The sequence below is a fragment of the Zingiber officinale genome, chromosome 2B (assembly GCF_018446385.1).
Source record: "Zingiber officinale cultivar Zhangliang chromosome 2B, Zo_v1.1, whole genome shotgun sequence".
Lineage (NCBI taxonomy): Eukaryota > Viridiplantae > Streptophyta > Magnoliopsida > Zingiberales > Zingiberaceae > Zingiber > Zingiber officinale.
The window spans coordinates 29,559,246-29,631,334 of NC_055989.1; the positions used below are offsets into that span (position 1 = coordinate 29,559,246).

A 72,089-nucleotide genomic window follows, 5' to 3' on the forward strand; every position below is an offset into this window, starting at 1 on the left:
TCCCTCTTCGAGAAATGCGTCCTCACATACTCCTCTCAGGATAGATTACCTTTTGCTAGACTGGTCCTCCAGACTATATGGACTTTTGCTCAGTATATGAGACCTCGGGTCTTTCACTTAGCGTCCTCGACCTTAGGATTTCTTGCCTGGTGTCTGCGACCCCCAAGACTTTTACCATTGTCCTCAACCCTAGGATTTCTTCCAACATCCTTGACCTACCGAGTATTTTCCTAGTCTTCCAGATCATGACTTTGCTGCCTAACCGCAACTAAGACTTTCCACCTGCCTAATGCCCATTAGGACTTTTTTTGCCTAGTCTCAACTATGACTTTCACCTTGCCTAAGATCACTTAAAACTTTCCTACATGCTTAGTTTAACATGTTAGAACAACAATTAACCTTAACTTTGAACCTTTGCTAATCATCAAAATCAGGTTCGATTATCTGGTACTCCATGCACCAATAGTTTTATAGTCAAAGAAGGGATAGTTTTGGGACACATGATTTTTGAGAGAGACATCAAGGTTGATAAAGTAAAAAAATCTAAGTTATAAAGAAGTTACCTCCTTCGATAAATGTGAAGGGAGTATGAAGTTTCCTTAGGCATGCTGGATTTTATTGACGATTTATAAAAGATTTTTCTAGGATTTCCAAACCATTGACCAATTTGCTTTTGAAAGACACCGATTTTAATGTTGATTTGGAATGTTTGGAAGTCTTTCATAGAATAAAGAAAGTCTTGGTGACAACCCCAATAATGTAATCTCCAGATTGGAATATACTTTTTGAAATTATGTGTGATACTAGTGATTTCACAGTTAGAGTAGTATTGGGACAAGGAAAAACAAGAAGTTGAATGTCATACATTATGCAGGCAAGACATTAGATGATGGCCAACTAAACTATGTCACTACTGAAAAAGAACTGTTAGCCATAGTATTTGTATTTCACAAGTTCATATCATATTTAGGGGAATTAAAGGTAATAGTTTACACTGATAATGTAGCAATTCGATATCTTTTGAACAAAAAGGATGTCAAGCCTCGACTCATTCGATGGATATTATTATTTCAAAAGTTTGAATTAGAAATTAAAAATAAAAAAGGATAATAAAATATGATAGCAAACCACCTTTCTTGATTGAACTAGGATGATAAAGAGGGGAAGGATAACAACTTACCAATCGATAATTCTTTTCCCGATGAGTAACTTTTAGCTGTTAGAAGTTCAGGTGCTCCATGGTATGCAGACTTAGCTAATTTCCTAGCATTCATAATTTTACCCCCAAGGTATACTTATCAACAAAAGAGGAAATTCTTAGCGGAAGCAAAATATTTTATTTGGGATAAAGCATTCATTCATAAAAGATGTACAGATGACATTTATATAAGAAGTGCCCCTAATGAGGAGATTCGTGGCATTCTTCACCAATGTCATTCTTAGCATACAGTAGACATCCAGGGGCAATGAAAATTGTAGCAAAAGTTTTACAAGTCGAATTCTATTGGCTTCATATATTCAATGATGCTTGGGTTTTTGTAATGGCATGTGATCATTGCCAGAATACAAGGAACATCACCAGGAGATAAGAAATGCCATATAATGCCATTTTAGAAGTTGAAATTTTTGATGTTTTAGGAATGAGTTTTTGTTAGTTAGAGCCCTAGAGCTAATCATTTGATGATTGTATTATGGACTTGTTGTATCATATTCTTATATAAATAAAGGCATGTGTTTTAGTTATTATACTTACTTGTATTGGTGTCAAATAAACTAAGTATAATATCATCCTTGAGTAGAAGGTTCTCACCTATATCAATCGAATAGTTGAACCGATAATGAGATGATATAGGGAACACTACTCTTAATCATTCCTAGTCGAGTATTAATATTCAGGGATAATGTTAATGCAATAAGACTAGCATGTAGGTCAACTCGATGACTTGATCTCATAAGTCATGGATATAGAGATATCAAGTTGACACATGGGTATGCATTGGAGAATGTATACTGAATGACCCGCCATGAGAAAGTATCATGGATTGTTATATGAGTGTCATATACTTTCTCATGTGCTATTAGTATGACTACTAGTCATTGGACCTGAAGTCACCATGGATCCCTATATAAGGAGTTATGTACTTTGGTTTCGTCAAACGTCACCCATAACTGGGTGGACTATAAAGACGATTACTGGGTATGTAACAAATTATGTAGAGGGATGTGAGTGATGTAGATGAGATCTATCCCTCCTATATGACGGGAGCGACATCGATATTCTTGATAGAGTGAGACCACGAAGTGCATGACCATGCCCAAATGAGTCAATATGAGATATTGAGCTCATTTGATTGAGTGAGTCTACTTGGAGTTCAAGATTTAGATTGGTCAGAGGATAACACGGTCTATGTATCACATTGATCAATCTAGATGTCTAGGATAGAAGGACACTTGTTATATTTTGTGAGGAGTCACAATTAGTAGTCACAAGGTGATGTTGGATCTCAACATTCTTGTAACTTGGGTAGTAATGATGTGTTGCTAGATACTGCTCATTACTTATTCTCCTAAATGGGTTTAGGGGCATTGCCAACATTACAAGAACCTATAAGGTCACACACTAAGGACAATTAGATGGAGATTAGGTTCATATGATGAACCAAGAAGATTAGATTCATGTGATGAATCAAATTGGATTAAGAGTAATCCTAATTGGGTTAATTGAGTTGGACTCGAGTTGATTCATGTGTTCAATGAGTCTAATTTAGATTATGACTCATTGAATCAATTTAATTAAATGAATTAGATTCATTATATTAAATTGGCTTGAATTAAATGGTTGAATTAGATCAACCATGAGAGAGATTAAGTCAAGTTTGACTTGACTTGAGAGGAAGATGAAGAGTCAAGTTTGACTTGACTTTATGCCACCTCATTGGTGAGTTGGCATTAAGTGGACCAATGATGATGTTCCACATCATCATGGTTACTTAAGTGAAGTGTCACCTCATGGGAGTTACCAAGAGTTGTGACTCTTGGTATCCCATGGAGGTTACAAACCACATAAGTGTGGTCGGCCACTTTATTGGAGGAATAAGTTTCATTTTGCAAGTGTAACTCTCATCTTCTTCCTCCTAGTGCTCTCTCTTCTTGCTCTTCCTCTCCTCATCTTGTCGAACCCTACTAAGGTGCTAGCACACTTTAGTTTGGTGATCTCCTTCTTGTGTTCGTATGGATACTTCTAGAGGGTTGTCTACTTTGACAATCTTGAGATCCGTCACCAATTGACGAGCGGGATTCACGAAAGGCACGCATCAAGGGTAAAACTCATACTCTAATGTAGATCTAGAGTTTGTAAACTCGTACTCGTAATGTTTTTGAAGTTTTATTCTTCGCACGGATCCGGTGGCGGGGCTTTCGGGGTTTTCGCGACGCGAAAAAATGGTTTTCGCGACCCGTAAAACCCAACAGTGGTATCAGAGCCACGTACGAAGACTTGTATGAGTTTATTTTGACTTTTATGAAAAATATAGCTTCTGTGATTTTCTGTAAATTTAAGTTTTTCTGGATTTTTATGAATAATTTTCTCGTAGAAGCGAAGCACAAGTGTTTATACACTTGTAGGCTTCGACTACCGAGAAGATTTTTTTGAAACGGCAAGGTTTCGCCCAAAAACTTTTTGGGACAGCGGACTAAGGCGCTGTAGGATCGATTAGGGACACTCGCGATGGTTAGATCGTGGGTAGGGGCGCTGCCCCTGGCCCCGCAAGGGGATTCGTTCCGCGATTGCGCCCGAAAACCGCTAAACGGGACCGCCTGGAAATTTTACTCGTAAAAATTATAAAAATTAGTATTAAAATTATAGAAAATTATGGAAATTACATAATTTAGAATTATGTATAATTTGTGATGGTCATGGCCCAAAAAGACCCAATCTGATTAGATTTGTGTTGTAATTCATATTACGGCCTGCACCCCGTCATTTGTGTTGTGCGTGTTGTACATTTGTTTCGTGACCTGCGCGTCGTGCCTTTCTCTATTATTTATTCTTGTTATAAATTAGTTTAGACTCTAATGTAACTCGAGTTTCAAAATTGTAATGTACAAAATTGGAGCCGTGGATGGTCCACTCAAGACGGAGTTACGAGGAGGGCGCGAGCAACACAAGGTGGTCAAAGGGAGGAGCTTGAGAAGCTGTTGACCCTATGTTGACCATCCGATCTTCTCATTGGCTTGAGAAGATCGTAGTAGGGACATGACTAATCACAAATTAATTAATTGCTTGTGTGTATGTGATGCATGATTAGTAATTAATTAGTACTTAACAATTAGATTAGATCTAAATCGTGTACAAGATGCACCCTTTCGATTAGATTAGATCTATCGCGTATTTGATATTCATTGACGATTAGAGTAGATCTAAATCACGTCAACTCTAATGCCTACCGTGTCGTGATACCTATCACTACCTCGATCACATGTGTTGTTGAATATGCCAAAGCAGAGCAACACATATTATCTTGGTAGGGTATGGAGGGACAATCTTGGTCCCGCTTATCAACGCATGGGCGAATACAAACTCAATTAGATTGAGTATTCCTAGTTAACTCGGTTGGATCGAGTACAACTATAGGCATTCTTCCAATGGTTGGAAAGATAGGACATAAATCACATTTATATTAATTCTTGGGTGTATTAGCCAAAGCTAACTCAAGTTTTAATATAACTGCAGATAATGATCCTATAAACAAGAGTTGCATAGAGATGTAATTGGTAAATCGTTACCTACCGATCATACTAAATCTTAGGCGTATTAGCCAAAGCTAACTCAAGGGTTAGTATGATGTGGATCTTGTCCCACATGAATTATAGAATTCAGTGGGAGCATCATTTAGTTAAAGGCCTAATTAAATGATTTAAAAGAATATGATATTTATTTTCTGCATTTTTCTGTTGTAGATAACCATGACGTAGAATACGAGCACCTTCTCTCTGCGTTCTGTCCTTGAGAAGGACAAGCTCAACGGAGCAAATTTCTTGGACTGATACAGGAACTTGAGAATAGTTCTCACCCAGGAACGTAAACTGTACGTTCTGGAGCAGCCCATTCCAGAGGCTCCTCCTGCCAATGCCCCGCGAGCTGACAAAGATGCTTATAAGAAGCATCAAGATGACGCATTAGATGTGTCCTGTCTAATGCTCGCGACCATGAACTCTGAGTTTCAGAAGCAACACGAGTTAATGGGTGCTTATGATATGGTTGAACATCTTCGTCAACTGTATCAAGGACAAGCGAGGCATAAGAGATTTGAGATCTCAAGGGCACTGTTTCAGTGCAAGATGTCAGATGAGGCTCCCGTACGCCCATATGTACTCAAAATGATTGGGTACATAGAAAACCTACAGAGGTTGGGATTCCCGCTTGGCCAAGAGCTGGCCACTGACCTGATCTTGCAATCCTTGCTGGATAGCTATAGTCAGTTCGTTCTAAACTACAATATGAACGAAATTGACAAGCCACTGCCCGAGCTGCTTAACATGTTAAGAACTGCTGAGCTGAACCTTAAGAAGGCTAAGCCCCACTCTGTTCTGATGGTTCAGAAACACAAGGGCAAGGGCAAGCCCAAAGGCAAAGGAAAGTCCCAAGTCAAGGGCAAAGGCAAGGCACTAAAGCCTAAAGGAGGGGTCGCCAAGGATGCTACCTGCTTCCACTGCAGTCAGACCGGGCACTAGAAGAGGAACTACAAGGTGTACCTGGAAGATCTTAAGAAGAAGCAAAGTGAGACTTCCACTTCAGGTATATATGTTATAGAAGTCAATCTATCTATTTCTTCATCATGGGTATTAGATACCGGATGTGCTTCTCACATTTGTACTAATGTGCAAGCGCTGAGAAATAGCAGGGCATTGGCGAAGGACGAGGTGGACCTACACGTAGGCACTTGAGCACGGGTTGCTGCTGTTGCTGTAGGGACTTATTTTCTATCTCTGCCCTCTGGGCTTGTACTAGAGTTGGATGATTGTTGTTATGTGTCTGCATTAACTAAGAACATAATTTCAGTTTCTTGTTTAAACAAGAAAGATTTCTCTTTTATAATAAAGGACAAATGTTGTTCAGTTTATTTAAAAGATATGTTCTATTGTAGTGCACCTCTGATGAATGGACTCTACATTCTAGACCTTGAAAGCCCTATCTATAACATAAATACCAAGAGGTTCAAGTTAAATGACCTGAACCAAACCTATCTCTGGCACTGTCGCTTAGGTCATATAAATGACAAGCGCTTATCCCAGCTCCATAAGGATGGTTTGCTGGACTCATTTGATTTTGAATCTTATGAGACGTGCGAGTCATGCCTACTAGGCAAGATGACCAAGACTCCCTTTAGTGGGCACAGTGAAAGAGCGATTGATTTGTTAGGACTTATACATAGTGATGTATGTGGTCCTTTCAATGTCACTGCTAGAGCAGTTATAGGTACTTCATCACATTTACTGATGACTTCAGTAGATATGGTTATGTGTACTTGAGGGCACATAAGTCAAAATCCTTTGAAAAGTTCAAAGAATTCAAGAATGAAGTACAGAACCAGCTTGGCAAGCGTATTAAGATACTTTGATCAGATTGAGGTGGAGAATACCTTAGCCATGAGTTTCGTGACTACCTAGCTGAGTGTGAGATTCTATCCCAACTCACTCCTCCTATAACACCACAGTGGAATGGTGTATCCGAAAAGAGGAATCGTACCCTATTAGATATGGTACGATCTATGATGAGTCACACAGATCTTCCGACATACCTTTGGGGCTATGCTCTAGACACGGCAGCTTTTATACTCAACCGAGTTGTATCCAAGGCCGTGATAAAGACACCATATAGGATATAGACTGAGAGAGATGCCCAGGTGTCTTTCATGAGGATTTGGGGTTGTGAAGCTTACGTTAGACGTCAAGTCTTAGATAAATTAGGACCCAAATCCGATAAGTGCTACTTTATTGGATATCCCAAGGAAACTAAGGGATATTACTTCTACATTCCCAGTCAGCACAAGGTAGTTGTGGCAAAGATTGGGGTCTTTCTAGAAAGGGACTTTGTTTCTAAAAAGACTAGTGGGAGTATGTTCGATCTTGAAGAAGTTCAAGATGCGGACCATAGCACTGAAGCCTCGATGGAAGTTGAACTAGAACCACAAAGTGTTGTGGATGATGTTGTTCCACAAAGAGTTGAGGAACAACAACCAGTTCAAGTAGACATACCTCTTCGCAGGTCTGATAGGGTACATCGTCAGCCTGAGAGATACTCATTTCTCTTGTCTGACCATGATGACGTTGTGCTCATAGAGGATGAGCCTACCACCTATTAGGAAGCTGTGATGAGACCATATTCTGAGAAATGGCTAGAGGTCATGTGATCTGAAATGGAATCCATGTACATCAACCAAGTATGGACTTTGGTTGATCCACCTGAAGGGATAAAACCCATAGAGTGTAAGTGGGTCTTTAAAAAAAAGACTGACATGGATGGACTTATCTATAAGGGTCGCTTGGTAGCTAAAGGTTTCAAGCAAATTCATGGTATTGACTATGATGAAACCTTTTCTCCAGTAGCTATGTTTAAGTCCATTCGGATCATGCTTGCTATTGCTGCTTACCATGACTATGAGATATGACAGATGGATGTCAAAACCGCGTTTCTGAATGGAAACCTACTCGAGGATGTGTACATGACACAACCTGAGGGTTTTGTAGATCCACATCATACTAGCAGAGTATGCAAGCTGCATAGGTCCATTTATGGACTAAAGCAAACTTCTCAGAGCTGGAATCTTCAATTCGATGATGCAATCAAATAGTTTGGTTTCATTAAGAACGAAGATGAGCCTTGTGTCTACAAGAAGATTGTAGGGGATATAGTTGTCTTCCTCATATTGTATGTGGATGACATACTACTCATTGGGAAGGACATCCCTTTGCTTCAGTCTGTCAAGACCTGGCTAGGGAGTTGCTTCTCAATGAAGGACTTAGGTGAGACATCCTGCATTATAGGGATACAGATCTATAGAGATAGATCTAAGAGATTGCTTGGCCTAAGTCAGAGTACATACATTGACAAGGTACTCCTTAGGTTTGCCATGCAGAACTCTAAAAAAAGATTTCTGTCGATGTCACATGGCGTGAGTCTTTCGAAGACTCAAGGTCCCTCTTCTAGAGAGGAGAGAGACCGCATGGATTAGATCCCTTATGCCTCAACCATAGGATCTATCATGTACGCCATGCTATGTACTTGACCTGATGTCTTGTATGCTTTGAGCATGACGAGCAGATACCAGTCAGATCCAGGTGAAAGTCACTGGATAGCGGTCAAGAATATTCTTAAGTACTTAAGAAGGACTAAAGAATATTTCTTGATATATGGAGGCAATGACGAGCTAGCTGTAAAGGGTTACAGTGATGCTAGCTTCCAGACCGATCAGGATGATTATCGATCGCAGTCAGGGTTCGTATTTTACATAAATGGTGGTGCTGTAAGCTGGAAGAGTTTGAAGCAGAGGCCGAGTACATTGCTGCATCAGAGGCAACAAAGGAGACAGTTTGGATCCGCAAGTTCATCACTGAACTTGGGGTGGTTCCTAGCATCGCTGACCCTATTGAGCTCTATTGTGACAACAATGGAGCTATAGCACAGGCAAAGGAACCTCGCTCACACCAGCGGACCAAACATATACTACGGCGCTTCCATCTCATTCGAGAGATTATCGAGAGAGGAGATGTGAAGATATGTAGAGTACCTACAGAGGCTAACATCGCAGATCCCTTGACCAAGGCTTTGGCACAGAGGAAGCATGATGGTCACACTAGGTCATTGGGGCTTAGAGCCTACACTGATTGGCACTAGTGCTAGTGGGAGATTGTTAGTTAGAGCCCTAGAGTCAATCATTTGATGATTGTATTATGGACTTGTTGTATCATATTCTTATATAAATAAAGGCATGTGTTTTGGTTATTATACTTACTTGTATTGGTGTCAAATAAACTAAGTATAATAGTGTCATTGAGTAGAAGGTTCTCACCTATATCAATCAGTTAGTTGAACCAATAGTGAGATGATATAGGGAACACTACTCTTAATCATTCCTAGTCGAGTATTAACATTCAGGGACAATGTTAATGCAATAAGACTAGCATGTAGGTCAACTCGATGACTTGATCTCACAAGTCATGGATATAGAGATATCAAGTTGACACATGAGTATGCATTGGAGAATGTATACTGAATGACCCGCCATGAGAAAGTATCATGGATCATTATATGAGTGTCATATACTTTCTCATGTGGCTATTAGTATGACTACTAGTCCTTGGACCTGAAGTCACCATGGATCCCTACATAAGGACTTATGTACTTTGGTTTCGTCAAACGTCACCCATAACTGGGTGGACTATAAAGGCGATTACTAGGTATGTAACGAATTATGCAGAGGGATGTGAGTGATGTAGATGGGATCTATCCCTCCTATATGACGGGAGCGACATCGATATTCTTGATAGAGTGAGATCACGAAGTGCATGACCATGCCCAAATGAGTCAATATGAGATATTGAGCTCATTTGATTGAGTGAGTCTATTTGGAGTTCAAGATTTAGATTGGTTAGAGGATGACATGGTCTATGCCTCACATTGATCAATCTAGATGTGTAGGATAGAAGGACACTTGTTATATTTTGTGAGGAGTCACAATTAGTAGTCACAAGGTGATGTTGGATCTCAACATTCTTGTAACTTGGGTAGTAATGATGTGTTGCTAGAAACTGCTCATTACTTATGCTCCTAAATGGGTTTAGGGGCATTGCTAACGTTACAAGAACTTATAGGGTCGCACACTAAGGACAATTAGATGGAGATTAGGTTCATATGATAAACCAAGAGGATTAGATTCATGTGATGAATTAAATTGGATTAAGAGTAATCCTAATTGGGCTAATTGAGTTGGACTCAAGTTGATTCATGTGTTTAATGAGTCTAATTTAGATTATGACTCATTGAATCAATTTAATTAAATGAATTAGATTCATTATATTAAATTGGCTTGAATTAAATGGTTTGATTAGATCAACCATGAGAGAGATTAAGTCAAGTTTGACTTGACTTGAGAGGAAGATGAAGAGTCAAGTTTGACTTGACTTTATGCCACCTCATTGGTGAGTTGGCATTAAGTGGACCAATGATGATGTTCCACATCATCATGGTTACTTAAGTGAAGTGTTACCTCATGGGAGTTACCAAGAGTTGTGACTCTTGGTATCCCATGGAGGTTACAAACCACATAAGTGTGGCCGGCCACTTTATTGGAGGAATAAGTTTCATTTTGCAAGTGTAACTCTCATCTTCTTCCTCCTAGTGCTCTCTCTTCTTGCTCTTCCTCTCCTCATCTTGTCGAATCCTACTAAGGTGCTAGCACACTTTAGTTTGGTGATCTCCTTCTTGTGTTCGTGTGGATACTTCTAGAGGGTTGTCTACTTTGACAATCTTGAGATCCGACACCATTGGACGAGCGGGATTCCCGAAAGGCACGCATCAAGGGTAAAACTCATACTCTAATGTAGATCTAGAGTTTGTAAACTTGTACTCGTAATGTTTTCGAAGTTTTATTCTTCGCACGGATCCGGTGGCGGGGCTTTCGGGGTTTCCGCGACGCGAAAAAGATATTTTCGCGGCCCGAAAAACCCATCAGTTTTATGGGTCCTTTTCCCATATCAAGGGTCAACAAGTACATTCTGCTTAGGCCCGTCACAAGATTTCTCCTCCGAATGCTCCTGATCCCTCTTCCAAGCCTAGACGACATTGAATCCCCTTCATATCGTCTTCTTAAGTTGCCTTGGAGTCCTATGGCGACTCCAGATCGGGATCCCTTCTCAAGAGGTTGAAATCATCCTTTTATGGGTAAAGGCCAAGTGGCATGACATGGATTGTGTCGGCTGACACGGGTGCCCTTGTTGCGTTCGACGGTTGTAGAGAAGCTTTGGCTATAAGTTGTGCAGGCGGGCATGGGCGCTTGTGGCAAGTTGGGCTGATTGAAGTACGACCCGTGCCGACTGGCATGGGCACCCGTAGCAGGTTGTGAACTTCAATCCATTGATCTTTAATCTCCATTTTTACACCTTTTTGTGCCTTATCAAAAGAAATACATGAAAATAGTTTTCTAGAATAGAAAAGTATCAAAATGAAGCATAAAGGGATGATATCATGAAATATATGCATATACAATAGGTCAAAAAGTGCATCAAAACATAGCAACCCTATATAAAATACTTACATCACTCGGGCATGTCAATCTCTAAGCAAGAAGCCACAATGCTTGGGAAACTAATATCTGAATCTAGGTGCTCGGAGGAGCTGATACCATCAAGGGATAATTCCAGATACCATCACATTTCCCCCCTTTGAGTCGAACTGAAGAGAGATATCAAATAAAGTTTGATTAAAAGTGCTGAGTCAACAATGGTCAGCTTGGGGATAACTCCATATACCATTACATGCCCCCTTCTAGTCAGACTAAAAAGTATAGTCAAATGAAGTCCAATTAAAAGTGCTCAGTTGATGAGGATCAACTCAAAGATAACTTCGGATACCATCAGTAATCAAATAATATTTATTTGAAATGTAGTGAGTATCATGGAATCTCCATCATTTTTTTGCTCATTGTAATATTATTTTAATTTGGTTATCATGAACAAAATCAAAATATATAAAGTCACGGTTGTAGAAACTAGATGATAATTTCTACAACGTATAGAAGCTAATTGTTAGATTCTACATGGATGAATTATTAGATAATGTAATAATATTTTTGATAGTTCGTGTTAAATGAGGTACCTATTTGACTTTAATTAGAAATGAGGCAATGATGTCTCCATCTGTTGATTTTACAAACGATGAATGCCCTTTTAATTTTTACCCTATAGATTTTTCTAATATAAATTTACTCATAATATGTTAAAATTAAATAAATAATATATTTTATGAATTAGATAAATATTTAGTTAATTTATAAGAAACATAATGTTGTTACTTTAGCTCTATAAAAAGTTCAAGCTCGATGGGAGCTTAATAAGTTTTTTAATAAGTAAACTTGAACAACCTCAATAAATCACTAAATAAGCTTGAATACTGCCCCTAGCTTGAATATTGTCCTGAGGGCTATGATGTCACGGTAAAATATCCATGTTATCATCTAGATACTTACGATTCGATCTTCAGTTATGACGTATTTATAGGAATTTTTTCTCAAAATGGGGTGCACTAAAGAATGCTGAGCTTTTGGGCTGCCCACTATGCACACTTCCCAATTTATCCTAGTGGTCAGTGGAAAAATTCCCTAGGACCAGGCTGATCACCCTCAGAGCTAGTCAATGAGGTTAACTAAGTTTATCACTTTTTGTCCCCGAGACTATGGTGTAACGACAGGACATTCAAGTTCTCACCCAGGCATCTACTGTTCGATTCTCAGCTATGACTAATTTGTAGGAATTTTTTTCTCTAAATGAGGTGTGCAACCAAAGGATGCAGGTCTTTTTGATCGTTCGCCGCGAGCGCTTCCCGATTTACCTTGATGGCGGGTCGAAATATTTTGTAGGACTGAGGCGGTCACCTCCAGAATTAGTTAATGAGGTTAATTAGATTTATCATTTTTCTATAGGGCAAGGCAAGTCATCTTCAGGGCTAGCTGAGTTTAATATTATTATTTTTAAATAAGCTTGAATATATGGGTTATTCATTATGAATTTTTTTGATTTATTCTAATGATCGATTGAAAATTTTTTAGGGTATAATCAGTTATCCTAAATTAATCGATATAACTTGAATATAAGTGCTAATTAAAAAAAATAAAACTTAAATACAGATAGTTCAGTTCATTTGTACCCTTACCATCGATTTTGGCTCAAATAGATACATCATAACAAACATCTTCAAGCAAAATATCCTTCTGGTATCTCATTCGATATACAAATTAAATTTCCATATATTTTTTATGACATGAAATCAAATTATGATCTAGAATAAATGTCCTGTCCAGTGTCCATAATACAAAATTTTCTAAATTTGACACCACCTTTTCCATCACAGGTTCGGTCCGACACTCGAAAGACGCCCGACGCAACGCAGGTTTGGTCGGCACACGGAATGTGGGTAACGCGACATGTGGGATAAATCATGGCTGACTAACACGATACGTAGTCTGAGCTAACATATGGCTGACGGGCTATATCGGGTACGACTTCAACCGTATCGGGTCAGCTAGATGGACCTCTCTACTGGCAATACTACAAGTGGGCTTGTGGTCCTGGTCAGAGCATCGCTTTTACATTCATAACGCGGCCAAGTTGATCTGGTGCATATAAAAAAGTGACATCATTACTAATTGGAGCGTTTTTGCAACAGTGTCCATATACGGTCCATGTATTTTTCACATTCTTTTTGTCGATTAATTTTATTTATTTGAGAACACCTCCGACGCCCAATCTACTCCGCTTTGCTGCTTTACACCGTCGCCACTCGTTTGACAGTGCCTGATTCCGTCCCATTCGGTAGTCTCCCTCCGATCGATGGGCAGTTCCTCTGCTGGAGCGCTGGTGCCTTCCGTATCGAAGACGGAGGAGATGGGGGCTTCGGTCGCACCCCCCGCAGTCTCCTCCTCGGAGACCACGGACGTCGCCGGAACGCCAGCCGCGCCGGAGGCAGATAAGGTACCAGACGGAGTTCGGGATCCGGCGCCCGCGGCGTCAGAGGAGGAAGCTGAGCGCGACAAGGATCTTCGCTGCCCTATCTGCATGGGGGTCATCAAGGACGCCTTCCTGACGGCCTGCGGCCACAGCTTCTGCTACATGTGCATTGTCACCCACCTCAACAATAAGAGCGATTGCCCCTGCTGCGGAATTTACCTCACCAAGAATCAACTCTACCCGAATTTCCTTCTCAATAAGGTTAAATTCGCTTGCTAGTTATCTTCTATTTATTTGTTTTCCTGCTTGATGCTGTCGATTATTTTATTTTATTTGATTTTCAAGACCTATTTTATTTTCATATGGTCGGAGAAACAATTATCTAACTATTCAACTATGCACAATCTACTATCAACCGTTTCATAAATGACGTTTTATATTTATAGCAAGATGAGCTTGGATTGGCATGAACCAAATGTGTTCTCACCATTGTAGAAGTCATTATAGGAAGGAAGCCAAGTCAAACTAATGTAGGTTTGTAGCACCAATGAATATTTGCTGATTGATCTCGAACGTGTAATGCTACTATTGCATGTTTGGTTTCAATATGCACCATTACATGAAATTTCTATACTAAGAAAACATTTACACAGATGCTTTATCTCAATGTAAGGAGATACTGAGAAAATTGACAGGTAGGGAATGATAAACAATAGAAAACTCCTATTTTATGAATTGATTGGAAAATTATTAGGGAAGAAAGAGCTTTGTGGCATAAGGGCTGAGCATTATCACCGAATCAATGGTAAGTAGAGGAGAGGGTAAACTGGTCTAAACATGGCTATGATTTTGGCTGTCTACAAAATTGACAAAGTTCTTTTTTGTTGGCTTACTGGAAAATCTATAGCTGAGTGGATACCTATTTAATAGTGATCTTAACATGTTTATGTCAAATATTTATCCTATCTTGTGATGATTCTAATCTCTCACCAAAATAATTTATCATGATTTGTTAAGAACTATGATAGTTAAAGGATTATATGCTTCTTGAGAGTCATTGACTTACGGAAGGAGGATATGCTTAGGCAAAGGTTGTGATTCCTAAGCCCTTGATGGGTCTAGCTCTTTTAATCATAGTCTTTAAAGCTCATTACCTTACATGAAAGTAGAAGAGTCAAACATTGTGCTTTGTGTTTGGATGCTTATTGTAATGTTACTAAACAACTGACCTATAGCTACTTGAGGAGGCCTATAGTTGGAGTTGTTTCACAAATTAAGTGTATTTGGAACCTAAAAGCCATTTGCAATCTTTGAATTCCTTTACACTTTTGTGACATGCACAGTGGAGGTAATACAATATTCAAGGTTATGCAGTTGACCCACTATATAGTACATATGCAGTTTGCAGAAGACACTTATGTTATCATTATTAATCATATTAAACAAGTATTTAGATTGATAAAATAGGGATTGCCAACAAAGATTTAGATTTAAAGGTCAAGCAATATAGCAATACAAAGGATAAGCATCATGTTAACATATACAAATAAGTAAAGAAGGAAATCATTAAATAACATTCACCCATGTTTTAGCCCCTTCTTTAAACTTGTTTCCCTATTCAAAACTTATAAACACCTATTTAATCCCTGTTTCTGAAATGGACACATAATCATTATATTATTGTTATCCACTTAACCATGCAAAAAATGGTGTTATAGAAGCAAGCAAGCAAGAGAGACCACCTGTTGAAGAACTCCCAATCCATTTGAAATCTCATTCTGAGCTGGGGTATCATTCCTCGATTGGAAAGAGATAATGTTGCGTCGTTAGGTGCCTACATGCCGTGTTGAAGGCACTATGGAGGAAAAGGAAGAGAAGACGAAGAAGATTAGGAAGAGGAGGGGAGAAGAGTACTTACCGGTGAAGCCTAGTTGATCGAGCAATTGGTTGTAGAGAAATTGAATCAAAGTTGTTCCATCATTTTTCAAATGAAGTAGGTGCCATTGAGTAACGCCCATGAGTGCTTTGTTGTGATGATGTCCAAGAGAGATGTGCCATGAATAATGGTGTTGTGATGAAGCGAGTGATGCCGTTGTGAGTGACACTACCACAAGTGATGCTGCTATTGTTTTATTTTTCACCTAGCAACTTAGCTATGGGTTTTTTGTTCCATGTGGTCATTTTGGTTGTTTTCCTCATTGCACGTGGAGGAACGAAGAAGAAATGCAATTGTTATTGAGGAAGATGTTCTATGGTCTTAGGTATTAAATTGTGCTCCCAATTCACTGCTAATCTACCCTCAAGAACACTCCTAAGCTTCTTTAATTTCTAGTTGCTCAAGATATTGATATTTTTGACTATGATTCTACACCATCTAAAATGTAGATCATGGTAAAGGAAAAACTTATTTCACTCTCATATCACAGCCATCAAGTGAGGAAGGAAAGTCGACCAATTTCCAAAAACCTTCTCTAAGTAAAACTACAAGATCATACCATCATAAGAGAGCCATATTACAGTCCAGACAAATAACACCTTATTAAAGCTCGAACTCAAGAAAAAGGTATTGCCTATCCTATAATGACTTACCTAGAAGAGACTTAACATCCATAACTTGACGAGGGCTTCTGGAATTCTTCACAGCTACGGCCCTAGGTGGATGAAAGTTGCTCGATTTCAAACCATGAGAAACTCCCTTACCGGCGCTTAAGAAAAGTGGAAGCTTAAATCTTACTAGATTGGCTCACTCTAGGATTTGAATGCACAAGATTTGCTTGACTGATGAAATTCTTTGAGAGTTGGTTTAGAAGTTGTTGCCTAAATAATAGAGAAGGAAAATCTTTGAGTTGGGTTCATCAATGATGTGGAAAGGAAAATAAGATGAACTCATCTCAATTTAGAGGGGATTAGCCGCTGCTCACTACCAAAGGAGAAGGAACATCACTGCGCTACAATGGAGGAGAGAAATGATACCACTATACTCCTTCAATGACCCTTATGAGATAACCTTATTGAGGTCTATCGACCACCTGAGAAGTGGTTGTGTTGAAGCTTGAGAATGAATGTCAAAGCTCATGGGGAAGAATAGTTTCTAGGAGATCAGGATGGGAGAGGGGCTGGTCTCAATTACTTGTTTGAGTCCAAATTAAACCCAATTTAAGACAGATTTGATCTCAACACTATACCCTTATTTATATATCCAATTATTTCCCTAGCAAAACCCAATTAGGGCCTTAAATAAACCTAAACTGATTTGGTTCAACACAATTATATAATGGAAATAACAACTGACCATAATTTAAAATGGAATAGGATAAAATTGATAGTATATAGTAGGTTATTAGTTGCCACTACTCTCTTTTTATCCCTGAGTCTTGATCTCCGATATATCAATCACCATTCAGTTCTTTTTTACCATTTGACATGTTTAATCTTGTGCCTTGTGATGCTTGAATTGTCATGCATGTTAGTTCATGTTCAAATTAAGCACTGACCTAAGTTGTCTTTTACTTTAATTTCACTAAAAATATCCACAATCCATTATGGAAATGTTTTATGCAAAGTCCATTCAACAAGAAATATAATAGAACAAGTATTAAAGGATAAGTAATGCAAATTAGGAATTTACTTCTAATAGTTTTTAGAATTTTCAGATATTTTGTTAGGTACTTTTTAGGAGACTAAATCTCTAAAGATTGTCCTTGAGGTGGTAATTGTTATATTTAGGATTATAGGGAACTTTTGGATAAAGTGTAATTTAATTTGGTTTCTGTCCTAGTTTGCAATTTATTTTTTTCTAGTTTGATCGAGTCTTTTAAAGTATGTGCCTTTTTTAGAATCTACTTCCCTTTCAACGAGCTTATGGAGTTTGGGTTTGTGATATTTTATGTGTAGGCTAGTATTCATTTTCAACATTTTTATTGTGTTAATGTTATATTCAATCTCCTGGGTTTGATATTGACTTTCTTTATTAAAGTAGATGAAAACAAGTTGCCTTCTCTATGAATTTTAGGCCTAAATCCACTTATAAATCTACCTTAACATGCATAGGCTTATATCTGTCATTTTTTTTGGAAAATAATATGATTCTCCTCTTAACATAGGATAATGGGATTGTGACAAGGTGACTATTATCTATTGAGGAATGTGTGTGAAAATTAATTCATTAACACAATTTGTACAGTCCAATCTAGTTTTAATCAATTAGACCTTGACCTTTATATAAGCCTAGTTTGGTTTATGTCCCTTACTCTCAAAAGATTCATAGGTGTTTCCTTTTAATTTATTATATTGACCTAAGCAGGGATGGTGTCAATTTTTATTGTGGACTAAAATTTAATGGAAGATGGTTAAATTATACAAGAAACTATTTATATTATATTGTTTTTGTGATGATTTTTCAATTTGACAAATGGATGATAAACTAGGGTAAGATTGCATCTATGAATTTTATGAGGAAAATTAATTAATTTTTAAATTTGAACTAATCAACTAATTAAATTTAAGAAATCTTTAGAAGATAGATTATGATTTTATTGAGATATGTAAGCTTATTTTGATGTTGAAGTCACCATAAGATCAAGCCTTGATCAAAGAATGAAGGGATTGTTTTTGGTGTTTCTCCTCTCTTACATTTTTATAACTAGCTTTACACCAGATCTAAACCAACCTTGTTTTAGTTTTCAATTTTTCCCTTTTGCAAGATCTGTTTGAAATTACCCTTGGATTGGATCCAAGAATTGTTATACTAGTACCCAATGATGACCCACTGCTCCAACGACACTTTTATTTATTTTTATATTTTTTGTAGCATTTTTTCAGTTTCATAAAAAAAAATTCATTTATTATCTCTTTATTTTGTGCTAGTTTAACCATAATCTATTACTAAAAAATGTATCATATTTTCTATGTTGTGGATAGATTATCATAAAAACTTCTTTTTGTTGGGATCTACTAGGCTCATAATGGTAGTGCAATAGAAATATAAATTTTTTATTTGGCCTATTTAAGCCAACCTATAGATTTGAAAAGAAGACACACATACAAAAAATAATTAAATCCGTAACTTATGAGCCAAAACAATTCAAACATGTAGTCTCTACATTGTCCACGTGGTGCAATTCCCTTGAGTGTAGCATTGGAGGTGCTAGCGTCTTGACATCCAATGCCTTTCAAAAGGAGGTCATCATTCAACCTATGAGCGATCACTAGAGGAGTTTATCAACTCTTGAATTAAGGACTAGGAGGAAGAAATGCACCATCATTTGATACAAAGGAGGGAGAGAAAGGGGGTTCAACTACCTTTGGTTATCAAAAGGAGTGGTTGATCACCCCTTTTTAATTGGGCTATTTGACCAAGAGGAGAGAGAAAAAAGTTCTAACTTAAATCTTTCCAACTCCCCCAATTAATTGCATACCTCAATTACTCTTATAAGATAAGATAGGTTCTCTTTCAATTAAAAAATAATTATTAATTAATCCAAGGAATAATCCCATTGAAATCCAATTCTACTTTTCAAATTTCTAGAACTTTTAATTGGACTTATAGAAAGGTAATAGACCATAGTTGAAAATTGATCCTTATAATTAAAAGCCAATTAACTCATAATTTTTTTTAATATTATCCTATAATGTGTGAATATAATATATCAACTACTTAATTTATTACAAACCCCTTTAGATTAATCACTCTAAGTAATAAATTGTGTTCCAACAAATTTTTTTTTTTTTTTCTTCTTTTGATTACTACTATGCAACTATGTGTTGGAGACTCATATCTTGTGCGTGCGACTCTAGAATTATTAGAAGATCAAACTCTTACGTCCCACATGCAGATCTTTTTTTTTATTTATATACATAGGTAATGGATGATCTCTAGTAAAATATCATTAATTCCTAATATTCTAGAAGAACGTATTAATCCATAAAGCCTTGCTACGCAATTCGGTGCTTTTATTATTGTATGTCATGACGTGGCCTAAGATATGGAAAAGTGTCTATCCCTTCAACCCACATCATATTGTCATTCAATTTCTTGATGATCCACTTGCTAGAAAGTGAACCTTGTCTCAATTCCACTTGTATTGTGCATAGAATCCTTAGATGATCTTTAATCGAATGGACAAGTAATATATCTCCTTCTACCAAGGGTGACCTTTGTCGAGTAAGCACCACATCCACCTCCATATAGCTCATAGTATTCTCAATGAATCTATATGTAATTCTTAGGATAAGACCCACCCACAAGTGTTAGATCACATCGATCCTCATATGAGATAGGTGTGATAATCTTAAATCTAAGGATTAATTGCACCATTGTTGTATGAGATTTCTATAGACATTGTAGATATCATATTATTTCTCATTAAGAACCACTCTCACTAGCTTGTCCAACAATTCCACCTATATATTTGTCTAAGCATCAACATGCTATTTGCATGAGAATATCTACTGCTATCCTATAACAAAATTATAATATATAGTAGTACATCTGTAATACTTAATGTCCAATCTTGAGATTATTACTATCAAAGATTTTTAATAATGCTACATATATGTATAAATTTTGTCTCACACCCTGTTGGATCAATATACTAATACATACTACATAAAATTTTATAATCATTGTTCAAATAAGAGAAAGATTACATAAAAGAATAATTTCATGAATAGTGCAATTACGTATTAGATGTCCATATTGTTAAATGTTAATTGGCTTATCACTTATCCCAAAAGCTACAGCTGTTAAGAAATTGATCAATTTCATATTCTTAATATTCCCCTTTATGTGTGTGTGTTATACTTTATTTGATTTAATAAAATATTAACACATGAATCGATGATAATTATTTTTGACACCCTTAGCATTCAAACTATAGACTATGTTAAAATTAATTAATTAATATTTATTCTTAAGCTTAAGCTAAGGGACCAATTTTTTATTCTTAATATCTTAAAAAATATTAAAAATGAGATCATTAGGAAAATTCTACTCCTTTAGTCCCAAATCTTAAAAATGAGGTTTCTTAAATATACTTAAATAGACATTTAAGTTTGTTGGCATTTTGGGTTGGATCAAACTCTTTCTTGTGATTGTGGTGTGAGGGGGCATATTAAAAAGTGGAAGTGAGACGAAAAAGTGTTGGCACAATCAATCCTTTTGGTGAGTGGGATTGATCACAGATTTTGATATTTGGGCAAAGAGTTTAAGGTAGGATTTATTCTTGTATTTATGTGTTTGAGTAATTAGTATTTGGAGATATGCATATGGAGACGACTTGGCATAGCTAGGTCGGTTAATAACTCAATGGCCCAAGGTCTATGAAGATCGAAGAATGATGACGTGTAGCATCTGAGGGACCCTAGTACGAGGAGCATCGGAATGTGATAGAGTCGAGGAAGTGGACTACATAGGCAAAAGGTACGAAGAATGAGGAGCCGAGGGCTCGGGTATATCTAAGAGACATATAGCCCGATGGTAGGCGACTTTAGGCCACAAGTATAACTCTTGTGAGTTGAGTGTTGAGAATAGACTCAATTTAAGTGACTCAATCTTAAAAATGGTCGTAGTTGAGTATCTAGTTAATTGGTACTTGTAACTCTTGTGAGTTGAGTGTTGAGAATAGACCTCAATATAAGTGAACTCGATCTTAATTGACTGATGGTTGAAACACTTGATATCCCAAAATTTATTTTTGGGGATTGTGGTTATTTCAAGTTGACTAATGATGGACATTGTCCAACTGGTAACGGGTGGTAGCTAAGTTGACTAGGCAGTCTCAAATGGATAGCAAACACAATATTTTTGTTCATGGACTAGTCGACTAGATCGGTTGATTGATGGAAGTAACAATAGACAATGTGGAAAGTGTCGTTGATAAAGCAACAATAGTCAAATGTGCTAACTACATAAGAATAGTCGACTAGTCGACTGATGAATGTCACTAGTCGATTGATAGGTGTAAAAGGAGGGCTTCAAGTAAATTTGAAGCTAATGTTCCTAGATTCAATTCAAGCATTCTTCGGGTTTTCTTGTATACATTTGAGAGCCTTCTTGTGATCTTCATTGTAATCCAATCAAGAACATTGTAAGAGGTTTTTCCACTCTAGTAATTGAACGAGAAGGAGAAAAGTAGTGGCTGATTCAGGGTTGATCCACTTGAAGGATCGATATTCCATGAACTAGGAGCCATGGGCTGCTAAACCACGTTACATCATAGTGTGTTTGAGTTTGTTCTCTTTTCTTTATTCCATTGCATTTTATTTTGTTTTATCTTTGCTGAGTAATCAGTAAGAGTTGTTAAGTTGTGAATTTAGGGACATTCACTATTCAACCCTTCTAGTTTGGTCATCGTGGTCCTAACAAAAAAGAACATTCCATCTCTTTAGTCACACATCCAAAAATAAATTGGGGTTCTTAAATATATATCTAGTATCCAGTGTGTTGGGATTTTGGATTACATTATATTCTCTTTGATATTAACATATACAAAATTACATTCCTCTAGGCACAATCATTAACAATCTCTCACTTGTACTAGCGCCAATCACCCACATATCTTGTACTAAATAATGGAATATGATTTCTTCTAGGATAAAGATTTAGTCAGTGGATCAATGACATTGTCATTTGATGATTGTCTTTGCAATATGAATTCCCCATTTTTGATAACTCCCTCCTTGGCTTGTACGATTGTCTTTTTTTTTATCACAATAAATTATTATTGCACTAGCAATGCTGGAACCACTCCAAGTTCATAGATGAAGTTGCAAATTTAAACTCCCTCTCTCTTGCCTCCGCAGCAACAGTCTACTCAACCTCAATATGGGTGAGCAAATGGATTTGTAGGGCTAATTAAGCAAACTGACAACTTTTATCAAGATAAAATGAAATAATGCTTTGCTAGAATTAGGATATCACAATAATGCAATGAGATGATATGACACTCAAAATAATGATAGTCAAGGAATTCACATACAGCGAATGAGTAAACCAGTACTCTTCATAACTAAACCAAACTTAAATGGAGAAATCCCTTAACTACTAAGGTTAGAAATCATAGAAGCAAACAGTTCAGTAACCACCAAGGCAAAAATTATCAAAAGTTTATCTTTCACCCCTAGTTTAAATATGAGAATATGATGATAAATGGATTGGAAAAACGACAATGTATATCGATTTCCAGATATTGTCTCTGCCTTTAGTATAAAAAAACAACATTGGAATCATCTTCCATGATGTTGTCCAGTTCAATGGCACCTCAAATGTATAAATTGATGAACTTTTACAAAAGTTGAGTGCTTCTTCCCTTGGCAACTATATATCAATACCAAAGTAAACCCCAGAAATTTCTATTTTTGTTGCTTTGTGCATTTGGCATGAGACAATCTTGCACTTGGCTATTGGGTTGCCTTCATGCTAGCCAAAGTGAACCACATTTTGTACCCTAACATAAGCCTTGTTTTGGCTTGACTCATACTGCCTTATGCTCCAATAGTTACATGAATACTTGAAGAAGATACCTATCACATGGTGGATGTTGTAAAATAAAAAGAATTGGCAAAAGGTAGATAAGATACCATATGAAAAGGTTGGATGGAGAGAATAGAGAAGAAATAAATATGGAGTTAACCAAAGGAAGAAAAGGTTGGTTGGAGAGAATACATAACAAATGAAGATGGAGTTTGTGTTAGTGCAATTGTACCCTAAGTGGTTGAGTTTACATTGTTTTTGATGTTTGTGCAAAGTGTTTAAGTTGAGACTTGCATTTTGATTTGATATTCAAGTGTACAGGGAGTTGACATAACACACATGGAGTTTGGAGAGCTCATAATTTGATAAGATCCAGTGATGTTGAGCATGACTTGGCATGTTTAAGTTGGCAGCTTGATGGCTCGAGGTCTGTAGAGAACATAGAAGTATAGTATGGGATATCTAAGGGACTGCAGGATTGGGAGCATCAAGACATAACATTGACAATAGTTGGTGGAGGTGAACTATGTAAACAAAGAGTAGAGAGTGAACGATGACACGTGAAGCTAGTCAAGGGCTTAGGTGCATTCGAGGGATGGGCCTTGCTAGTGAAGTCAAGCTGCAGAAGGTAAGTTCTAGTGGTAAGTTGTGAGAGTTGAGAGACTTGTACTTGTGAGTGAGGGTAGCCTTTAACTTAGATGAGACTCGGCTATTAGGATGATCAGAGTTGGAGTTCTAGTCATCTGGAACTGAGTCTAGCTGACTCAGAGAGCTAAGTTGACTAAGGGGTCGACTTAGGGTGATAAGCTAGCAAAAAGAATGTTTCTGTTCAAGGCTGAGTAGATTGGGCAGTTGACTAACATATACTTAGTTGACTGATGACAGGATATAGTTAATTGATGCTCCAGTAGGAAAGCAGGGACCTATTACCTATTGATTTGATAAAGTTGTGCTGCAATAGTCAGATAACCTAAGGGCTATTATAGATAGATGGTGGAACCGAGTTGATTCAAATAATCATTAACAAACTTTGGTTGAAGTGACCAGATAAAGTGATAAAGCAGATAAAGCAGTTGACTGATGGGCAATTCAACTGATCAACGACAGATCAGTTGAACAACTAGTAAACATTAGACGAATAGAGACTATAAAAAGAGAGCAATGTGGATGTCTCATGGTAGGTGAAATAGGATTGGTTAGATCATATTGAACTATCTCTTGTATTCTCTTTGAGCCTCCTTTCTAAACTTCATTGTAGTGGTTTTTCCACCTCTAGTAGTTCACCAGTAAGGAGAAAGATAGTGAGCATTCTATAAGTGATATAGTGAGGTTTTCGAGAGTGACTCATTTCATAGGTCGCAGAGTAGGAATGAGAGTATTGAGCCTCATTATATGCCTGCATTAACATTGTGGCATGCTTAAATTTTGTGTATTTTTTTTTTTTTTTAATTTTACTGCTCATTGTTTGCGTGACCTTGCTAGGCATTAGCAAGAGTAGTATAAGAATTCATTTATATATATGATTGCTATTTCCCCCTCTTTAGTTCATTTGGCCATCCAACACATGGGGTCCCAACAGTTTGGTTGTTACTGCAGTACCATGTAACCTAAAGAAAACTGAATATAAAGGAGAGGGGAAGTATGGAGAAAAATAAAAGAGAGAGATATCTGGCAGAAAAATCTCTTATCTTTTCGATTTCTTTCTTTTATGGATGAATACCATGGACCTAATGCCCTTACATGACTAGTTCAAGCAATTTGGTTTAATTATACTGCTTCAACCATACCTCCCAGACTACATACATTCACTTGAGGTTGAACCACACTTCCCACTTTATTGTTAAGCTAGCAATGTGCAATGACTTCTTGTTTGGGTTTCATACAAAGCTTTGTAATCTCAAGCTGGTAGTCACTCACTATATTACTTGGACACTAGGGTTTGAGTATCCAACATGCGTGAGGATATAAATGTTTGACATTGTTATTTATTGAAATTTTTCCATGTGCTCAGTAGAGGTATCCAGTGTTGACCTTGAGTGTGAGTGTTGGGCATGGGTATGGAAAAGTTAAATGATTTATCCAAGTACCAATGGTTGCTTCATTTGTAAGTATTAATTGACATTCTGGACAATTAGACAAATTCAGTAAGTATATTGAAATTAGGACTTGGTCAATATTCTAACTATTATATGCCATAATGAATCCAAAATATTTGTCAAATGAATTTAAGTTAAACACATTCTTGTTCTCTTCCACTGTCTGACTTTAAATCAGCTCTAGGCGAAAGCATGTCTGATCTCATGGTAATGTTGCTATCTAAACTTGCAGCTTTTGAAAAAGCATTCAGCCTGTCAAATTGCAAAAACAGCATCCCCAGTTGAGCATCTTCGTCTAGCATTGCAACAGGTCAATTCTTCTTCTCTCCACCAGATATTGGATGTTTTATCAATGTATTAATTTGGAAGTAGTAAAAATTGGCTATGTGATTGTCTTAATCTATCAAGACACGATAACTTCTGTTTTGTTTCTCATTGAACATTTTCTCACATATAAATTTTAGGATGAATAGTGATTGTTATTGGCATATTGCTTGTTCAATCATTTTATGAAGCAGTAGCACACTTTTATTATGTATTGCAGAAAGTTGTTCAATCATTTTATGAAGCAGTAGCACACTTTTACAAATATGTTGGACTACCTTAAGTTTTGCATAATTCTATGCTGCAATGTTTTTTATGCCAAACAGAAAGGTAATGCTCTGGACTGCATCAAACTTCCATGAGTATTTAAGCATGCTGCTGATGATAAGGCTTTATTTCAGAATAGTTGGATGTGGTACTGATGGAAATATGCTACCAATGAGAAGCACTTTTTTGGATAATTTCTTCATATAATTCTAAATAAAATATTTTTCTGCTTAGCACAAATAATTTCCTGCCTGTTTCAGTCATTGCTGGTGGAAATATGAAATTTTCTTGTAGACAGGGATGTGAGATGTCAGTTAAAGAGTTAGATGGTCTGCTGGGTCTGCTCACTGAGAAAAGGCGGAAAATGGAACAACAAGAGGCCGAAATGAATATGCAAATTCTGCTTGACTTTTTACAGTGTCTAAAGAAGAAAAAGTTAGAAGAGCTAAATGAGGTTGGTCTTACTAACATCATATGGCAAACTAATTCAAGCATAAGTTAGTTTAATTTGGCCTAAATTGACCTATATGTTAATAAATATCTTTGTTCAGGTACAAACTGATTTACAGTACGTCAAAGAAGATATAAATGCCGTTGAGAAGCACAGAACAGAACTTTATTGTGCAAGAGAAAGATTCTCTGTCAAATTGCGCAGTTTGGATGATCCGATTGCAACAAAATTGTGGTCTCCCAGTGCTAACCAGCATAATAGTATACTTGTCTCAAATGCTCGAAGCTCTCTTGTGGGAACATGCTCTGGAAATTTACAAGCGAAGAGTAATGATGTAAAAGTTCAACTGAGCCATCAAGAGTACCAAAGGAAAGATGCTTTTAGTGGTTCTGAAACGAGTCCTCTGATTCAATCAGGAAGAATCATAGCAAGAAAGAGAAGAATTCAAGCTCAGGTTAGTGATTGGACTATTAATATTTTCTTAATCTACAACTACAGGTTTCTTATAGAGCCTTAATTGTGGGGTCAATTGCACATACCCTCTATCCTAATCTATAATTTTAGGCCTTCCTCTCTTAGTTTAATGATTGCTAAGACTCCCTCTGGATGTGCTCAGCCAGCAGAGATGATATGATTAGTCATTGATGTTATCATCATCAAAGCATGCTTGTCTCAACTATTAGGGTTAGTTACAGGAATTTTATTCCTTGATTGCATTCTATACAAGATTATATCACTAGAATGTTGGTGCAGGAAGCACCAGACGATCGAACCTGAGTTTTGATTATGTCAAAGGGTCTAAAGTTAAGTTGTCTTGTGATCTAACAAGGTTGATTGAGCTTGCATGAAAGTCCTAAGTTGCCTTAGGCAAAAGTCCTAGTGGATTCTAGGCAGGTGGAAAACCCTAGGGGGAGGTAATCGTAGGTCCTAGGGGCAATAACCTTAGGTGATGGAAAGTCTAAGCTGCGATTAAGCAGGTGGAATACCCTAGGGGGTGGTAACCCTAGGTTATGGAAAATATTAGGGGGAGGTAACCCTAGGTCGGGTGGTAACCCTAGGTTATGGAAGGTAACCCTAGGTCCTAGGGGGTGGTAACCCTAGGTCCTAGGGGGTGGTAACCCTAGGTCATAGGGTTGGTAACTCTATGTTATGGAAAATCCTAGGGGGAGGTAACCTAGGTCCTAGGGGTGGTAACCCTAGGCGGAAAGTCTTGGCAGGTCGGGCGCTGTGCAAAAGTCCAGTCGATCTGGAGGACCGGTCTAGCCAACAGGTAACTTCTCTTGAGAGGAATAGGTGAGGACGCGTTCTCCGCTGAGGGAATAGTAGGCTTCAGTTCGACCTAGGGTTTCCGGAGGAAATCCGAAGTCAGAACCGGATAGTCCGAAAACTGTCAAGTTATTTATTTATATATTATTTGCTATTTTGTCTAACTCTATTTTGCAGGAAACTAACTTAGCTTTGATTGGTTGACCGAACAGTCGGATCGGTCGACCGAACCCCAGTACAATAGAGTTGATTTCCAGCTAGCTCACCGGATTTGACCGAAAGATCGGTTGACTGAATCTATGATCGGTCGACCGAACAGTGAATATACTGTGACCAAGATCAGGCCGGATTGATCGGATCAGACCAGATAAGCCAGCGAGGATAGCAGGATTGGTCGACCGAACGACGAGATCGGTTGACCGAACGAGGACTCATCCGAAGCTGAATCTGGACGGGAAGACGGACATATTCAGGCAGGATCGGTCGACCGAACCAGGGGATCAGTCGACCGACCAGCGACGAGTCAAATTTGATCCCGAGATTAGTGGATCTAGATCAGGCCTAGCTTGGCTATTTAAGGAGGGTTTGACCAGTTGCTTCAACAACACAATTTCTGAGATCAAGAACGAACAACTGCTACTCTCTCCGACGCTACTCCGACAATCGACGAAAGACTTATATTTCTATTGTTGTCAGTAACTTTATTGTATCGCAATTGCACTTAATATCTGTACCTATTTTCAGATCTATAGTGATTGCCCAACGTAAGCGATCAACGATTGCGGACCTTGGACTAGGAGTCGTCATATGCTCCGAACCAAGTAAAAGAAATTGTGTTAGCATTGCTTTTGTCTTGTTCTTTATTTAGCTGTGTTACTTTGAGTTTTCCGAAACGAATGAATTAGCCACGAGTGCTATTCACCCCCCTCTAGCACGTCATCGATCTTACATAGAATAGCCATGTTAATTAAATTATTTTTACAAACAATGCGATTTGCTATCCCAATGTATTTTAGATTTAAACATAATATATGTTTAAATTTGCATTTGATTTGGGTACAATTTTGTTCATATGAGTTGTGCCACAATAAACTCAAATTAGGTTGACCAGTAATTAGATAAGAATAAAATGCAGTTTGATGGAGCACCATAGCGGTGGCGTAGAGGTGGGGTTCTTGGTGATGTTGGAGGGAGGAAGATGGGATTTCTTGTGCTTCAAGAAGGCGGTACGGGTGGGCTCATGGCAAAGTCATAGGAGGAAGATAGGGATTCTCATCCTTCAAGAAAGTGCTATGGGAAAGGCGTCTAATTGTGCGATGAGCTTGTGAGATTGAAAAAGGGAGGCTTCGAGCTACTGTGACAACTTCACATGAGAGATGATGCGGTGATTTTGAGAAAGAGAGCAATAGAAGGATTTTAACAAGGTTTAAAATTTCTAGCCGTATCGAAGTTGCGATTTATGATTAGAAAGATACAATTTCTATACCATATTGTGCATATACAATTTTAGTACTTTTTAAAATATAAATATATTAATTAAAAAATATTTTTATTATCACTTGATTGTTATATAGAGGCTTACTATTGAGTTATATTTGAGTTCAAGTTTTAATATTATCTTATAAAAAGTTTGATATTTATTGAATAAAAGATAATTTAGAGTTAGTTGAAATCAATATTCTAAAATTTGTTAGGTGCTAGTCAGGCGCAGACCAACGCGTAACGCCCAAGCCACCTAGGTGGGAACTAGGCGCCGCTAGGTGGATTCCATGGTATCAACATAAATTACATATTATAACTCCAACACAATAACATCAAATTTAAAATGAGTTCAAAATTATACAACTAATAAAATATCACATATTTACTTCTTCTCCATAATTTTCAACTTATTCTTAATCGGCCACAAATTCAATATCATCATTGTGATAATATAAATATGATTTATATGAATTAATAAGATTTATTAGAGTTTTTAAATTTTAAATATAAAATTATCAAAATATAAATTAATTAATAATATTTATTAGAATTTTTTAATTTCAAATATAAAATTATTAAATTATTAGAATATAAAATAATTAATAATATTTATATATATATTTTTAATTTTAATTATAAAATTATGAATATAAATATGATTTATATGAATTAATAATATTTATTATTATTTTTTTAATTTTAAATATAAAATTATCAATATATATAAATTAATAATATTTATTAGAATTAATTTCGTTCATGACGAACTAGTCATCACCGACCCCAAGTCCTGATAAAAGAGGAGGGTTACGTTAGGTTGCTGGCCAGCGTTAAAACTATGACAAATGTTCAATGAATGAATCCATTAAACTATTGTGCTAATGCTAGGTTGTTCCACGGAAGGAACGCGTTGTAGGGTCTGACTGTAATGTCTCGACAATGACCGCTACATCTCCAGAACTCGGGTGTAGTGCTAAATATGTAAGAGTTTCCGTTGTAGGGTCTGACTATTACGTATCAGCAAGGACCACTATATCTCCATGAGAAGTTGGGTGTAGTGTTAAATAGGCAAGAATTCTCATACAATAGGTTGGATAAGAACAAATATGATAGGAAAACTAATAGTCTAAGATTTGGAACATGGAATATAGGAACCCTTATTGGTAAATTAATGGAGGTAGTAGATATGGAAGAATTAGTATTTTGTGTGTACAAGAGACAAAATGGTAGACGAGAAGATAAAGATGATAGATAACTCAAGTTTTAAGTTATGGTACATAAGAAACAGTAAAGCAAAAAATGGAGTGAGTATTGTTGTAGATTGTTCGTTAAAAGATGAAGTTGTAGGAGTAGTTAGAAAAAGAAATAGAATTATAACCCTTAATATAATAGTGGTGACAGAAACTATGAATATAATTAGCATATATGCACCGCGAGTAGGATTAGATGAAGTTATCAAATCAAAGTTTTGGGATGACTTAGATGAAGTATTATAAAACGTTTCGCCAAATAAAATGATTTTAATAAGAGATGAACTAAATAAGCATGTCGGAGTGAAAAATGAGGAATATGAGAGGGTACATGAGGGTTATGAGTTTGGAACGAGAAATGAAGAAGGGAAAACTATATATTTTTTAAGAAAAGATAACACTTAGTCACATTCAAAAGTGGGAATAATAAATCGCAAATTAACTTTCTTATGAAGAAGGATGGAAAAATTTATAAAAATTGCAAGGTCATCCGTGGAGAAAACTTAACTACCCAACATATGTTAGTAGTATTAGATATATGCCTTAGAAATAAAATATATACGACTCCTAGAATTAAGTGGTGGGCGTTAAAGGATGAGAAGCAAAATATATTTAAGGAGAAGGTAGGAGTACAAGTATTAGGTAAAATATATGGTGACTCTAATACGACATTGAATAAGATGATATTAAAGTTGAAAATAGTAGCTAAGAGTGAACTCAGTAAATCAAAGGGATATACACTACAAAGTAAGGAATCTTGGTGGTAGAATGAGAAAGTACAAGAGAAAGTGAAGGAAAAATGAATAGCTTATAAGGAATTATATATTATAAGGAATTATATATTTGTAAGAACGAGGAAAACTTAAAAAATATATAATAGCTAAGAAAAATGTTAAGAAAGTAGTAAATGAAGCAAAAAATGAAACTTTTGAACGATTATATTAAAAATTGGATAAAAAAGGGGAAAGAGACATTTATAGAATAACTAAAGTGAGATAAAGGAAAACAAGAAATCTTATCCAAATAAAATATATTAAAGATGAATGTATAGGGTACTAGTAAACGATGGAGAAATAAAAGAGCGGTGGAAGATGTATTTTTATCAACTTTTTAATGTAGGTTTAGGTGATCAACTTAACTTAGATAATTTAAGTAGGTCAAATAAGTATAAAAATTTAAATTTTTATCGTAGAATTCAAACTTTAGAAGTAAAACAAACTTTAAATGGGCTGCACAATGGAAAAACCGTTGGATCAGATGATATTCCAATAGAGGTATGGAAGTGCCTAGGGAAATAAGGTATTGAATGACTTGCAAAATTATTTGACATGATATTGAAAATGAAAAAAATGCTTTATATAAGAATAATGGAGACGCACAAAATTGTGCAAGGGTATTAAACTAATGAGTTATACCATGAAATTTTGAGAAAAAGTAATAGAAAAAAAGATTAAGCAAGGAAACCACAGTCCGAAAATTAATTTGGGTTAATGCTTGGAAAGTTGGTAATAGAAACTATACATCTTCTTAAATAATTAATTGAAAAATATCGGGAGCAAAAATAAGATCCACATATGATATTCATTGACTTAGAAAAAACTTATGATAGAATTCCAAGAGAAATTATATGCAAAATTCTAGAAAAGAGATTATTAGCATAACATATATTGAACTAATTAAGGATATGTACGAGCATGTAACAACCAGAGTAAAGCGGAGTAATTATGGACGAAGTCACTACACACATTCAAGACAGTTGTGGTACATGTTGTTTGCAGATGATTTTGTTTTGGTAGATGAAACACGTGAAAGAGTAAATGCTAAACTAGAATCTTGGCAGGAAACACTAGAAGGGAAAAAATTTAGGCTTATTAGAATAAAGACAATATATGAAATTTAAGTTTAGCAATATTAGACGAAATAAGATAATTGTTAAGATGGGAGATGACGAGTTATCCGAAACCGAGAGTTTTAAATATTTAGGATTATTTTTGCAAAACGATGGGTGGATTGAGAGAGATGTCTTATATAGAATACAAGCAAGATTGTTGAAATGGAGAGGAGTGTCGGGTGTTTTACGTGATCGTAAAGTATTTCTAAAACTTAAGAACTTAAAGGAAAGTTCTACAAAACTGCGGTTAAACCTGCTATGTTATATGGAACTGAATGTTGAGCTATAACTCGAGCACATGAGCAGAAGATGAGAGTTGTAGAGATGAGAATGTTTAAGTGGATGTGTGGACATACGAGAATGGATAAAATAAGAAATGAGAGCATTAGAGAGAAAGTCGGAATTGCATCTATTAAGAGAAAACTCTGAGAAACACGTTTAAGATGGCACGTGCATATATTTTGACGACCAATAAATGCTTCAGTTAGGTGATGTAAAACTATGATAAACACATATCAAATGAGGAAGACCAAAAAAGTCTTGGTCAGTAACAATAAAACAAAATAAAATTTATTTAAGTATAGATGATGGTATAATAGGAGATAGAGCTCAATGGTGTAAAAAGATCCATATAGCGTTCTTCACCTAGTAGGATAAGACTTGGTTGTTGTTGTAATAATATTTATTAGAATTTTTTAATTTTAAATATAAAATTATTAGAATATAAATAAATTAATCAAATTTATAAAAAGATTTTAATTTTAGATATATTTTTTTTATAGTTTATTGGAATAATTTAATTAAGATTTATAAAAGTCTATTCGAATTACCCCATTTAAGTGAGGAGTTGTTTGAATTAAATAAATCATAAATAAATAAAAAAAACATCGGCGATGCATTGTGACGCCTCTAGTGGCGTCGGACGCGTTGCGGGCGCTAGACGTGTTGTGGGCGCAGGACGCGTCACGAGAACTTTCGATGACACTGGAAGCGTTGCAGAACGCTTTCGGCCCTGTCAGAAATGTCTTGCGACGCATCCGGCGTCGCTGGAGGCGTCCTCGATGTTGGAAGTGTTGTGAGAGGCCTAAAAAATTAATTGCAATAAAATAAATTATAGAAAAATTCTTACTGATCGTGCAGACGCTTCCGGAGGAGGTGAGAGGTAGTCGAATCGGCGGTGAGAGATAGATGAATCAATTGAATGATAGGATTTAGGGCTTTAAACAAAAAAAAATTGAAATCTCCTCGAACATAGTAGCGCCGCCTAACGCCGCACAAGGCCGCCTAGCGCCGCACAGGCCGCCTAGCGCCGCACAGGCCGCCTAGGCTCATCGTCAAACACTTGTTTGGTGCAGTTGGCGTCCGCTGAGCGCCTAAACGATCGCATATCCTGAAATTTAGAGCGCTAGTTGAAATGTACTAAATAAACATGGTAGGATCAGGTAGGTTTAAATTGAATTTAATTTAGATTTACTTTGATTAGTTTAAAATTAAATAAATTTATATATAGAATAATTTAATTTTTATAAGGTTAGAAATTATATTATATTTATTTATTTTTATTTTTCTAACAATTTATTTTCTCCATCATAAAAAGGTTTTGTTCTCTATTTACCTCGTGTATTGATGAACGGATGGAGAAGGGGAAAAAATTAACCATCCTATAAGAGAGATTTTCTTTCTGTTTACCTCATGGATGAATGGAGAAGAGAAAAAGTTAATTATCTTTAAAGTTTTTAAGAGATTTTTTTTACTCTTGTGGACATATGATGCAGGGAAAAAATTAACTATCCTTAAAAGAGGAGATTTTTTTCTACTTTTGTAGACGTATGGAGGAAAAAACTTAACATGAAGGATAGAAAAAAATTAACTGATAAAGGAGGAAAAAAAATTAATAGAGGGAAAGAGAGAAAGGAACAAGGAAAGGAATAAAAATATAAAAAATAAAAAAAAATAATAAAAAATAAAAATAAAAGTAAAAATAACAAAGCTTGCTGTGCAACTTCCTTTGTAGACTTGGTGAGTCGCATGAGGTCACGGTGAGACCCTCGAGGGGTCACTACGAGCTCACGACTCCGACTTCAAAATCGTGCCTATTGGTGGGTGAAACGGTAAATTCTTCCGATGCCGACAAGCACAAGTTGCACAACATAACATCTTAACCATGGATTTATTTTAATACCCTAAAATTTTTAATTACAATTGAACGATTCACATTGGTTCTCCATTGGTTTAACTATATAAATGGTCTAACTCAAGTTTGATTTGGGTCAAATTCAAACCCACAGGAAATCTAAACAAAAACCACATTGGCCAACTACCTAGATCCTAAACCCTAAACCCTAAATCCTAAATCACCTACCTTGTGTCAAATTAACACCAAATTGAATGCAAAACCCACCAAATCAGAACCTAGATACCTTGATTTAGTCCTAAGACCCCTAATTACATCTATCTAACCTTAAGTAAACTTCAAAATATAACATAATTTCTCAATATTATTTTGGATTCTTACATATTCTTTTTCCTGATGGCATGATGGCAAAATGCGATTCGCTCGTCCCTGCGCGTTCGCCATCCCGTGCCCAGACCAAAACGGAAAAGGTAAATCATGGGTGGCTACTAGCCTTGAGCAGTTCAATAGCGCATGGGGGAGGGCAGACACTTGACCACCAGTCGAAATTTGACCTCGGATCTTATGATGACAACACCACCATGCGTTACCCAATTGGAACTACATATTCTTTTTCCTAATAATGTATAGTGGTAGGAAACCTTTTTCCATTCCCTCTAAAGAAAAAAAAATTTATATGTTGTTTGCCATATTTCCTTTGAATTAATATTTACAAACTATGAACACTATGTTCAAGAATTTTTTTTTAATAGCTACATGAGTTGTGAGTTTGATCGATCTACAAATCTAGTGACATCTAAAACATGGTTAAAAATTTTGGTACATCAAAACATAGATTAAATTTTCATTCTATCGCTATGAGTGAAATATATTGTTTTGCACATTAAATGGCCTGAGACCAACAAAACCCCTTGAAGAAGTGTGAGGTGTAAGTCACATGAGTCACTTTAGCACGTCTATCGTTTCGCGAGGCTTCCATAATGTGCAATGTGAGCCTTTTGCAAGCACATGTCTTCCTATGGGATACCTAGGGCACATAAGTCATGAGCTCATCTTCCTTCCACCATTTTGCAAGTCTTCTACAATGCACTTTGTCGTTTTACTAGTCTTTTGCAACACATTGAAGGCTTCCCCAAGGTTGCACATTTTGTTCTTCTTACCTCAAAAGGTAAATCTACTTCTTCCAAAGGCTTCCATGATGGGCACACCCCCTCCATGAGACTTCCTCTTGTTCCTCCTCTTCTCCATTCTCTCTTCTCCCTTCTCCCTTTTCCCTTTTCCCTTTTCCCTTCTTCGACACTCAGCACACTTAGACATTTTTAAGTGGAGGAGGGACTGAAACATTGACTTGGTTCGAAATTTTAAATCTTGATCTAAGATGAAGTGAGCATAAATAGTTCCCCTTGTTTGAATTTTTTTCTCTCTAAATAATGTTAGAACTTGTATTACATAGTAGTTCAGTAAATATTTTTCATCATATGCTCTTAAGCATATCATTTTGATTGGCTCTCTAATTGGCATGTTATAATGTGGTCTGATTCAAGTAAACCTAGTATATTAACCTCAGATATATGTTTACTTTAATTCAATGTTATCTTCATTTTTGTTTGACAAATTTAGTGAAAAATCCTTTGATTATGCAATCTTGTTTCTTAATATTTTTTTTTATGAACTGAATTCTTTATGACTATTCCTTATAGTACTTTTTGCCTTTTCATTTGTATAGTTTAATGAGCTTCAAGAATGTTACTTACAAAAGAGGCGGCTCAGAGCGAACCAAATACATGGTCAAGAAGAAAAAAAAGTAAATGTTAAAGTGAGAGAAGGATACCATGCCGGACTAGATGATTTTCAATCTGTGCTAACTACATTTACAAGATACAGGTTATAGAAGCAATCTTTGCAATTCAATATTCCATGAGTTAACATTTATTGGAATATTCTTTTCACTATCTTACCTTTGTAATGTTATTTCTTTTTTTTTTTTATTTATCTAATTTCTTACATACTTCTTTTGTTTATGTTGTTTTAGTCGGTTACGTGTTATTGCGGAACTTAGACATGGAGATTTATTTCATTCAGCAAATATTGTGTCAAGGTATGTATTTGGTGATCATAGATGATTTTATTTTTCTATTATTTTCAACATGATGAATTTCATTTATGGTTTTATCATCCTCCATAATAATCCATGCTTTATGGTCACATACTCATTTGTTTAGGGTTTAGAGTGATCATAGATGTATTTGGTGATCATAGATGATTTTATTTTTCTATTATTTTCTATATGATGAATTTCATTTACGGTTTTATCATTCTCCATAGTAATCCATACTTTATGTTCACATAGGGCCTTTTAGCTCATTAGCTTATTTGTCAATTATCACGTTGGATGTCCAAATAATTAGAAATTAGGTATCTTACTTTCATGGATTGAGTGAACTTTTCTTAGTTGCACACAGTTCCATCATTACCTCTATTATGCCGAATATTGACTATGTTTAGGGGCCAATAAACACAAGTCTGTACACAACATCTAGCAAGTACAAAGCATGTGCCAAATAGTAAAAGAGCAGCAAATAAAAAGATCTGAAAAAGGTCATATAACACTTTGACCCTGATAATAGTATCTTGAAGCAACCATAATAGTAGTAATGCTTAATAACTCATCTTAAATTGATCTAGGTATAAGTGCAAAATACAAATTATTAGTATCATTGGTGGAAAAGATCCTACAAAAGAACAGGGAAGAAGAGAAGGATGGACAAGAATAGATGAAGATTGATGCAATCATGCAATGCACCACCTCTTAAGTTTATCCATCTATTCCTTGCACAATTTAAGGCTTATGCTTAACAAAAATTGAGTGAATCAATCAAATAACTCAAAGGGGTTGATTAGTAAAAAACCAGCCTCTTGTAAAAGTTATTGAGATTAATGGTTAGATATTTACAATGTCTCATAATGGCTCTCATGATCTTTAGTTAGGTATTGACGCCCCTTATCATCATGGGCTCATAATCATGCTAGCCATGTGATCTCCAGATAGGTAGCACTTGGCTATCATAGATCCATAACATCTCTAATCCATGAAGTCACATAACCATCATGTGCTGCATAATATTGCTGAATTTATGTGATTCCAGTTTAAACTTTGACAGTCTTGACTGTCACATGCTGTCACATGCTCCATCATCAATGTTTCTATAAGCCTTGTTGACAAGTTCAAGATACATGAAACAACTTGCATCTTATTTTGGCTCATCTTATACAACATGAATAATAGATTTTCTTAATAAGTTCGTTATTTTAGCATAAATATTTTGCATATGACATGTTAGAACAAGTGACATCTAGTTAGAGTAATTTTTAAATTCACATTATTAAAAGATGGTTTTCAACATTGGTACCGGTGGTGGTATTGTAGTTGATGTTTCAAAGTCGTTGGGATCAGCCGAGTTGAATTGGTGGTGGGATCAAAACCTAAGAAGAAAATTAAAAAAAAAAGAAAAAAATGTAAAGAACAAACAAAGTTTGTTTAATGAATGAGAAAACAAAACACATACAAAGAACCTAAGAATTAATGCAACTTATATTTCTTTATACCATTATCATAGAAGTAAAATTTTCTTTAGAACGTTAAATATTTACATTCAACTATTTTAAATTTAATAATTATCATGTTCCCATCTAATATCTAACATGCTATTTTTCTAATTGAATCTCTTTGATTGATTTTTTTTTATCCAGAACTAATCATCTATTATTTTTAGCTCTTTCTAGCAATAAGTAGCAATAAAATTATAAATATTTATATTTTACAGATAATTACATATTATATATAACTGGAGGATTAACAATGAAAAACAATTAACATAAATTTAAATAATAATTATATAAACAATAAATCTAATTCTAATCTAGTTTGCTAATGGAATCCAAATTAAAATTACATCAGTTATTAGTCTAATAATCTGATATCTTATTATGAGTTTAATAACTATGCCTAATATGTAGTATTAGTGATATATATCTTATAATTTTAAGATAATTCATGTTACATATATACATGTAATCCAATGTTAAAAATAAATATATAATATAATTAATCTATAAAAGCAATTGACATGACTATAAATAAAATAATAATAAATAGATTATTAAGTAATGTTACTAATGAGGTTACCTTGATAAAAAAATAAATAGGTAAATAAATAACCCCCATGGGTGTGGTGCATTGGTAAAACATTCAAAGGTTTAGGATTTGAATCTCAAATGGAACAAATATCTTAGAGGACGACTTTTGAGTGTGCATAAGTTGTGTTCTAGATTTACTTGGTAGGTGAACCAAGCGGAAGGTCGTCTATCTCCAAGATTAGATACCTGGATTATATAAAAAAAGAAATAAATATTAATAATTAGATATTACACATTGCATGATATAATTATTATATAAAAATGAAAAATAAATAAATATAAAATATTATAAATCCGCTGTAAAAAAATGGATGCATAAATAAATAATAATAAATTTAAAAGTAATACCACTTGTAAGTTTACCTTAGATATAAAATAAAGAGATAGCCCCTAATTATTGTTTTCCTCAAAAAGATGCCCCTTGCTTTAAAGAGTCAAAACAATGTCCCAACATATTTCTCATCCCGAAAATAACCTTATTCTAGTGTTGTTGGTAGCTAGTACAACAATTTATAGTGATTTTGACTATGTTGAAGCGATTTTCATCAAGTTTAAATATTTTTGATAGAGTTGGTAAAAAGTTTTTTTTTTATATAAAAGTGCTCTATGCATAGTATTTTTGACAAATTAAATTAAAAAAATAATTTACTTTAACACGTAATGGCTACAACGTAGTTGCTATAACAACGTTGGAATAAAAGTATTTTCTGGATGAGAAATATAGTGGGTCGTTGCTTTGACTTTTTTTTAAAAAAAGGGTCGACCTTTTGACAAAAATGATAATTAGGGCCACCCTATTGATTTTTTCCCATTAATAATCATATGTTACGAACAAATACAAGTATAGTTTAAAGTGTCGTGCCATGCCGGTTTGTACAGACAAAATTTTCTCCTCTGTCTATCAATTAGCATGATATTGAATTCATCACAAGAGCCAATGGAAATTTGAAAGAGAACGGAGAGGGGAAGGAAGGAGGATTATGGGGTGGCAGGTGGTGGTGACAGGCTGCCTAAGGGTGGGAAGTGGATGGTGTTGTAGGAGAGGTGACGGGTGGTGGGTGGGTGCTGCAGGAGGGGTACAGCAGTGACATCTTTTAAAAATACTACTACCTTAATTTAAAACAATTGAACTACATTATTCTGTGTATAAATTTAGTTCAGTTTTAAACTAAACAAAATAAAATAAATTCAGACCGAGTCCGGTTTCAACTTACTAGATCCTAATTTCCAATCTATTTGATAAGCTCTACCTTTTGCTACTAGTGTTTATTTCTTGCTTTTAAATAACTAGATGCAAATCGTTAATATGTGGGAGAACCTACCCAATCCACATCCGAGTATCACAATCTGAAGATGACCTTAATCATGAAATAAAATATTTTTACCTGGAACACTTTTGAGGTATCATAAAATCCTTGAAGTTGTCCTAGTTGCTTCCTAAGGGTCATGACATAGGTTCTTTAAAAATTTACCAATCACACTAACAACAAACAAAATATCAACTCTAGTGATTGTGAGATAGGTAAAAGTTTTTCTACTAGTTTGTCTATATTTTCCTAGATAAGTTTTTGGCTTCCTTTTTTTTTGATGAGAGTATCTACTGATTTAGCTATTAATATACCAGCCTCCTTGAGTATATCTACTATATATTTGCATTGCAAAATGTAGATATCTTCTTTTGAATGAGCATTTTCTATCCCTAGGAAGTGCTTGAGGTCAATCAAGTGATTAGTTTGAAAATATTTATGAAGATAATCTTTTGGTCATCTAATTCTATCACTGTCTCACCGGTATTGATAATATTGTTTGTAGGAAACACTTTCATGATTGAGAGATGAGGTAGAATAACTAAGCGGTTTGCTTGCACTTATTTAATGCTATATTGAAGGGAAATTGAGTTAAACTTTATGAAATAAGCTCTCGAAGATTTTTTTTAGTCTATGTAAGGTTTCATCAGTTTACACACAAGGCGAGTCTCTTCTGAGCAACAAGCATAGAAGGTTGCTCCATATAACCTTTTCCTGAGAGAGAGCACCATGAAAGAAGAAATTCTTAATGTCAAGCTGATAAAGTAACTAGTGCAAAATAACAACTAGGGAGAGGTACAAATGAACTAATCTTAGTCACTAGAGAAACATCTACATATTCAACTTTATAAATGTGCATGTTTCATCAAATGAGCTTTTAAATAATCAAAAGAGCTATTGGGAGAACACTTGACTGTGAAAACCCATTTACACCTCAGATAGACTTCCAAGGGGTGAGAGCTACAAGTTCCTAAGGGCTATTAATAGAGTCAAGCACCTCTATTTCATCATTCATAGCCTACTCCTAATTAGGAGGATCTGAGAGAACCTTTAAGACATTTGTAGGAACAAATTGTGAGGATAAAGAAGATAGAAAGGGATTTGGGTGACAGTGAAACATATGACAAAAAAGAGCGAAAAATGATGGAAACACTAAATCAAAGTTGGGATAAGAGATAACAGTAGATGACTGAAGAGCGACAAAGTTTGAAGGAGGTGCAAGTATCTATATGACATCATCTCCTACCCTTCACTTATAGGGAGGCATGTCAGATAATGGGACCTTAACAATAAAAGGTGTAGGTATGAGAAGGTCTACAATTGCTAAGTGAAAGCATGACAATGAACTTGGAGAAGTTTTTTGCATGAACCTGATAGAGTGGTGTGAAGGGAAAGAATTGAATAGACTCAAAGGTCACATTAGCGGACGAGGTCTGATGTGATTAAGGACAATAACACAACATCCCTTTTAGAGGCGAGAGCATTCAAGAAAAATGAGATAACTTATCTTCTAGAAGATGCTCAATGAACAAAATAAGTGTAGCCAAACACGCTCGTGAGATAAGGTATATAACCTCTTGACTGGTGAAGGGAATTTGGCCACAGAGATAACAAACAGTAAGAAAAAGCATCAACTTGAAAAAGGAAAATGCATGTCTTAAAAGAGTGCTTGGGCATTCTTGACTAGGTTTTGATATTTCTTTCAATTACACCGTTCTTCCTAGGGGTACATAAACATGGAAGTTGATGAAGAATACCTTTAATCAAAAGTATTCCTTAGGATTATCACTTCTTGAAGACTTGATAGATGTTTGAAACTAGTCATTGAATTCAACATAAAAGAGGAGAATATAGAAAATATTTTAGGTCATTCCTTCATTGTGAAACACAATGTCATTCAAGAATATCAATGACCTTTTTTCTGGAGTGAGCGTAGTCACCTTTTGCTATAATAATTATCAATGACACAATGCCATTCAGGAATAAATCATGGATGAAAGTGTAGAAATGGTATAGTTAGGACCATAAATAAACCAAAGTAAAAGGGTACAAAGCACATTTATGAACACTTCTAATGAAAAAATAACCTTTTATATTTGCCTAACTAATAAGATTTATGGTCTAGAGATTTAAGACTAGAAGACTAGAACTATTAATTTTAAATGCTTAAGAGCTGGATGACCAAGATGTAGGATCGTAAAGTGCACCAGAGGGAGGGTGAATAACACTCACACTTTTCTCTTTTGTTTTGTTCTTGAGTTAGTACGCGGCGAATAATAATAAAATAAATAACTTAAAAGAGAAGGGCAAATCCGATTTTTTACTTGGTTCACACCTCCCAGGTGCTACGTCCAAGGCTATGCATGGATCGTGCCATCCATTATTCTTTTCTTGAATTCGAAAACCTTCCGGTGGTGGAGAAAATTTAGATCAAATACAACATACACAAAGTAATAAACTAAATAAGCATATAAGCAAATAGGCAAGTTTATTGAATGTGGATTGCTTATGGAGATCTTGAATGCTGATGCACCTTGTCTTGGAGCCTCTTGGATTGCACGAATAGAATCTTTGAGCACTTAGAGCAGAGAGGATATCATGGCTTTGAATCCGAATGAGTTGTGGATCCTTGAGCCTTTGCCTCCCTTTTAGAGCTTGATTCTACCTCTTTCGATTACTGAAAGCTTATCTAGTTGACTGAAACTTGGTTAACTTTATTTGAAGATTGAATCTCGCAAAACTCAACGTTATCAAGGTTTTACGGTCGACCAAATAGTTTCTGGTTGCTCGGACCAAGGTCCGATTGCCTAGACTATTCCGGTCAATCAGAATAGTGTATGGTTGCCCGAACTAAAGGTCCAGTCTTCGGTCGTCCTCTAGTCTTCCTATTCTTCATCTATTTATGTTTCGATCGCTCGGACTAAAGGTCCGGTCTCCAGCCGTCCTTTGGTCTTCCAAGTCTTCATCTATCTAAGCTTTTTGCAAGACAATAAGCATACAAACAAGACGAAGACGCCCTCCGGTCTTCCTAGTCTTCATCTATCTATATTTTGGTCGCTCGGACTAAAGGTCCGGTCTCTGGTCTTCCTTTGGTCTTCCGAGTCTTCATCTATCTAAGCTTTTTGGCAAGACAATAAGCATACATATAAATAAGCCTAGTTCTTAGTCTTCTTGACATACTAGGCCTACTTAGAGTTCACTCTTCGAAGATTTTCCACATTATCTAGGGTTTACTTCCCTAGGATTTTTCCCTTTGCCAAGCATCTGTTCACACTTGACTTGCTTCGACTTTTCCCTTATTAGACATCCGGTCAATCTTGACTTGTTTGGACTTTCCTCTTGCCTAATATCCGATTCTCTCAACCTACTAGGACTTTCAATTTGCCAGATATCCGATCATTTTTGACGTGTTTGGATTTTTCCCTTGTCAAAAATCCAGTTATTCTTGATCTGCTTGAACTTTCCCTTTCTCACTTGCTTAGGTCAACCTTGACATGTTAGAACTTTTCACTCATGCCTAGGTCAAGGCGGTCATCCTTGATCTGTCAAGACTTTTTACCAACTGTCAAGCATCTAGTCATCCTGGACCTTCTTGGACTTTCCCACTTCCAAACATTAGGTCGATTTTGACGAGTTGTTTGGATCAATCCTTCAATCTTGACCACACATATATATTGTCAAACATCAAAACTCTAGAGGCTGATTGCACTAACAATCTCTCTCTATTTTATGTTTGACAATTTGTTTAAGTTAGGCTGATCACTTAACCTAACTTCTCAAGTCTTATGCCAAAATCAAAGAATTAGAGTTTTTCTAACTTATATGCTTCTCTCGCCTTTTGGCATACATAAAAAAAACAATACTATCTTCTTTTTGACACACCTCCTTAGTTATTGCACTAACAATGATAGGTATTCTTTAGTCAAAAAGACATCTCTCTTTTACCTTCTTGAAAGACCATTTCAAGATAATCACATAATTTAAAATATCTCCTTTGAAAATAATCACTAAACTTTTTAAAGTATTTAAACAAATAATTCAAAAATTTTAAAGATATTTCAAAGGAAAAACACATTTTCAAACACATTTTCTAAACTTATGTCAATTTAATTTGAAAAACTTCCTTTTAAAGATTGGCCTTTCAATAGAACTCTTTCGTAATCTGACACTCTCTTAGGATATCCTTGTTAACCATACGGAACATATACCTAAGTGTGCAGGCATTTAGGAGATTATGGTTAACTTAAGGATGCTATAAGCAGAGTGTTGGTCAACAACTATCTTTTTCAAAATATACAAGTTTTTAAAAAGATCTATAATTACAACCAATTAAACATGAAATATCATTAAACATTATTATGTGAATCACTGTTTTGTAAATAATTTTAAGAAAATAGTCTTATAAATTTTAAAAACCTTTTCAAATTATTTTCCAAATTTATTATTCTAACATCTCATTTGTTCTATATATTTCAGTAAACACAATACTTTATAATTTTATGAGTTTTTATGAGATGGGTCTTTTAATTTTTAATTTATTTTAGTTCTAAAGCAATTTGATCTTGGGTTTGATTCAAATTTTGATTTGGGTCAGTCAAGCAAATGGTTTTTAAACTGGCTTTCAGGTTGTGGAATGGTACAAGGGCACTAGTTTGGACAACCACTGCCTTAAGAAAAACCAATAAAAGGAACAAACACCCAAATAGACTTAATATTAAACCTGGTCTAACTGGTTTAGAATGAGGTGAGTTAACTTTAGTTAGTTTTACTTAGCTAGACGCACCATGTAGGATACGCCTTATCCAACCTAGACATGCACTCAACTAAACTTCCCTAACGTAGTATCAACTCAACCCATCCTAACACCATGTTATCAAGATCAAAACCCTTTTGTCCTATATATCCATTCTAAGTTAAGTAATTAATACATGAATAGTATGCACAACATGTGACGCATGACATATTGCAATTAATTGAAAGTATGCACGAGCATGACAATTTAAACATGAAAAAGTAAATCAATCATGTCAAACAAATCATAATATTGGTTTCTAATAATGTATCAAATACTTGATTTGATACATTTTTGTTAACCCTCAAATATGCCAACCCACTAGGGTTTTACGGTAAATCGGACAGTTTTTGGTTGCCCGGACTAAAGGTCCGGTCTCCAGTCGTCCTTCGGTCTTCCGAGTCTTCATTTATCTAAGCTTCCTACAACACAACAAGCATACAAACAAACCTAGTTCTTAGTCGTATTGATCTATTAGGTTTATTTGCTTGGAGTTCATTCCTTCGAGACTTTCCACACTACCTAGGATTTTACATCCCTAAGATTTTTCCTTTTGTCAAACATTTAATCACCCTTGACCTACTTGGGCTTTTCGCTTGTCAGACATCCGATTAATCATGACTTATTTGGATCCGGTTCTCTCAATCTGCTAGGCCTTTTTATTTGTCGGGCATCCAATCACTTTTGACTTGTCTCGACTTTCTCCTTGCTAAGCATCCGGTCACACCTGCTTGGACTTTCCCTTTCTTACTTGCTTAGGTCAACCTTGACTTGTTAGGATTTATCCTTCATGCCTAGGTCAACCACTTCTTACCAATTGCTAAACATTTGGCCACCCTTGACCTGGACTTTCCCACTTCCAAACATCCTGTCAACCTTGATCTACTTGGATCAACCCTTGGTCAATCTTGACCAGACATAGATATACTGCCAATCATTGAAAATATTTTGGAGGCGAATTGCACAACACAAGATGTGGTAGATCTGGAGAGGTGTAGTTAAAAGAGTCAATGATGATGCAAACACATCCAATTGATAAAGTGCATGTAGACCTAAATAAGAATAGAAGTGACATCAAGTATGACAAAACAATTTAAAAATCTTGTAAGTTGGCTAATAGAGAATAAGCTTAATAAGAAGTCAGAAATATAAAATCATGGTAAACAAATCAAGCATTTGTAAAAAGGGACATCACCAATTCCCATATCTAATGAGTGAGACCCATTAGCTATGGCGACACTAGTGAGACATTGTAGTGGTGTGAGAGTAGAAAAGGTGAATGCATTACTAGAAATATGCTCCAAGGCCCTTGAATCTATGACCCAAGGGGATGACCTAGAGGTACGAAGTATATAGGCAATAGTAGTACCTAATGGGCCAATGAGGTAAGTAGCTACGATAATGCATTGACAGTTACCTAGAGCAAAAGAAGCCTGGAGTACTCCTTTGCAGGGACCAACAATGGAACTTGTGTGAGCTGGTCGGTTAGTATTGGACTGAGCAATATGAGCAATGTAAGATGGATAACTGGTAGCCTCTTTGGCTACCACATGATCACCCAGAGGATAAGCCAACAACCCAAGAAGGATAAAAGGTGGTAGATGTAGGGATCTTATGCATAAAATAACACATAAATGTAGCGGAAAAATGATCCCTCTAGAGATCCAAGCGAATACATTATACCCATTTTTCTATTCTATCAAAATAGAATAGTTACCTTTGTTACGTGAACGGTACAATCCCGACAACTTTAATTCAGTAGATCTCAGCACTATTAGAATGGTCGTACCTCTACGGTATCCACATGAGTACGTCCTTGTGAATCGTCTCATGAACACTGGAATCGGAGAATCTCACCCACCTCCTTTCTTGTTACTCACGAATTCAAGAAGAAGAAGAAGAAGGGGGAAAACAAAAAGACTTACACACCTTCTCATCTTGCTAGAAATGACTACTTAAGGTGGCAATGAATAGACAACCCAACTCTTCACCTTCTCCTTCTCCTTCTTAAAGACCTCTTTAAGAGATGGTTATCAAGGTGCCATAAAGAAACCACTAACTCTTCATCTTCTCCACCTTATGAGATGAGATGACTATTAGTGTTTCTCTTGTTAAGCTCTTAGTTGGGTTGGGCTTTAAGGTTTGAACTCATTTCGGGCTTAAGATTCAAACCCATATTATTTTAGTCAAATTAAAATAAATCAATCTCCAAGTCAACATGTTTTTTGTGTGTGACCCGGTTATCGTAATGTTGGCAATGTTTCTAAAATAACATTTTAGATAAAAAAATAATGAGTGGTATCTAGCAATATGCATCATTGCTACCAAGTGATGAGAATGTCAAGATCCAACCTAATCTTTCCGAGTCTATTATCTTGTATAACTTGGTTCTTCTATCATTGATATCTAGATTGATCCATGAGACATAGATCGTATCATCCTTTTATCAATGTTTATGTTTCTTAATCTCCAAGTAAACTCATTTAATCAAACGAGCTCAATATCTCATATTGACTTATTTGAACATGACCATGCATTTTAGTAGTCCTACTTAATTAAGGGGCCCACAAATATCACTTATGTAATAGATCTCATCTATATCACTCACATCTCTCTGCATAACTTATTGCATATCCAGTGATCGACTTTATAGTCCACCTTATTACAGGTGACTTTTGTCGATACCAAAGTACACAATGTAGGGAACCGTAGTGACTTCACGTATAAAGACTATTCATATCAATAGTCACTATGAGAATGACATTCATATAAGGATCCATGAAACATTCTCATGATGGATCAATTTAGTACATATTCTCTAATTTATACCCATATGTCAATTTGATATCTTATATCTATGATTTGTGAGATTAAGACATCAATTGACCTACATGCTAATCTCAACGCATTAATATTGCCCTTGTATATTAATGCTTGATTAGGAATAGTTAAGAGTAATGTTCTATATATATCTATAGTCTTCTACTAGCAATTTGACCAATTGATATACTATAGGCCATAACTTGCTACCCTAGGACATTATTATACTTCTTCATCCGACATAGATTTGAACTAAATATAATAACCATAAACTTCACCTTTTATTAATGAAATGTGATACAAAAGTTTCCTTGTCAATCATCTTATAATTGACTCTAAGGTCTAATACTAATATCTTATAATTGACTCTAAGGTCTAATACTAACAATATGAATTGTGGTTGAGGCTCGCAACATATGCATATATACATGTTGATAAAGGAGGAATAGAAGAGCCATCTAGAATCTGAGAACTTTGACTCTAACTCAAGTTGAACCATGTGGAGAAACATGATAGCGAACAGTCTATAGAGCACCTAAGAGATACTTAAACACCAGTTATACAAATGCTGAACGTGATATAGAGCAGCATAGTTGGGCTTTTCGATTCTGCTGAATACGGAAGTCCTTACACCCTTATTCTCTTGCTCTATAAAAATTAAAATTGCTTTGTTCAGTTCTGAATCTCTGATCCTGTGGTTGGTCTCTCATACAGCATAGAGTTTGATCGTGATGATGAATTTTTTGCTACTGCTGGTGTTTCGAAGCGCATTAAAGTGTTTGAATTCTCAACAGTAAGTGTTTTTTCTTATCTTTTATGGACAGTGTATTGTGTATTCAATTTTTTAACTAATTATAAATCTTTAATATGATCAGGTTGTTAATGAACCATCAGATGTGAATTGCCCTGTTGTAGAATTGGCAACACGATCTAAACTTAGTTGCCTAAGTTGGAACAAGTACTCAAAAAACATCATTGCAAGTAGTGATTATGAAGGGAATGTAACTGTATGGGATGTAAATACTCGCCAGGTGTCCATTTTTCTGTATGATAGAAATTATTTTAATTCATGTAATGGAGAAGGAAATGATTGGGACTTCTTTCTTTCTTTCTTTCTTTTTTTTTTTTTCAGAGTGTGATGGAATATGAAGAACATGAAAAACGGGCATGGAGTGTTGATTTTTCTAGGATGGAACCAACAATGCTAGTTTCTGGTAGTGATGATTGTAAGGTAAACATCTAATCCTTATTTTGTCTGTGATCAAACTACCTGAATCAACTGTCATAGGCAGTTCCAAACTAACTAAACTTTGATTGTGCATCCTCAAGTAAACTTTGATAGACTGCTGCCAGGATTGATTAAACTATACCAATTATTAAAATCTGCAAAAATTTAACCTAAAATAGAAGTTAATAAAAATTGCATATGAGAAAGTGCATGTTGTATACAATAAATTAGTTGTTCTTTTTCTGTATGTATCTTCAAATTTTCATGTTTCGTCACGGACTGGCCAATTTTTTTTAGCTAGAAGGGTGGTCTAGAGTAACTTTGTACATCTTGAATTTTGATCCAGAATGGTCTGATTGGATGCAATCAAACGGGTGCATGCTATAAATTACTCTAATATTATTTAGAGGTAATTAAATTGAAAATTTTGGACTTGAGATGGAGGTTGGAGTTTCTTCCTCTGCATGCAGGTGTCTAGATTATTTCTGTTTTTCAAGATTACTTTTCATTAGTTGCTTAAATTTTGTCTTAAAACTTCTTGCCTATGGAATTATAATGTTCCAGTTGAACTATAAAACCATACATGATATGCTACATAATGTACATCATCACCATAGAAAGTAATACATGTTACCTTATTTCAACAAGATGGGTGGAAACTGTAAGGAAACAATCAGGTTTACATAGTATACTTGTAAAATTTATGATCATTATTTTTCTATTGTTGGGATGGTTGGATGTTGTCAACATGCCATTTTTCATATTAATCTGCACACGTGTATTATTTATTTCATGACTGAGAACGGGTTTTTATGCATTTCTATGGACATATGCAGAAAAACATGTAAGATTGCTATGGTTGGCTAATTGAATCAGCTGATAATTACAGCAGGTTCGCTAATATGCAATTCCTGATGTTTCTATTCTAAAGGTGTTCATATACCTTTTTTTTCATTGTGACAAGTAGGTGAAGGTGTGGTGCACAAAGCAAGAAGCCAGTGTTATCAACATTGACATGAAAGCAAATATTTGTTGTGTTAAATACAATCCAGGGTCAAGTTTTCATGTTGCGGTATGTTTTGATTGATTTCCTTTTTTTACCTTCTCAGTTTGTTGTTTACTTTTTACACTCTTCCCATGTCCTTTTCCAGATTGGTTCTGCTGACCATCACATTCACTATTTTGATCTGAGAAATACTAGTACTCCACTACGTGTTTTCAAGGGGCACTGGAAAGCAGTATCTTATGTAAAATTCTTGTCCACCAATGAACTTGCATCTGCATCAACAGACAGTACATTGCGACTTTGGGATGTAAAAGACACATGCCCAGTATGTTTTACTGACACTGGTCCTTGTTGATAACTTCAATAAGTTCCCAACTAGTTTTGAACTTGTTACTGTGTTATTCAGTATTCTATTTACAGTTTTTCTTATCAACAAGGATTTCATTGATTGGGGGAGTAACATTTTGTTTTGAAAGACAGACACTTCCATTTTTTTATGCAATAATCCAAAAGTTTCATATGTTAGTTTCTAGATAATTTTGTGGTAATATGAGTTTTGCTATCATAAACTCAATAATAAAAATCCACTCTGAAAATGTTAAGATCATTAGCTTCAGCCTGAATAGATGTGTTACTCAAATAAAACCTCCTATACTTTTTTTATGCATGTTTCGTGCTTGTGCAATAATAACTTAGGGCCACATGCTGCTTGCAAAATGCTGGTCTTGGATCCATGCCAAGGAAGATTGAATTGCCACTCAATGACTATTATCAAAATTCTGTATCTAGATCATCTGAACTTCCTCCAGATTTTTTGACATTGCTGTTTCAGTTATGTTTTATTTATTGTACTGTGATCCATCAGAGAAGTTATTGTGATGATTATATATGGCTATGCATTCTTTTATTTAGAACTGTTAATTTAAACCTACTTCTAATGATTTCCAGATTGAAAATGACTAACTACTTACTGAATTTTGTACTGTTCTGGATGATTCATTCAGGTGCGGACCTTCAGAGGGCACACGAATGAGAAAAATTTTGTGGGTTTAACAGTCAACAATGAGTACATTGCTTGTGGTAGTGAGACAAATGAAGTATTTGTGTACCATAAGGTGAGTCAAATTCACTATGCTGGCCTAATTCTCCAAGCGGTAGTATCCATGTTAGTTTGGTCTGCCTACAGAAGGATATTTTCCTCTGGTTCTTATGCCCGTTTCTAGCTGTTCTAAAAATGCTGCAATAACAATCATGAATCGCAGGCAATCTCGAAACCAGCTGCATGGCATAAATTTGGATCTTCAGAACTTGATGATGCAGAAGATGACGTTGGTTCATATTTTATTAGTGCTGTTTGTTGGAAGAGTGACAGTCCGACAATGTTGACAGCCAATAGCCAGGGAACAATCAAAGTTCTTGTACTTGCAGCATAGACGTATAGAATAGTGGTACAAAGCCACTCTATAGTCAACCCTTTGCAGTCAAGTGCTGTGGGTAGATTTAATTTAGTTTCTCATTTTATTTGGAGTTGCTCTTCCTATTATTTTCTTGAATCATCGGACTGGCCAAACAAGCCATTGGCGATTACCGTGACTTGTCATTTCTCTGTGTACAGTGTTGTTTGTTAATATGGGGTAAATTTGCTGGTTGATTTTGTTATACTTTTCTTTTAATTAATGTTTAAAGAGCCATGTGATTGTGATTATTACTTCGGTAAGTATTTCCTGATTTATTTTGATGGTCGATGAAAAATTTTAATGGGTTGAATTGATCACCTCTAGGATTAGTCGGTTCAAAGAATTTAATATTTGGATTATTAAAATTAAAAAAAAGCTATGTGATGATAGCTTTCTACCCTTTCATAGGAGTTGATATTTGAAACAAGAAGTTATTAGTTATCAGTATGTATTGTTTGGAGTACTTGTGATTTTCTCTCTCCTGGTGTTCTGGAACTTTTTTAGCATCCATTCACGTGCAATGTTCACACACCTCAAAAAACGTGGTACCTCTTGTATACAATGTTAGATCGAGATGTGCAGTCTGGTTGATCGTTTCAGGAAGGGCAAATCGGAGAGCCTTTCTGATTTTTTTTTTAAAATTTAATCTTTTGATTAAAGTTTTGCATCTATCAATGTCTACCTTCGACATCTGAGTCTCCGTTTCCTGCCATTTACAACTTGTGGCATCAGTGGGGATGATTAATGGAGAAGGAAAGAGAAAATGGACTTTGACTATTAGTACTTTTTTTCCTATTTTTTCTGCATATGATGATTCTTCTTTTTCTCGATTGTCCAGTCTCGCTTTTTTCTTTTTTCTTTTTTGAAATTGAAGCCTTCAGAGTTGCAATGGCTGTTTCAGAAATAATGGTGCGTCTGGCGATTCCTGAAAGAAACTGGCGTTTCGAACATAATATGTATTCGTGGTTTCAAAATGCATGGCGTCGATAACTTACGTCTGCTTTACCCAGCAAATTGATGAACATATGCACATTAGAAATGTCAATTGTCAACTACTGCAGCTGAGGAACTTCTGTACCGAAATGTTTTTGTTTCCTAGCAAACTTTGTTGTTGCGATCGTTTCGAAAAAATTGCTATACAAATCTGAAGACATATAACAGATATAAACTGCAGGCCGACTTTTCTAAAAGTAGAAGCGTAAATGTTGAATGCTAAAATGAAGTTATAAAATAAATTCAAGTTTCGAATTTATTTAATCTCCTTTTTTTTGGTGAAATAAAATAAATATAATTAAATGCTAAATTGCAAACTTTTAATTAATCTATTTTAAAACTGGAAGAAAAAATATCCTATGTTTTAGGATATATTTTTTAAACATGATTTCCAATATGGTTATGTACGGTGATAGTTAGGGTAAAAATTTGGGAAAAATTAAGAGGGTGTTGCATTATATTTTATTCATTAAAGGAGTGTCTGTTTTTGATTTTTTAATAAAAGGGGTGCTTCATCCATCAACACTTTGTAAAATGACACAATTACATTCTGTTTGATACGGCTCGGTTAAAAGCGTAGGCCCAATAATATTAGAGCCCATTGATTAAATAATTAAATAAAATATTAAAAAAATTAAATTGAGTCATTAATATTAATTAATGATAATATACACATTAATAAATATCATGCTGACTATTAATAACATCTTATTAATTAATTCATTATTTCTATTTACACGTTACATATCCTTATTTTCTCATAATTACTGATCCTGTCCGAACGCTGAATCGATGGACACTGGACACGTGGCGCTCTTCCAGATGATGACGTGGACCTCTGACCGGCCGTATGGATCTCCGGCGAACCTGCAAAGAAGTCGGGCCGGGAAGGGATTCCCGGCGACGACCCTCCGACGCTCAAGTCAGGCAAGAGAAAATGATGAAGTGGCTTCGAAGACCAGAAATCGCGTACCTCCGGCGGAGTCTGAGGGCTCTTATATAGAGCTGTGGGGAGGCATGTGCACACCTACCGAGGCGTGCACGTGTCCTGTACCATACTTTAGTATGGGCTTGCCAGAGGAGCATGCCTGACACCATACTGCTATAGTCTGAGCACCTCTCTGATGGGACAGCAGAACTTTCCGTCGTACGATTCTGCGTATGGCCTGGTCGTCAAATATGCCCGCTGTCAAAAAATGTTCCCAAATGTCCCCTTGTCTCCTTTTTCCCTGAGTCGAGCGTCCATCCGCTCGGTAGGCATCGGTCCAACCGGGCGTAGATGTCGGACCGACCGGAAATACTTCATCCCATCGCGTGCTCGACTAAGAACGTCATTTTACAGTATTATCGATTTACGCCTCGGCCGAGCGGGCAGCCCGCTCGGCCCGGCGACCTTGTTCACCATGAGCGTCGGAAACTCGACTCCCTGTCGAGTTGCCTTTGATTCCGCGAGGACCCGTTCGGCCGGTCGACCTAACCCTTCTCCGGTCGGCCGAACGTCATGCCGACCCTTTTGACTTTTGACCACCACGTGACGTTGACTTCCCTCCAGAGGGTCCCCCGTCCGAACGGCCGGATCACTTGCCTTCCCTTCAAGTCTAGTCGAAGGAGGCGATTAGTCCGACTGACTGGACCGCCAGTCACGCCGAGCGGCGTCTCTGTGAAACTATCTTCTGCTCGACCCCCATGGGGGTAGCTATGGCGTCAGTCAACGCCAACATTCCTCGGATCTCTTCAAAGTTTGCGCCAATCTCCGTCATTAAGGTCGAGCACGCGCTCATTAAATGCACTCCAGTACCCGAATGTCACGTGTCGCGCTGTCGTCATCGTACGACGGCGGCGTTGCGGGCGACGAGACCGAGGCGGTTTAAATTAGACGGCCCAATGCGTGCTTCGGTTCCCGTGACCTGCATCGGACGGTTGAGGCCGCTCGGGCTCAACCCTATAAAGACTTCTCCTTCTCCCCCTTCGCCGCATTCTTGCTCTCACGTGCCCAGAAGCTTTCTTCGCTGCTCTTGCTCCGGTGATCTTAGTGCTGCTTCTTCCGGCGATCCCGTGTTCCTCGTCAATCTCTATTGTTCTCTGTAAGGTTCTTCTTCTTTTCTATCTTGGGTTCTTGTGTTTTTTGCCGTGTTCTCGCTTTCTGGTCGCTGTATTGCTTGTCATCTTCCTCCTGTCATTTGCTTTTCCTCGCCTTTTGTGATTTCGTCCGTTCGGACAATGGCTAGTTCTTCTCAGCCACAAGACCAAGCCCTCGGCCCGTGGTATACTACCATGGAGTCGCGCTTCGATCGGTGCGACGTCGATGTTCTGATGGACAACTTTGACATCCCATCTGACTTTGAAATCATCCTACCCTCCCCCTCCGCTCGGCCACACAAACCGCCGCGCGGAGCTTTCTGTGTTTTCCGTGACCAGTTCATAGCCGGTCTGCGCTTTCCAATCCATCCCTTCATCGTAGAAGTTTGTAATTTTTTCGGTATTCCGCTCGGAAGCTTAGTGCCTAACACTTTCCGCCTTCTATGCGGCGTCGTCGTCTTGTTCAAAATCCACAACATCCCCCTCCGATCGGAGGTCTTTTATTATTTTTACTACCCTAAACAAACCTGGGCACTTACATATTCCAGGCTCGGCCCGGTTTAGTCTTCTTCAATAAACTACCCTCTTCCAATAAACATTGGAAAGAGTTTTACTTCTATCTGCGTCTTCCCGAACGGGCCTCCTTCCGAACCTAGTGGCAGATCGGACCGCCAACCTCTCCTGAGCTTAAGAGGTTCAAGACCCGACCGGATTATCTTCATGCTGCCAACATGCTAGCCGGTCTGAAGTTTGACATCACTAAGTTCTTGCCTGAAGTGGTGATGTACATATTCGGCTTGAGTCCGATCAGGACCCCCCTCCCGAGCGGCTTCGGTAAGAATTTTACTCGTACATTTGCCTTGATTGCTAACTGATTTTCTCCTTTTTTCTTTGTAGCGGACATTGTCATGGAGTCCGTGATGGCCGGTATTCTGAAGAGGAAAGCGGCGGCGCTCGAGGCCGCGGCTACCAAAGAGATGGAGGTGCTTGGTATTGAGCCGGTCGGCTCACATGAAGGGGAGAGCGGGACTCACGAGGAGTCGGCTGCTCAGGCCTCTCCCCAGGATGTGGCAAGAGGAGCCACCCCCAGCGGGGGACCAATAGTCCAAGAGGAAGGCTCCGCTCAGGAGGAAGAGCGCCCTCTTCGACAAAAGAGACGCCGAACGGAGACACCACTCCGCTCGGCCACTTCCGCGGTCCAGCCGACCGAATGGACCACCACTGATTCTCGCGGCAAAGCTCCAGCGGTCGAGGCGATTTCGTCCGATCGGACCCCATCCCAGCTGGATGCGTCTGCGGACCCTCTCGAGGCCATTCTAGTCAGCGCCCTTCCACCCGCTCCCCGTCGAGTCGAACGTTCGGCCATTTTGTCCCAATTTTCTGCACCGGCCTTCGATCCTTCCCCGCCTTCCGCCCAGACGACTCCCGGTCGGCACCGTACCATCCGGGTCTCTTTGCATCTCCCCACCGAACAGTTGATTCCTGAATCCGATCGGCCAACCGCGCCCGAGCACATGATCACGATGAAGGGGCCCTTAGCCGAGATGTGGGCCGACGCTCGGGCACGCGTCGCGATGATTCCGCTCAGCAATCTGGCCAACAACCATATGCAACAGGCCACTGGGGTAAGCGTGTTTTCTCAAGTCCTTTACGCATTCTTTCCGATAGGCTACTAACAATCTTGCTTATGTCAGAGATGGGTGGAGGAGATCTCGGTCTCTAATCGTCTGGCTATGGCAGACAAGGAGCTAAAGAGGCTGAAGGCTTCGGGCGGTCCGCCAGGCTCCTAAGGCCCCTCCTACGCCGAGCTGCAGAAAGAGCTCAAAAGACCCAAGACTTGTTGGCGGCTGAGCAGAAGAAGACGGTCGGCCAAGCCCATACTCTGGTCGAACTTGAACGACAAGTCAAATCACTGGACCATAAAATAAGCCTGGCCACCGAGCGGAAGAAAACGACTATCTCCGATCTGGAGAAGAAGAATGTCGAGGCTCGGGGCCTGGAACAAAGAGTCAAGAGCTGATGGAGCAGCTGGACGGTGAGAAGGTGAACCGCTCGGCCGAGGTGATTAAATATAAAGATGAACTAAAGACTTTGCAGGAGTCCCTCGTAGCCTCCCAAGCTGCCTTCAAAGAATATCAAGAGGCTGAGCCTGGCCGAGTTGCAACCCTGAGGCTGAATTACATCCGTTCGGACGAATTCTCAGAGAAAGTCTGCGAACGGATGTACATTGCCTTCGAGTTTGCTATGATTGCCACCACCACTTATTTGAAGTCCAAGGGTCATCTTCCCGACTCCGTCCTCATCCCGGCCCAAGACCAAGCGACGCTCCTCGGCACCATCCCAAAGGACATTTATGATTTCCTTGACTATCCTTTTTTGTAATTCGGACGCTCGGCCTTAATTCCTCGGTTTTCAATGAAAAATTTATCTGCGTTGTGCAACTTCATTTTTAATTTGTATGTTTGCATGTTGGTGAGTGATTGGTCGGAAACTATGACATACAACTTGGCCAGCAAGGCCTCCCGAGCGGGCGTAGATGACATTTGACTTGTCACTACCTTTCCTCGCTGCTTATCTTCAAATGTCTTTCGTTCCGGCCGGAGGGTTTATAGTCGCCGGTTCGACTCTCTATATTTAACGTCGGAGCTCGACGGTCTTCCGGCCGGAGGGTTTATAGTCGCTGGTCCGACTCTCGATATTTAACGTCGGAGCTTGACGGTCTTCCGGCCGGAAGGTTTATAGTCGCCGGTCCGACTCTCGATATTTAACGTCGGAGCTCGACGGTCTTCCGGCCGGAGGGTTTATAGTCACTAGCGTGACTCTCGATTTTTAACGTCAGAGCTCGACGGTCTTCCGGCCGGGGGGTTTATAGTCGCCTGTCCGACTCTCGATATTTAACGTCTGAGCTCGACAGTCTTCCGTCCGGGGGGGTTTATAGTCGCCGGTCCGACTCTCGATATTTAACGTCGGAGCTCGACGGTCTTCCGACCGGAGGCTTTATAGTCGCCGGTCCGACTCTCGATATTTAACGTCGGAGCTCGACGGTCTTCCGGCCGGGGGGTTTATAGTCGCCGCCGCGACTCTCGATATTTAACGTCGGCGCTCGACGATCTTCCATCCGGGGGGTTTATAGTCGCCGGTCCGACTCTCGATATTTAACGTCGGAGTTCGACGGTCTTCCAGGCGGAGGGTTTATAGTCGCCGGTCCGACTCTCGATATTTAACGTCGGAGCTCGACGGTCTTCCGTCCGGGGGGTTTATAGTTGCCGGTCCGACTCTCGATATTTAACGTCGGACCTCGACGGTCTTCCGTCCGGGGGGTTTATAGTCGCCGGCGCGACTCTCGATATTTAACATCATACTTCGACGGTCTTCCGGCCGGAGGGTTTATAGTCGCCGGCGCGACTCTCGATATTTAACATCGGAGCTCGACGGTCTTCTAATTCGGCTGATGGTGTCTTATACTTGTGCTAATTTTTTGATTATTTTTACTCCTGCATTTCAAGTATACAGCCAAACGGAAAGTATACAGAATATATTGTTGGTGCGGTTAGCACTAACGATTTAACTCAGGTTTTGATGAATGACAAATAGGTTAAGTTAGGTTTATTGTTGATCTAACACTCTGATCGAGTGTACAGGATAAGTCCAGACAGGTCGACGGGCTGACAGGATGTCTGGCACGAAGCCCAGCTAGGTCGACGGGCTGACCGAATAGCTGGCACGAAGTCCAAGCGGGTCGACGGGCTGACCGGACGCTTAGGCACGAAGCCCAGCTAGGTCGACAGGCTGACCGGATAGCTGGCACGAAGTCCAGACGGGTCGACGGGCTGACCGGACGTTTGGCAGGTAAGTGAGGTAAGTCATTGGAGGGGAGTGACTGCGAGGACGCGTTCCCAGGAAGGGAACATTAGGCGTCGATCCGGCTTAGATCCATTTCCGACATCTAAGTCGAGATCGTGACTAGATTCCGGTCTCGGAAAGACGGAATCTAAGTCATATTCTTTTCTTGTTAAATCATATTACTTTAGTTGTGCTAACAATCTGTTTTGCAGAATATATATTTGCCTCGGACTAACTCTGTTTTGCAGGAAAGGAAGTTTCTGGAAGTAGGAGGTCCGGGCGCCCGGAAGGGATCCGGGCGCCCGGAGGTGAATTTTATCCAGGCCGAGTCGTCGCCACGTGGAGTTCGTTGATTAGACCTGCCACGTCGCACCAGGGCGCCCGGAAGGGATCCAGGCGCCCGGAGCAGCATATAAAAGAAGCCCCAGAGGTGGAGCTTCAATAACAACTGAGAACTCTTCGACTGCTTGCTCTGCTGCTCTACGCTCCTGCGACGCTAACAAAGCTCCGACAAAGTGCTCCTTCTTCTTTGGTTAACTTTCTTGTCGGTATCACTTTATTTCCATTAGCATTTCTATACCTTAATTTGTAATAGTATTTCGAATTGCTAGTGAATTGCCCAACGAAAGTACTCAAGGAGTACGGGCCTTCGAGTAGGAGTCGTCACATGCTCCGAACGAAGTAAAAAAACACCTTGTTCAGTTTGCCTAAGTTTTTTATTATTCCGCTGCGCTTAACTCTTATTAACGCGATTTTTTCGAATCGATATTCACCCCCCCTCTATCGACGTTTCACGATCCAACAAGTGGTATCAGAGCAGGTACCGCTCTGATTTGGTGCAACCACCAATCAGACAGGGGTGAAAAATTAATCTTTTTTCGGTTTTCAGTTTTACGTTTAATTTCAAATTGGTATTATTACCTGTTTTGAATTTTTTTTCGTTGCAATTAAATCTAAATTGGTGCAACACCAATTTAGATACTTCTATTATTTTTCTTCTTCCGCACTACTAATCCAAGACCAAGTCTTGGGATTTTTTTTTCTTTTCTTTCTTCTGTGCGCAGGACTAAAATGTCTCAGACAGAAGGATTCAGCACAGTACGACCTCCACTCTTCAACGGGGACGAGTTTCCATACTGGAAGAAGCGCATGGAGGTTTACCTCAAAACAGACTTCGACCAGTGGATGAGTGTTACGAGACCCTATAAAATTCCAGTGGACAGCTCCGGGAATATACTGGATCCTGAAGACTGGACAGCAGATTTGAAGAAAAATGCGTCAACAGAAAATAAAGCGATCAACACTTTACAGTGCGGATTAACAAGAGAAGAACTGAACAGAGTCGGTCCACACAAAAACACTAAAGAGCTGTGGGACAAATTGATCGAGCTGCACGAGGGAACGAGCGACGCCAAGGTAACAAAACGAGACCTTCTTTTAAATAAAATTCTTAATATAAAAATGCAGGAAGGTGAAACGGCAAATCAGCTCCACGCGAGGATCAAGGACATCCTCAACGGGCTTCATGCGATAGGCCACCAGATGGAAATTAGAGACTTAATAAGGTACGTATTAAATGATTTTCCACGTAATAGTTTGTGGGCATCAATCGTAGATGCCTACAAAATTTCTAAAAATCTTTCTAAGTTAAAATTAGACGAGCTTTTCTGTGAATTAGAATTACATGAACAAACTAATGCTGGAGCCGAGAAAGGTATAGCTTTATTTGCAGGTTCCTCCAAAGAAAAGAAGAGCAAGCCTGAATATGAAGAAGATTCCGACCAAGACTCTGAAGACGAAGAACACCTGGTGAACTTGGTAAGAAAAATGTTCACCAGGAGAAAAAGGAGCTTCAGCAAAAAGGACCTTCAAAAGATCAGTTCTCCCTCAGAACAAAAGAACGTGACTTGCTTCGGCTGCAATAAAAAGGGACACTACAAGAACGAATGCCCAAAACTGAAGTTCGACAAACCGAAGCCAACCAAAAAGAAGGCCCTCAAAGCAACGTGGGATGACTCCTCGGACGAATCGGAGGAATAAGAGCAGAAACATCAGAGCCACCTCGCACTGATGGCCCGCGAAGCTGAAACAGAAGACGAGTCGGAAGATGAAGACGGGTCTGAACCCGAAACAAGCCACGAGTCCGTACTCGTTTCCGAAGGCCCAAATGAGGTATATTTTAATTTAAACAAATTTTTTTTAGAATTATTTCCTATTTAAATAGTAAATTAATTAAAATAGAAAATGAAAACAAATCACTTCTTGAGGAAAATCAAAACCTCAAGGAACAAATCAAAAATTTAAATCCAACTCAAGATCTAACACTTGAGGAGGAGAATTTATCATTAAAAAATGATATTAACAATTTAAAAGAAATGCTAGAAAAATTTACAACAAGATCAAAAAATCTTGACTTAATCCTGAACAATCAAAAAGCATGTTATAATAAAACCGGACTCGGATACAAGTCGAACTCAAATAAAACTTTTAAGTCATTAATAACTCAATACAAATCAACTAATCAAGCTTGAGTTCCAAAAGCGTGTCTGACCACGCAAGTAGGACTTAATCAATATTATATACCTAAAGAAAAAGTATATTATATAAACTCGATTAAACCAAATAAAAAACCAAAATACAAACCTAAATCGAAAAATTCAAAATTTAAAACTCAACAAAATATAAACTATCACCAAGTTAATTATAACTATAAAAGAAACAGACACAAACCTAAAACGTAAATTTAAATTAAAGGTCAATAATTCAGGGGAAGGCTCCAGAATAGCTGGCACCTCCAAAATTAACTAACCCGGCAGGGTAATTAGGATTAGTTAAAAAGAGACCAAGTTTAACTTGAATCATGGTACTGGTGAAGTTTTTGGATGATAGTACGTTAGGGAAGCTTGGGCATCTCATGTCTAGAAAGATATGGTTTCGATCTGGTGCATTTGGCCAAGTGGAACTGACCGAAGCTACCCTTAAATGAATCCTAACCAGTTAGACCAAGATTTAGTACTAAGCTCCGTGGATAGGACTATTCGGAAAACCTCGAAAGGTTGGTTACTACTAATGACGTCCATGTGACTCACCAAGCTTAGAAGTTTATCCGAAGATTGCCTATTTGTGGAGACCAAAGCTAAATCTGAATCTAACACAAGTTAAACCAAAACTCCATAATTAAAAATCCAATTTCATCTCACAAAATCATAGGATTCCCTGATTGATAATATAGATCGGGTGAGATGAATAAGGCTTAAATTTGTTTAATTAAAATTTTAATTTTAAACTTAAAAATTAATTTCAAAATTTTAATTTCAAACTTAAAAATTAATTTCAAAATTTTAATTTTAAACTTAAAAATTAATTTCAAAATTTTAATTCTAAACTTAAAAATTAATTTCAAAATTTTAATTTTAAAACTTAAAAATTAATTTCAAAATTTCAATTTCAAACTTAAAAATTAATGTCAAAACTTTAATTTTAAACTTAAAATTAACTTAAATAATGTCTGCTCAAAAATAAAAAGACTAACTTTAAATCCTACTTACTGTAGGAAAACAAGTGGATTTTGGACAGTGGTTGCTCCAAACATATGACTGGAGATCACACCAAGTTCACTCAACTCACTTGCAAAAGCTTAGGAACAGTTGCCTTTGGAAACAACGACAAACTCAAGGTAATTGATATAGGTAATATTGAATTAAAAATAGACTTTATAATTACAAATGTTTTACTTGTTGAAAATTTTAAATATAATCTTCTGAGTATAAGTCAATTATGTGATACTAGGTATAAGGTTAAATTTCTATCCACAGAGTGTTTAATCAAACATCTAGATAATCCTACCATAAGCCTAAAAGGTTTTAGAAAAGACAACATCTATGCCATCAACTTAACCACTTCTTCCATTAAGTGTTATTTAACACAAAAAGAAGAAACATGGTTATGGCATAGAAGAATGTCTCACACCAACTTTAGAAATATAAGCAAATTAAATGGACTAGTGAGAGGCTTACCAAAATTACCTAACATAGATTCAACCATATGTAATGCTTGTCAACAAGGTAAACAAACTAAATCCACTCACAAACCAATAAATCAGCCACAAACCAACTCAATATTAGAACTTCTACACTTAGATCTTTTTGACTCCCATGGAGTCAAATCCATAAATGGAAACTTATACTATTTAGTCATAATAGATGATTATTCTAGGTTTACTTGGGTAAAATTCTTAAAACATAAAGACGAAACTTTTGAAATCTTTACAAACTTTTGCAAACAGATTGAAAATGAAAAAGATCTTAAAATTAAAAGAATTAGGAGTGACAATGGGGGAGAATTTAAAAATCATAATTTTAACAAATTCTGTCTTGAAAATGGCTACCATCACGAATTTTCATGTCCTAAAACCCCTCAACAAAATGGAATTGTAGAAAGAAAAAATAGAACCTTACTAGAAGCCTCTAGAACTATGTTAAATGAATATAACCTACCTAAATATTTATGGGCAGAAGCTGTTAGCACAGCCTGCTATGTGCAAAATAGAACAACATTAAATAAAAGATATAATAAAACCTTCTTTGAAATATTTTATAACAAACAACCTAACATAAAATATTTTAAAGTATTTGGGTATCCAGCCTTCATCCTAAATACTAGAGAACATTTAGGAAAATTCACCTCTAAAGTAGAAAATGGAATTTTTGTAGGATATTCTCTAAACAGTAGGGGTTACAGAATATATAATAAAATTACGCTAAAAATTGAGGAAACCACAAATGTAAAATTTGAAGAAACCCAAGGACAAACTCAACTTCAACCTACTGAAATTAATAATTCTGAAGAAATCAATAAATCCCTAGACTATGAAGAAGATGAACACACTCAAGAAAATGAATCCCCTAGAACTATAAGAGTAAATCCTAACCATCCAACTGATCAAATAATTGGTGGCCCATACCTAAGGGTTCAAACCAGATCATCTTTTAGGAACCTGAGTCAAATCTCCCTGATTTCAAAAATTGAACCCAAAACTGTAGCTGAATCCCTACTTGATCCAGATTGGATCATCGCTATGCAAGAAGAACTAGCTCAATTTGAGCGTAATGAAGTTTGGGATCTAGTGCCACCACCTAAAGATAAGAAAGTAATAGAAACAAAATGGGTATTTAGAAACAAATTAAGTGAAACTGGGGAAATTACTAGGAATAAGGCTAGGCTAGTTGCCAAAGGGTTCAGTCAAGTTGAAGGACTTGACTACGATGAGACCTATGCCCCAGTAGCTAGACTAGAATCCATTAGAATGTTACTAAGTTATGCAGCCCATAAGGGATTCAGACTATATCAAATGGATGTTAAGTCAGCCTTTCTCAATGGACTAATAAAAGAAGAAGTGTATGTAAGTCAACCTCCTGGGTTTGAAAATATAGAACACCCTGATTATATCTTTAAGTTGAAGAAAGCATTATATGGACTTAAACAGGCACCCAGGGCATGGTATGAAAGGCTAACATCTTACTTAACATCAAAAGGATTCAACCAAGGTCAAATTGATCTAACCTTGTTTGTTAAATTACTAAATAACGACATATTTATAGCACAAATATATGTAGATGATATAATATTTGGTTCAACTAACTCAGACTTTTTAGAAGAATTTATTAATCTAATGGAACAAGAATTTGAAATGAGCTTAGTAGGAAAATTGACCTATTTCCTAGGATTACAAATCAAACAAACAAATGAAGGAAATTACATTTATCAACACAAATACACTAAAGAATTACTTAAAAAATTCAGAATGGAAAATACAAAAGAAATAAAACCACCCATGGCAGTAAACACAATATTAGACAATGACCCAAATGGAAAACCAGTAGATCTAAAGTACTATAGAAGTGCAATAGGCAGTCTACTCTACCTAACTGCAAGCCGACCTGATATCTAATTGCAGTTAGTATGTGTGCAAGATACCAAACCTGTGCTAAAGAATCCCATTTGACTCAAGTCAAAAGGATTTTTAGATATCTTAAGGGAACAACAAACGTAGGAATCTGGTATCCTAGGACCAGTGAGTTTGAATTAATAGGATATTCTGACTCAGATTATGCTGGGTGCAAATTAGACCGCAAAAGCACAAGTGGTGGATGTCAACTACTAGGCACATCACTTGTTAGCTGGTTTAGTAGAAAGCAACATTGCGTTGCACTATCTACAACTGAGTCAGAATACATAGCCATAGGAGAATGTGTAGCCCAATTATTATGGATGATGCACACCTTAAAAGATTTTAACTTAAAAATCACAAATGTAAAAGTCTTAATTGACAATATTAGCTCAATAAATTTAACAAAAAATCCAGTGCATCATTCAAGAACCAAACACATTGAAATTAGGCACCACTTTATCAGGGATCATGTTACTAAGGGTGACATTGAGCTCAAATACGTTGAGTCCAAGTCAAACTTAGCTGACATATTCACTAAACCACTCCCTGAAAATGAATTTAGCCATTTACGTAGAAAACTAGGAATGTGCCTAATAGACTAGGAATTTCGAATTTCAAAATACTTTCAAAATTATTGCTTTCAACTTATAGGTTCAAACATGTGTTAGTTTTTAAAACCTTCCTATTTTTAGATTTTTAAATAAACTTTTAGCCTTAGACTAGTTCAAAAACCTTAGAGAACATGCACCCATAGGACTAGTTTTGAGCATCTCACCAAAACCCTAGGCTTACCTTGCTTGTGTTTGCCGAACAATAGAAAGGGGTGAGATGCATAGGCCACTTGCCTAAGACTTAAGATGCTTATTTCAGTGCATCGACATAAGTCTGGACGTTAAAAACAAAATATATATTAATCAAGTTAAGATTGACCTTAACTTGACTAACCAAGTGAAAGCTGCTATCTTTTGATAAGTCAGTCAGTAACTAACTGGTTAGACATTTGATTTGGTGTCAGGTCCAGGGGGAGGAATTTGAAAATCTAGTTCTGAGAATTTGACTTTACTTAATTCTACTTAATTCTACAAAAATTAATTTTTGTAAACTAAGCGTAAGTTTATAAACTAAGTCTTTTTAAAAATTTTAATCTTTTACAAACTTAGTGTTGAAAATTAAACTTCAATCAATCTTGAAATATATTTTAAAACTTAGTTTTGAAATTTTGCTTATTTTTGAAAAGAGTTGAAACCTGTTTTAAATTTTTTTTTTTCTTGAAATTTAGAACTTATTCTTAAACCTTAACCTTAGAAGCCATACTTGAAAAATTAGCTATTCTTTAACCTGTTTTAGCTATTTTTTAAAAAAATCAAGTCTTTTATGTACTTAAGTCTTGAAAGTTGAATCCTTTACCAACTCAGTTTTAGAAAATCAATTTTACCTAGTTTTGAAAAATAGATCTTTTAAACTTGTCTTAAAACTTAGCTCCTTTACAAAAGATAAATTACTAAGTTTAACTCCCCCAGATTAACTTGACATGACTCCTTACTTTGTCTGTAGTCTGTATTTTTAATTACTTTAAACATGCTTATTTTTGATGAATGTCAAAGGGGGAGGGTTAGGTGGGCTAAGTTAGCCAAACCAATTGAAAATATAAACTAACTTAAAAATCTCCACATAATGATGTTATCTGTTTTTTTTGCAAATGTCTTCACTAACTTAACCAGGTTGTCATTCCATCAAAAAGGGGGAGATTGTTGGTGCGGTTAGCACTAATGATTTAACCCAGGTTTTGATGAATGACAAATAGGTTAAGTTAGGTTTATTGTTGATCTAACACTCTGATCGAGTGTACAGGATAAGTCCAGACAGGTCGACGGGTTGACCGGATGTCTGGCACGAAGCCCAGCTAGGTCGACGGGCTAACCGGATAGCTGGCACGAAGTCCAAGCGGGTCGACGGGCTGACCGGACGCTTAGGCACGAAGCCCAGCTAGGTCGACGGTGTAACACCCACTAAGCTTTTAAAGTAAGTATATGAATGTGGGAGAAGTCCTGATGAGGACGCGTTCCCAGGAAGGGAACATTAGGCGTCGATCCGGCTTAGATCCATTTCGGACATCTAAGTCGAGATCGTGACTAGATTCCGGTCTCGGAAAGACGGAATCTAAGTCATACTCTTTTCTTGTTAAATCATATTACTTTAGTTGTGCTAACAATCTGTTTTGCAGAATATATATTTGCCTCGGACTAACTCTATTTTGTAGGAAAGGAAGTTTCTGGAAATAGGAGGTCCGGGCGCCCGGAGGTGAATTTTATCCAGGCCGAGTCGTCGCCACGTGGAGTTCGCTGATTAGACCTGCCACGTCGCACCAGGGCGCCCGGAAGGGATCCAGGCGCCCGGAGCAGCATATAAAAGAAGCCCCAGGGGTGGAGCTTCAATAACAACTGAGAACTCTTCGACTGCTTGCTCTGCTGCTCTATGCTCCTGCAACGCTAACAAAGCTCCGACAAAGTGCTCCTTCTTCTTTGGTTAACTTTCTTGTCGGTATCACTTTATTTCCATTAGCATTTTTGTACCTTAATTTGTAATAGTATTTTGAATTGCTAGTGAATTGCCCAACGAAAGTACTCAAGGAGTACGGGCCTTCAAGTAGGAGTCGTCACAGGCTCCGAACGAAGTAAAAAAACACCTTGTTCAGTTTGCCTAAGTTTTTTATTATTCCGCTGCGCTTAACTCTTATTAACGCAATTTTTTCGAATCGATATTCACCCTCCCCCCTCTATCGACGTTTCACGATCCAACATATATTACATGGCGCACCTTTCACCCCGCCCGGTAAGGCTGGAGGTGGTTCGCACTCCATGGTCGATCCAGTTGTCGTCCGTCTTCATCCTCCAGATAATAGGCACCCGAGCGGAGCTTTTCGATGACTTTGAAGGGGCCCACCCAAGGAGCCTCCAGCTAGCCAACGTCCCCGACCGACTTTACTTTCTTCCACACTAGGTCGCCGACCTGGAACGCTCTAGGGATCACGCGCCGGTTGTAGTTCTGTTTCATTCTCTACCGGTACGCCATCAGCCGGACGGACGCCTTGGCTCGCTCTTCGTCGATCAAGTCCAATTCCAGCTGCCTCCTCTCGGCGTTGTCATCATCATAGTTCTGGATCCGGACGGACTCTATACCGACTTCAACTGGGATAACTGCTTTGCCGCCGTACACCAAATGGAATGGCGTGACGCCCGTTCCCTCCTTTGGGGTCGTGTAGCGACGTCAGCTCGGCTTGCGACTTTTGTTTATGTTGCTCCACGAGCTTAGCTGCTCTTGCCTCGTTGAGAGCGTCGAGCTCCTCCTGGGAGAGCATCATGGTGTGCGGCCGTCCAGCTTCGTCCATCTCTTCCGCTCAGATGCAGGTGCGTTCCCACAGACGGCACCAATTTGATCCTGTCCGAATGCTGAATCGATGGACGCTGGGCACGTGGCACTCTTCCAGATGATGACGTGGGCCTCTGACCAGCCGTATGGATCTCCGGCGAACCTGCAAAGAAGTCGGGCCGGGAAGGGGTTCCCGGCGACGACCCTCCGACGCTCAAGTCAGGCAAGAGGAAAATGATGAAGTGGCTTCGAAGACCAGAAATCACGTACCTCCGGCAGAGTCTGAGGGCTCTTATATAGAGCTGTGGGGAGGCTTATGCACACCTACCGAGGCGTACACGTGTCCTGTACCATACCTTAGTATGGGCTTGCCAGAGGAGCATGCCTGACACCATACTGCTACAGTCTGAGCACCTCTCTGATGGGACAGCCGAACCTTCCGTCGTACGATTCTACGTATGGCCTGGTCGTCAAATATGCCCGCTGTCAGAAAATGTTCCCAAATGTCCCCTTGTCTCCTTTTTCCCTGAGCCGAGCGTCCATCCGCTCGGTAGGCATCCGTCCGACTGGGCGTAGATGTCGGACCGACCGGGCGTAGATGTCGGACCGACCGGAAATACTTCATCCCATCGCGTGCTCGACTAAGAACGTCCTTTTACAGTATTACCGATTTACGCCTCGGCCGAGCGGGCAGCCCGCTCGGCCCGGCGACCTTATTCACCATGAGCGTCGGAAACTCAACTCCCTGTCGAGTTGCCTTTGATTCCGCGAGGACCCGTTCGGCCGGTCGACCTAACCCTTCTCCGGTCGGCCGGACGTCATGCCGACCCTTTTGACTTTTGACCACCACGTGGCGTTGACTTCCCTCCAGAGGGTCCCCCGTCCGAACGGCCGGATCAATTACAATTAGCCAATATTTTATTTTATTTAATCTTATTTCCTCATAATTCCATTTAGCCACGATTTTATTCCATTTAATTATATATCTTATAAAACTAATAAACTCTTTCCTTTTCAATATCTCTAAAAAAACCCTAATTGTTCTTTCACCAATGCTTCGTGCCTATTTCTTTTTTCCTTATTAATTTTGTATGTTTATATTCTCTCGCCGGTGTTTTTTTTCTTTTCTCATCAATAATTTTATACGTTTATGCTTTCTCGCTGATGATACTCTCAGAGAATGCCCTTCTCCTCTCTCGTTGATAATATTTCTTTCTAGCTTTTTCTTTTTTTTCCTTGATAATAATATGAATCGAAGATTTTTTTTATCCATACAATGTAAAGTAAAATGCTTCATCAAACAAAATTTAAAATTAAAATTAATAAAATTTTATTTCGGTTCAATGTCTCAAAAAGATTAAATAATTTAACGGTGTTAAAAAAAATTATCTAAATATTAGCGAGAAAACTAAATTTTATATAAAAATAATATTTTATTTTTTAAAAAATAAATCAAAATTTTTTAAACCGGTCATTCTCAATCCCAAATTCAAATGAAAAAAACTTGAGAAATTTTTTTTAAAATATATTAAAGGATTTTTTTTAATTTATTTTTTCCTAGGGCCTCGGGAAATATTGAGACGACCCTAGTTTGATATTATTATCTCTTTCCACTTGGTCTCATCAACCAGTTGTACGAGCAAGACAAGTTCTTATTATAACAATTATGATTTCGAATATGAATATTATTGAACTAGATAAGTTCAAGTTGTAATAACTATGATTGGTAACTACTACAATATGAATATTGTTGAACAGAATAAGTCTGAATTGTAGTAGTTACAGTTACGTAATTGCTACAACGTAAATACTATTTTGTAACTGGTACAATTTGAATGTTATGTGAACAAGTCAAATTTATATTGTAGTAGTTACGAAATCGTAACTGTGACAATGTGGATATTTTGAACAGATTAAATATGCATTGTAATAATTATAAAATTGTAATTAGTATAAATGTTATAATAATTATAATTTCATAGTTATAGCTGTTACAATATAAATTTATCCTGTTCATATAATTGGTCAATCAATTTAAGATTTAATGTGTAATAGAAAAATTTAATATTGAATAGTGTACCAAGGGTAACTGTAATTTTATAGAGGACTGGTGGATTGGGTGTTCCCTTCGATGATTTCAATAAAAAGGAGAGTCCTTTAATTAGTGTCATATAAATTTTATCAGTAGAGTATTTAGAGCTTAGGAAATCCATAGGGTATGTTTTGGTGGATATCAGATTGAGGGGTTTTTTTCATCCTGTTTTCTTCGTTTCTTCGTTTCTTCGTGAAAGCGGAATTGGGATTTCCAAATTATCGAGTTTTGATTATATTGTTACTTCATAATATATAGGGTTGTAGGTCTACCTTAGCTTGCATCTATTAAATTGTCCGTGTTTATAAAGTAGATCTGTTATTTTAGCAATCTCTAGTACCGGCCGTATGAATATGGAGGATGATAAATGTATGCATACAAGTCATAGTCATATGGTGAAGTAAATCTTAGGTCGTTAATTCTTGAGAATTGATCTCTGATCATTACGTTAAAGACATCATGCGTCCATCGCTTACACTAAACTCTGGAGGCAAATTGTCCGTGTTTATACTATTATAAAGGGAGAGAGATTTCACTAAGTGAGTTTGTGGTTGAGTGATATTGTATTGTCGTGATATGGTAAAATTTAATATTGAACCCCCTATATTATACTTTACTACAGTACAACTCGGATTGCCTCTCGCAAAATGCAACTGTCAATGATAAAATTAAATTGTGCATGAGGATTTGTTGTTTTAATTTGAAATGCTAAGAATAATCAATGAAAACAATACAACTAATAGAAATGTGAAAACACCAAAGTACAACCGCGAAGAAGTAATAGCAAACATAAAGTAATGCAATTAATGGAACTGTAACCTTGCTAAACTATCACAAATGAATTCATGAAAACGTAAAGCAAGACATGCTAATCTAATCTAGCTTACCTGCATTCATTGTACAAACAAATAACAAACATTACTAGTTTAAAACATTACTAATATTTAAACGCAAACTAAATAGGAATTAAACAAATTAAAATGCATCACTTAAGTAACAATACTGCAGAGGAATTAAACCAAATACATTCCACGTGGAGCAAAACGAAACTACGCGCTAGAGAACTATCGGATGAGTGAGTTGTGGCTTGCGGATGAAAGATCTCGTGGAGGGGAGCAGCGGAGGAGATTTGGAATCCCAGATCTCTCCGATGAGGAAGGTGACTACCGTGAGAGGGCCGAAGCTTAGAGATCTCAAAGACCGTGGAATCCCCTTCCTTGAGGTGCCGGTGATGATGGAGATGGCCGGAGGAATCCCTCCGGAGGAGTCCCTCCGGCTGTGATGTTGATGATGATATTGACGATAGAATTTCAATATATTATTAATAATAGCACATGATATATATAAATATTATTATAAGTAAAAATAGAAAATACATAAATTAGGAAAATAATAATAATTATTCTCTAATAACAAAAAAATGAATAATTATTTTCTAATAATAATTATTCCCTAATAACTAGGAAACAAATAACTATTTACTTATAATAATTATTTCCTAATACGCTCTCTCAAGATGGTGTCCTAGAAATGACACTAATCTTGCTGCAAATAGCAAGCAACCGAGGTCGAGAAAACGACTTTGTAAGTGCATCAGCCAACTGATCCTTAGCAGGAATATGAGTAACTCGTAGTTCGAAGACCTGCTCCAGATCACGAACCAAGTGATAGTCAATAGCCAGATGCTTCATCCGAGAATGAAAAATAGGATTAGCTGAAAGATACGTGGCATCCAAATTATCAGTAAAAATCAAAAGTGACTTAATCCATTAAATCTCAGTTGCTGCAGAGGTAATGACACGATATTCAGCCTCAGTCGAAGAGCGTGCAACCGTGCGCTGTTTGGTAGATTTCTAGGAAATTGGATTAACATGTAGAAAAATAATAAATGCACCCGTAGAACACCGATCATCTGGATCTCCTGCCCAGTCTGCATCGGAGAAACCACGAAGAATAAAAGGTGTATCCGTAAGAAGACGAATGCTAAGATCCTTAGTACCATTGAGATACCGAAGTAGACGCTTCACAACACTCCAATGCGTCTCTGAAGGAGCATGCATAAACTGTGAAAGGTTGTTGACCACAAAGGAAATATCAGGACGAGTCATTCGGAGATGTTGTAAGCCTCCAACCACTTGTCAAAACTTAGTCATATCAAAAGATGACGACCCATCATGCAAAGTAAGACAAGAGCTGGCAAAAATAGGAGTGGAGACCGACTTGAAATCAAGCATGTTGTGTTTGGAGAGAAGATCAGTGACATACTTCTGCTGAGACAAGAGAAGACCATTTGAGGTTGGGCGAACTTCAATACCGCATAAGAGGGAAAGAGCCCCAAGATCCTTAATCGTAAATTTTGCATGAAGTTTACATACTATGACGTCAACAGAAGAAGAATCACTCCCTGCAATGATTAGATCATCAACATATACAAGGAAATAGATAACAGTATCATCCTGAGAATAAACAAATAAGGAGGTGTCAGCTCGGGATGCGATAAAGCCAAGAGAGACCAAGAAAGCGCGAAGCTCCAAATACCTGGCGCACGGAGCCTGCTTCAGGCCATAAAGTGCCTTATGCAAACGACACACATGATCCAGA

General features: G+C 37.3%; 1 protein-coding gene across 1 annotated transcript; it reads left to right on the top strand.

Moving 5' to 3' along the window:
* The first annotated feature begins 13,495 nt into the window (after positions 1 to 13,495).
* Positions 13,496 to 51,413, top strand: LOC122045547 (E3 ubiquitin-protein ligase COP1-like). The gene is made up of 13 exons (XM_042605815.1): positions 13,496 to 13,983; positions 25,523 to 25,600; positions 26,180 to 26,335; positions 26,433 to 26,786; positions 36,082 to 36,239; positions 36,388 to 36,453; positions 48,186 to 48,264; positions 48,347 to 48,502; positions 48,604 to 48,702; positions 49,667 to 49,771; positions 49,851 to 50,030; positions 50,710 to 50,820; positions 50,968 to 51,413. The coding sequence occupies exons 1-13, from the start codon at positions 13,606 to 13,608 to the stop codon at positions 51,136 to 51,138; spliced, it is 2,091 nt and encodes a 696-aa protein (XP_042461749.1). The 5' UTR covers positions 13,496 to 13,605; the 3' UTR covers positions 51,139 to 51,413.
* Positions 51,414 to 72,089: the final 20,676 nt, after the last annotated feature.

Bases quoted from the DNA above. Each gene is read 5' to 3' on its own strand.
- LOC122045547 (XM_042605815.1), top strand. From the start codon at position 13,606: ATGGGCAGTTCCTCTGCTGGAGCGCTGGTGCCTTCCGTATCGAAGACG. The intron at 48,265-48,346 runs GTAAGTGTTTTT...TAATATGATCAG, and splicing joins AAGTGTTTGAATTCTCAACA to GTTGTTAATGAACCATCAGA. The intron at 50,031-50,709 runs GTATGTTTTACT...TGATTCATTCAG, and splicing joins ATGTAAAAGACACATGCCCA to GTGCGGACCTTCAGAGGGCA.